This window comes from Panthera tigris, chromosome B3, assembly GCF_018350195.1.
Source record: "Panthera tigris isolate Pti1 chromosome B3, P.tigris_Pti1_mat1.1, whole genome shotgun sequence".
Taxonomy (NCBI): Eukaryota; Metazoa; Chordata; class Mammalia; order Carnivora; family Felidae; genus Panthera; species Panthera tigris.
In genome coordinates this window covers 57,657,725-57,729,813 of record NC_056665.1, presented here as the reverse complement: position 1 = coordinate 57,729,813, position 72,089 = coordinate 57,657,725, and positions in this window count along the sequence as shown.

Below are 72,089 nucleotides of genomic sequence, written 5' to 3'. Positions count from 1 at the left end.
TATTTTGTTGCCTGTGCTTTAGGTGTCATATCCAAAAAATTATTACCATATTTATTATTATCATGTCAAGAAGCTTTGTTCCTGTTTTCTTCTAGGTGTTTCATGGTTTCAGGTTTCACATTTAAGTCTTTAATCCATTTTTTAATTAATTTTTGTGAGTGGTATGAGATATGGGTCCAGTTTTATTCTTTTACAGGTGAATATTCAATGATCCTAGCACCATTTATTGAAAAGACTGTTTTTTTCTCCACTAAGTACTCTTGGTCCCTTTGTCAAATATTAGTTGACCTTATATGCTTGGCTTTATTTCTGGGCTCTTGATTCTGTTCCATTGGTCTCTATGTATGTTTTATGCCACTACCATACTATTTTGATGACTGTAGCTTTATAGTATAGCTTGAAATGAGGAAGTCTGATGTCTCATGCTTTGTACTTTGTCAGGATTACTTTGGATATTCAGGGTCTTTTGTGGTTCCATATATATTTTAGGAGTCCTTTTATATTTCTGTAAAAAATTCCATTGGAAACTTGATAGGGATTGTATTGAATCTACAGATGGCTTTTGGTAGTATTGACATTCAAACAATATTAATTCTGTCAATCCTGTGGATGCCTTTCTATTTACTTGTGTCTTCTTCTTCATCGATGTCTTATAAGTTTTCAGAGTAGAGATCTTTTACTTCCTTAGTTGAATTTATTCCTAACTATTTTATTGTTTTTGGTGCCATTGTAAATAGGATCCATTTCTTTGTTTCTTTTTCAGAAAATTCATAGTTAGTGTATGGAAGCACTACTGACTTTTGTATGTTAATTTTGTGTCCTGCAACTACTAAATTCATTGACTGACCTAACAGTTTTTTGATGGAGTCTTTAAAGTTTTTTTTATATATAAAATCATATTACCTGCAAATAGAGACAACTTTACTTCTTCCTTTCCAATTCTGATACTTTTTATTCCTTTTACTTAAAGTTAGGAGTTTTAGTATGGTGTTGACTAGGAGTGGTGAGAGTAGGCATCCTTGTCTTGTTCCTGATCTTAGAGGAAAAGCTTTCAACCTTTCACGATTGAGTATAATGTTACCTGTGGGCTTGTCATATATGGTCTTTATTATATTGAGATATGTTCCTTCTATGCCTAATTTGTTAAGAGTTTTTTTTTTTGTCATGAATGGATATTGAATTTCGTCAAATGCTGTTTCTGCATCTATTGAGAATATTACGTGATTTTTTTCTTTCATTCTATTAATGTGATGAATCACATTAATTGATTTGTATATGTTAAACCATCCTGGCATCCCAGGGATAAATCCCACTTGATCATGGTGAATAATCATTTTAATGTGCTGCTGACTTTGTTTGCTAGTATTTTATTCAGAATTTTTGCATTTATATTGGCTGGTAGCTTTCTTTTTTAGTAATGTCCTTTTCTGGTTTTAGTATCAAGATATTGCTGGCCTTGTAAAATGAGTTTGGGAGTGTTCCCTCCTCTTCAATCTTTGAAAGAGTTTGAGAAAGATTGCTGTTAATTCTTTAAATATTTGGTAAAGTTCACCAGTGAAACCATCTGTTCCTGGACTTTTCATTGGGAGATTTTTGATTACTGATTCAATCTCTTTACTTGTAATTGGTCTATTCAGATTTTCTGTTTTTTCCTGATTCAGTCCTGGTAAATTGTAAGTTTCTAAGAAATTTTCCATTTCTTCTAGATTGTCCAGTTTGTGGGCATATAGTTGCCTTTTATGATCCTTTGAATTTCTGTGGTATCCATTGTAATATATCCTTTTTAAATTTATAATTGTGTTGAGTTTGGTCCTTCTTTTTTCCTTGGTTAGTCGCACTAAGGGTTTGCTAATTTTGCTTACCTTTTTATTTGTTTTTTTAATTTTTAATTTTTAATTTTTAATGTTTATTTACCTTTGAGAGAGAGAAAGACAGCATGAGTGGGGGAGGGGCAGAGAGAAAAGGAGACACAGAATCTGAAACAAGCTCCAGGCTCTGAGCTGTCAGCAGAGAGCCCAATGTAGGTCTCGAACCCATGAACCATGAGATCATGACCTGAGCCAAAGTCAGACACTTAACCCACTCAGCTACCCAAGCACCTCTTGTTTACCTTTTTAAAGAACAAACTCTTTGTTTGGTTAATCTTTTCTACTATTTTCTGTTATTTGTTTTATTTGCTTTGGCTCTAATCTTTATTATTTCCTTTCTTCTGCTGATCTTGGACTCAGTTTGTTCTTCTTTATCTTGTTCCTTAAGGCTTGGAGTTAGGTTATTTATTTGACATCTTTTTTTTGCTTCTTAATGTAGACTTTCATTGTTATGAATTCCCTCGTAGGTCTGCTTTTGCTGCATCCCACAAGTTCTGGTATGTTGTGTTTCCATTTTCATTTATCTGAAGAAACTTACTTCTCCTTTAATTTCTTTTTTGATCCATTAGTTTTTCAGGATGGTGTTAATTTACATGTGTTCAGGAATTTTCCAATTTTCTTCTTGATACTGATTTCTAGTTTCATGCCATTGTGGTCAGAGAAGATACTCGGTATGATTTCAGTCTTCTTGAATTTGCTAAGAGCTGTTTTTGTGGCATAACATATAGTCAATCCTAGAAAATGTTCCATGTGTACTTGAGATGAATGTTGTTTTGGGTAGATTGTTCTGTATGTGCCTGTTAGGTCCATTTTGTCTATAGCATTGTTCAAATCCAAATCTACTGTTTCATTATTGATTCTGTAGATTTTAACAACACTATAGACCAAATAATAAATGGGTCAGTAGATCAAGAGACATAGCAAACGTTTATTCAAACATTGTTGAGTGGGATATTAAAGTCCCCAACTATTATTATATCACTGTTTATTTTTCCTTTTAGCTGTTAGTTTTTGCTATATATATTTGGGTGTCCTAATGTTGGGCTTATAAATATTGGTTATATCTTATTGATGTATTTATCCATTTGTTATTGTATAATGACCTTTGTCTCTTTTTACCTTTTTAGTTTAAAATCTATTTTATTTTACTTATTTAAAAAATTTTTTTAATGTTTATTTTTGAGAGAGACAGAGCATGAATGGGGGAGGGGCAGAGAGAGAGAGACACACACAGAATCTGAAGCAGGCTCCAGGCTCTGAGTTCTCAGCACAGAGCCTAACGTGGGGCTTGAACTCATGAACCACAAGATCATGACCTGAGCCAAAGTTGGACATTTAACCAACTGAGCCACCCAGGTGCTCCCCAAATCTATTTTATTGATATAAGTATAGCTACCTTTGCTTTTGGGGGTTACTATTAACTTGAAATGTCTTTTTCCATTCCTCCACTCTCAGTCTTTGTGTGTTTTTAAGGCCAAAGGGAGTCTTTTGTAAGCAGCATATTGTTGGATCTTGTTTCCAAGATCCATTCATCCATTCTATGTCTTTTAATTGGAGAATGTAATCTGTTTACATCAAAGTAACTATTGATAGGCAAGGACTTACTATTGACATTTTGTTAATTATTTGCTGATTGTTTTGTAAATTCGTTGTTTCTTGTTTCTTATTCTGATGACTTTTTTGTGTTTGATGTACTTTGGCATCAGCATGTTTTCACTTTTTATCATGTTCCTTTGGGTAATTGCTACAGGATTTTTCCTTGTGGTTACCATCAGGCTTATATAAATATCTTACCTAATAAAAATAATACCCTATTTAAAATAGATGACAACTTAATTTCAATAGAATTTGTAAACTTTACACTTTTACTCCCACTCCTACCCACCATTTAGGTTGTTGATGTTAAACTTTATGGTTTTTTTTCATTGTGTAACTAATAACAGATTGTTGTGATTATGGTTGTTTTTATAACATTTATTTTTTTAACCTTTAAACTATAATTGTAAGTGAATCATACACCATTATTACCATATTGCAGAATCTAGCTATGAGTATATGTTTACCATTTCCACTGAGATCTACACTACCTTTTCATGTTTTTATGATGTTACTGTTCTTTTACTTCTGTTTAAAAAATTCCTTTAGCATTTCTTATAAGGTAAGTCTGGTGTTAATGAAATCCCTCAGCTTTTGATTGTTTAGGAAAGTCTTTATCCCTCCTTTGTACTTAAAGGACAGCATTACTGAGTGTCTGATTCTTGGTTAATAGTTATTTACTGTCAATATTTTGAATATATCATTCCATTCTTTCTTTGTCTGAAAAGTTTATGTTGAGAAATTCACTGTTAGGCTTATGGGGGTTCCATCGTATGTAACTTTTCTCTTTTCCTTTGCTGCTCTTAAAATTCTTTCTTTGTCTTTGATTTTTGACAATTTAATTATAATGTGTCTTGTTGTAGGCTTTTACAGGTTCAGCCTCTTTGAAGGGCTTTGGGCCTCATGGATGGATCTTCATTTCTCTCCCAAGGTTTGGGAAGCTTTCAGCAAATATTGCTCTAAATATTCTTTCTGTCCCTTTCCCTATCTCTTCTCCTTCTGGAATTCCCAGAATTCTAGAATTCCAGGAATAATGCAAAGAATATTTCTTTTCATTTTGTCCCATATTTCCCATAATTGTTTACCATTTTTCATTCTTTTTCTTTTTGCTCCTCTGACTGGGTAATTTTCAATGTCCTATCCTGTAAGTTGCTGATTCTTCCTCCTGGTCAAGCCTACTTTTGAAACTCTCTATTAAAATTTTAATTTCAGTTCATTGTATTTTCAACTCTAGGATTTCTGGTGTCTTATTTTAAAGGTTGCTATTTCCTTGCCAAACTTCTTTTTTGTCTAATTTTTAAAAACATTATTCATTTTTGAGAGACATAGAGAGACACAGTGTGCATGGGGGAGGGGCAGAGAGAGAGGGAGACACAGAATCTGAAGCAGGCTCCAGACTCTGAGCTGTCAGCACAGAGCTCGACACAGGGCTTGAACTCATGAGCTGTGAGATCATGACCTGAGCCAAAGTTGGATGTTTAACCAACTGAGCCACCCAGGTGCCCCTCCTTGCCAAACTTCTCATTTTGTTCACACATTGTTTTCCTAATTTCACTTTGTTGTCTGTTTGTTTGTTGTAGTTCACAAAACTTCCATAAGAGAATTTTTCTAAATTCTTTGTCTGATAGTTCATAGGAGCGTTATTGGTTTCCTTTGGTGCTACCATATTTACCTGACTTTTTTTGTCATTCTTGATTCTTTATGTTGGTTTCTGTGCATTTGAGTAATTGGGCTCCTTCTTCTGACTTTGCAGGCTTGCTTTGGCAGGGACGTTCTTCATCAGCTGGCTCAGTTTGGGTTTCTCTGTGTGCTTGCTGGTAATGTTTTGGGCAGGTAAAACCTACTATTATGGTCTATTTTGGGGTGAGGTAACTGTTTGAGCTCTGAGGACAGGAATGGGGGGGGTGTGCCACTGGCTGAGAACAGTTGGATAGGACCACTGGCTTGGTTCCCTACCCAAGCAAGCCTGTAGGATAGGCTGGCATTTGTCTGGATCATCTCATCAGGCTTATTAAAGAGTCAGGACTATACTATATTTTGTAGTAGATGGGAATATGAATTAGCTTCCTTGCTCTGGCAGGGCAGCAGGACAGACCCAGGAAATGTATAGCTCATGGTTTGGGGATATCAATCAAGCCAGAGTGTGCACTGAATTACCTGATCAAGTGAGGCCACTGGTTTTGCTCTGCAGAGAGGGGAAGCCATGAGCTGTGCTCTCTGTTCAAATGCTACCGTATGTGCGGATGTCGAATGGGCACTTTAACAACTTCCTGCGTGCTCTGGTTAGGTTCACTGGTCAGAATGGCTAAAAGTTGTATTCAGTGATGAGTGGAGCTAGGAAGTAGGTTCCCTACCTGGGTGCAGTGGGAGAAGTCACTCTAATGCCAGTAAAACTCTTTGGTCTCTTAACCGAAGCAGACTTACACTCCAAGTTCCCTGACTGAACAGGGTTGCTGGCTTTGTTATGAAAGGTATTGGCTCTGCTTGCCCACTTGCTGGCTCAAGCACCACTGAGCCACACAGCTTCCAGGAGTTGTCACCAGCCCTTCAAGGCAGATGTGGCCAGAAGACACTCTCCACAGCAGGTGGGGCTGTGATTCAGCTCCGTGCCTACATGAGACTGGGAAGGACTGTTCTGGGCTACTCTCAGTTTCCCGAACTGAGTCCCTGACTGGGAAGGGCTGGGCGCTACCTTCAGTCTTAGCTATGAATTAATCCCCCTGCCTGTGCATAGCATGGGAATGCTCCATGCCCAGTATTGGCTTTGCTTTGGAGGCCATGATCTCTGCCTGCCCACTTTGTGGCTTAAGTACTATTGGGATGCACAGTTTCCAGGAGTTGTTGCCAGTCCTTCTGGTCGGATGGGGCCAGAAGGCTCTTGCCACAGCAGGTGGGGCTGTGATTCAGCTCCTTCCCTGGGCATGGTCAAGCCAGGCTCTAGGGCCAGCAAATCAGATCCAAATCAGACAGATCTGTACCTTACTGATTCCCTGGTTACAGTGCTCCTCTGACTTGGTTCTGCAGATGAGGAAATCTGCTGGTTGGGGCAGCTACTTGAACACCGCAGGTATAAACTTGGTCTGTCATGATCCATGGGCTGGCTGTTACAAGCCCCTCCCTCCTTCTCTATCATGTCAGACTCCCCTGCAGTCCCCACGGTGTAAGATCCGAACAGGGGCTCGCACAAAGTGATGCAAGGTCAGAAGAGGGTCTCCCACAGAGTGACTCACAATGCTGGGGCTGGGGAAGGCTTGTTGTCCTTCTGGGCTTTTTTTCCAATGGAGGAACCAGAGGATGTGGGGAGACTCTCCACAAGTTGCTGCACTGGCCTGGGGGAGGGACATGTGGTCAATATGTAAGTTGCTTCTGTCACCCTTCTAATGCAGTCCGTCTTGGCCTCTGTGGTGCAGGGGAGTGCTTTAGTCCAATATCCGTGTTTTAGAATTCTCTCAGTGGTCTCTTGTTCTCAGATAGTTGTCAGTGCTTCCTGTGAAGGGCTGGGGGTGGGGGCGAAAGGGTGGGGGCAGAGTCAGGAGCAACCTATGTCACCATCTTGGTGATGTCACTCTCAGGCCTTTAATTTCTAAGAACAGCTAGTGCTTTGACAGTGTAGTTTAAAAAAGGAATGATTATTCAAGCAGATAGCAGCAAGGTATTCCAATAGGACTTCATTTTATACGATTATAGGCTTTCCCTAAAAGAAACAGTAATCTTTGTGATGAACATGGGGAACTATTTCTTCAATACAAATCCAATTTATTTTGGCCAGCTGATTGGTGCTTGCAGCCAGATCATTGAACATGATATTAATTATTCATTAAGGTACTTGAAGGACAGAATTTGCATTCTCGTGCAATCAAAATTGATGAGGTTTTGCATTTGCACCATAGGAATATCTTCCAACTCAATGCTAAAATTCAATATAATCTTAATAAAAATTTTTGAAAGAGGCACCAGTAATTTGAACTTTCTCATATCCACAGAACATTTGTTTTATTGGACCCTTATGTCCTATTAAAAGTGTGTTGAAAATATTCTTTTTATATCTAATCATATGGATATGGCTTTAAAAAAATCTCAAGAATGGTTCAAATGAAAGGTTATAATCACCGTAATAGAGCTTAAAAATTGTGATATGAAGAACAAAATTGCAACTCATATCTTTATAAAAGACATTTCCTGTAACACATCTTCAGCACTTTGGTTCTCAGATAAGAAAATATTGAGACTGTAACCATTTTTAGTAGAGACACAAGTAGTATTCCCACAGATTAGAAACACCAAGCACAAAAGAGACTTGTTTTAAATCAGGAATATGTTTGGAGATATTACATGAAACTATGCTCTTTTTGTTGCATATAATTGACTTGGTCTGAGAGTCTGACTTGTCTGTAGCCACAGATAGATTCACAGAGGGCAGGCCACTGCCACTCCATTTATCCCACACTCTCAGGGTTGTGTGGAATGCTGTCCTGGCATCTGGCTGGAAGAAAGCATGGGCAGATGTGTTTGGCATTTATGTGCTTTCCTTGGGAGGCACAAGTGGCTATTGATACTGACTGATATTTTTCTCTCTCATGTCCTGAAATCTGTAAAGAAGTTTTGTGTGTGTGTGTGTGTTTTTTTTTTAATATTTACTTATTTTGGGCAGAGCACAAGTGGGGGAGGGGCAGAGAGAGGGGGACAGAGGATCTGAAGTAGGCTCTGCTCTGACAGGCTGACAGCAGTAAGCCTGATTGGGGTTCAGATTCACAAATTAGAGGATCATGACCTGAACTGAAGTTGGACGCTCAACGAACTGAGCCACCAAGGTGCCCCTGTAAAGAAGTTTTAGTTCCAAAGTCTGCACATGCTTTGGAAGGAAATATTTTTAGGGATAGGTGTGTGGGGGGACTGTGTGTTGGGATGTTGTATTAGGGTGTCTCTGTCTACAAGTAACAGAAAGCCTAGACTTCTTCAGACTTAAACAATAAGGAGAAATATCTCACATAACAAAATCCCAGAGGCAAAGCAGACTTCAGGCATGGTGATCAAGGACTATAGTTCCTTCCATTTCTCTGCTCTGCTACGTTCTAGGTCTGGTTCTCTTGTGGTTGCAAAATGATCACCAGTGGCAATCAGGGTACCTGCTTCCTTATTTACAACCAGCAAGAGGCTGAGGAAAGTCTTTTCCCCGAGCATGGAATGCATATTCTTCCCTTTAGTATGATTGGCCCATCATAGGCCATATGCCCCTATCAGGACCAGTAATCATTGTCAAGAAAATGCTGTGTGCAAATTGGATTACATTTATCAGGATTTCAGGAAATGGGGTGGATACATGGAAAACACTGGGGTTCTGTTAGGAAGGATTAAAAAAAAAAGAGATGGATCTGGGGCACCTGGGTGGCTCAGTCAGTTGAGCATCCAACTTCGGCTTAGGTCATGATGTTGCAGTTTGTGAGTTCGAGCCCCACATCAGGCTCACTGTCAGTGCAGAGCCCCCTCTGGATCCTCTGTCCCTCTCTCTCTGACCCTCCCCAGCTTGTACTCTCTCTCAAAAATAAGTGAAACATTAAAAAAAAAAAAGAGAGAGAGGTGGATCTGGGTACAAAACCAAAGCGTGTTGTACCAAAGAAAAAAACTATTCTTTACTTAAGGAAAGACACTATCTGGAGCACCATTCCTTCAGATTCTTACTTTAGTAGTCTGCCGTCCTGTCTCCATTCCTCATTTCCTCCTCTCAGACTTTAATAAATGCCTATGGTATTTATGACAATACACTGGCATTGCTATTATGGCTTGGTAATGATCTACTTCTGTGCGTTCTATATTTTACAACCCTCTTCAGGTGTACTCACTTCCTCTAAGTTAGAGATAATGGAGAAAAGACTTTTAATACATATTGCCCAGGATTCCTCTAAAAACGTTGTACTAATATGTGTTTGCACCGGCTCCATGTGAGTGTCCATCTTTCCATTCCTTGGGCAGCATCAAATTAGAAAATAGATTAAGAAATAATAGTATGTTGTTTTAAATTATATTTGTGAAGCTTATCAAATTAGAATTTAAAGCACTGCATTTTTACATATTCTCTTAAAAGTTACATTTCATTTATTCGAATTGAGATTTCACATTTTTTATTTGCCATTTGTATATCTCCTTTTTGTGATTACCTGAGCCTTTTCCCACTTATCAGTTGGGATGAGATTATGTTCTTGACTGATTAATGATGTTATGGGAGATTGATTGCATCAACGGTCCCAAAATTTCACCTTTTCCTATTATCCATTATGCCCTTTGTCCTGTGATTTTGAAGTTCCTCCCGTAAAATTAGAGTCTATTTCACACCCTATAGAACTTGCTTTGATCAATAAAATGAGGGAGAAATGTGCCACTTCTGAGCCTAGGCCCCAAATATCTTTGTATATTTCCACTTTTCCTCCTGTATGTCTGCCATTATCTTGGGTATATGCCAGGGTTGGCTTGCTGGAGGATGAGAGACATGTGGAAAGGAGAAGAGGCCATTGCAGATCAGCTGACAGTAGCTTATTCCTAGACATAAGCGTGAACTCAGTTAAGATGAGCAGAGCCACCTTGCTGATTCCCAGATAACCCCAGACTGTGAGTAATAAATGAATATTACTGTATTCCTCTGAGGCTTTGATTGTTAGGCAGCATTGTTACAATAATGGATAATTATCCTCTTTCACCCATTAAATTACAAATATGTCCTAGATCTTGCTTTTTAATTTTGCTTATGATGTTTTGACTTCTAGAGGTTTATTTATTTAGTTAGTTTTGTGAGAGAGAGAGAGAGAGAGAGAGCGAGAGCACTAGCATGAGTGGGGAAGGGGGAGAGGAAGATGGAGAGGGAGAATCTTAAGCAGCCTCCAGGCCCAGCGCCCAGAACCCACCAACCATGAGATCATGACCTGAGCTGAAATCAAGAGTTGGGCGCTCAACTGACTGAGACACCCAGACGCCGCCCCCCCCGCCCCCCCACCCCACCATAGCATTTTCTAAGAACCACAGTACTGGTATGTATGGTGATGTAATTCCTACTTTGCTCAGGATCATTCTGTTTTGTGCTTACTGTCCTTGTGTAACTCTTAATAGTTCCCTCTTTCACTTTTAGAAGTGATCTGGTCTGGATAGTTAATTACACAGTTCCCCTCCTCATGCGGCACCACAAAGTGGGGACCGCAGTTCCACTGACTGCTGTACCCTTCGATTGCGAACTGAGATAAGAACAGGTGCTTAATACTTAATGGAACTTTGTTGCCACAGGTGCAAGACTCAGACTGTTCATCAGGAGTGGCAAGATTACCTCTGTGAGCACAAATACCTCACTCCTGTTTACAGAGCTGAGTGTTTGGACGGGGAGAGACGTAGTAGAGGAGCACACTTTAATAAGCTTTTGGACCGATCCCTGTACCGAGTAGCAAAGCCTTCTTTGCTGGGCCATTTGCTTAATTGGAACAGAACAATGTTTGGTCCATCCAGGAGAAGCAACTCAGTGGGTCACTTCAAACCCAAGCAACAAGCAGGTTCATGCTGAACAGGCAGCGAGAAAGAGGATTTTACAGAGTGACTCTGAGGGAATATTCCACGCCCTCCCTGTGTTGCTGAAAGGGCTTGAACAGCAACATCAGATAAGGGATGTCATTGCTGTGCATGCCTTGATGACCTCATACTGTGTATGTCATCATCTTTCCCAAAGCCTTCTCCTTAGAGATCACTGGCAGAAGTAAGACTCCTGGAAATTGGCTCATGAAGGGGGCCTCGAATTAGGCTTGGCTGTCCTCCCTCTCTTAAGCTGCTGGCATTTTGTTCTTTAGGGCATGGGGACATTGAGAAAGAGCATATTAGGCTCCTGTGATTTGGTCCTATCATTTCCCCCTAACCATTTCCCAAATTGTGTTCTGCAGACTTCCAGCTCTAAGGGGTGATAAGAGCTGCACGAAGAAAAGGGGAGTAAATTTGTGAAACAGCCTCTGTGTTCTTCCATTTCAACTGGAGGTTCTTTGTGACGTTCTCACAAAGAGAATTTAGTTGTTGTTTTTGTTTGTGTTATTTCTCTTGCTGGAGAGGAGAGGGAGGCAGCCAAGACAGCAAAAGAGGGCTACTCTGGACACTTACAGTGTTAGTACAGGTAGGATATGGTAAAGGGCTGAAGCAGCAATGGGAAAGAGAAACTAGATGTAAGGAAAACATAGAATTATGCAAGACATGCCCATGGGATAATCACTGTGATGGTGGCAACAGTCAGGAGCAGCAATGTTGTCTGAATAGTAGCTAAAATCTGAGACCTCACCATGTGCCATGCACCGTGCTGAGTGAACACAATCTATGCATTATCTCATTTAATCCTCCGAAAGATACTAGGAGGTAATGTATGCATTTTACTGATTAAGACATGGAAATTTGTAGAGGTGAAGTTTAAATAAGTTAGAGTTAGTAAGTGGTTCATCTTGCTTTGAATCTCTGCAGAGCCCCAGAAATGCTATGGGATTAAGGGGTGAGACTCCAGCCCAGGCAGATTGCCCCGAGGGAGCAGGTGGCTACCTCCTTATAAATCTTATAGGCTCTGATGATGCTAATTTCACTACAGGAGAGGTGGGTTTAGTTCTCCTGCAACTTTGGGGGTACCTGGGGGATAGAACATATAAAATGGGTGGTCTGGACTTGGTTTGTAAACTACCCTTCATACATAGAAGGCAAGAGGAGACTGAAGAAAGAGGCAGACCACTCTCGATTGGTAGGTAGCAGGTTTCATAAGCAAGAGAACTTACCTCGAGTCTTGTCTTGGGTGGCTGCCAGACAAGTAGATCTCTGTACCCACCTGCCAAATATTAAAAGTTTATATAGAGGCCCTAACTGGGTTTGGTCATATACACTGTCCAGATGGTCTCAACACTACATTACTCTTTCAAGGCTAAGTACTTGAGGCAGCTTCTAGTATGGAGGAGGCAAGAGGAATGTACATTCCAAGGACAGGGAAGGACCAGCCTCCAACGGGTTGGGTCCAGCTTGCAGGTTGACCAGTGGGCATGTCCTCTCAATGACCTTCTCTGACACCACACCCCTCATGACCAGCTCTTACAATCTCAGGTCCCCTCCTCCTGTTCCGCAATGTGTCCTGAGTGGTCAGCCAGGGGTTTTGCTAGCATGGTTGAGGCTCATTTGGCAGCTCTCTGGCTGCATTGAAGGTGGATGCCACAGCAACAATACAGGAACATGCAAGAGAGAATACATTAAGACAATAATTCCCCAAATCAGTGACAACTTTTTCCACCAAGAGCCCCATGATCTGAATCACTGAGTTATTAAATCTTCCAGGCACTCAGAGCATTCACTTATGTCCTCATGTAATTTAATAAAGATGACACATAGGCAGACTCATCAGGTATGAACACAAAACATTCTGTTTGGATAATGGCAAAGTCGCCTTTTGGGGAGGCAGTAATAATGTCCAAGCCCATCCTGTTTGCTGAACAGCTTTTCTCACTAGAGACATTTCAGTGTTCAGTATGGACAGGCTATTATTTAGGACTTGCTGGGTGAATTTAGTAGAGGCTTCTTTGTGTGTTATAACATCCTACAGGCCAAAGGAGGGAATTAAGATGGTGGCCAAATGATCATACCAGTGGAAAACAAAATGTGTTCACCTGGCCTTGAGGAGAGGGAGGTTGGCAGATTTAGGGGCTTGACCTAGTTGTGTATACCATACCTGTCGGCTGGGGGAGGCAGCACTGTCAGGCATGAGAAGATGGAGTGGGGATGAGATAAGCCAGACAAGGACCCCCGCCATCTTCCCTCTTTCAATAGTGCATGTTCTGTTCCAGTTATAGTGCATTTTAACAGGTCCAGCCTATAGCAGTACAATGGAATCCCAGTGGGGATGGAGTTGCTCCTCTTACCCAGGGGTGTGGAGTAACCCACCCATTCTGGTCGGATAGCTCATTGTAAATTCCAGTGGATGACACCGTTTCCAGGTGCGATGGGGCTTGGTGTTCTCAGCAGCGTAGCACCTTGATCGATGGTGAGAGTCAGGGCAATGGCTTTTTCCCTTGACTTCCATACCTTTATGGCACTGGGTATCTCCGCAGGGGTTCTCAGTCTGGCATTTGGGGCAACAGGCCTTACCTGTTGATCATTCAAATGTATTAAAAAGCCTGGGACTCTACTTTAGTCCACCCAGCCGAGGTGTTTTTACTTATCAGTAATATGTTCTGCGGCTTTAATATCTTATTTTTTCTTTCTACCACTGTGTGCAGGCTATAGGAGAGATGGGCCTTCTGTTCAATGGCATGTTCTTTTGCCCAGTCTTGCACATCGTGACCTTTGAAATGTGACCCCCAATTACTGTCTAGTTGATAAGGATATCTATACATGGTACTCAGCTCTCTAAACCCTTCGTGGTGGCAGCCTGGTTTGTATGGTGGCAGGGAAAAGTTTAGGTGAAGCCAGAAATAGTGTTTACACAAACCAAGGCATATATAAAACCCTCAGTCAGAGGGAGGGGTATAATATAATCAATTTTCCAATCCATTACCAGTTGGGCCACTTTGTACTCAGGTGTGATGGCATATTGCCAAGGATGCTGGGTTGCTTTTGAATTACAGTGACTTGGCTAATGCAGTACCAGCATGTTCTAAGCAACCCAGGTGCAATGGTGGCCATTCTTGCTATGTACCCAGTCTGCTGTATCTACAGAAGGGTCAGTTGTTAGGGCTTATACCTGGGCTAGGGCATCAGCTTCCTGATTGCCAGGGTGTGTCAATGCATTATGAGCAAGGACACAGAAGACAATGAAGACTGTTTCAGCCTCCTGCAGGTGTACCCATAGGTCCCTCCACACATTCTGACTCCACAAGGACCCCCTCATGATTATCCACCTCTTGTATTCCTAGTAGATAAGCCATAGGGTTAATCCCCTTAGAATAGCCCAACAGTTAGTACAAAAGGTAAATGGCCTGGGGTCATGAGTGATCACCAGCCAAACTGCTCTGAGTTCAGCCTAATGGATGCTGCACTGGCTTCTGTATGACAGGATCGACCTGGAGGAGCACTGTATACGTAGCTAAGAGCTGTTGCTCTAAGGGATGTTTTGGGTTTATGCCCCCTTTTAGAGCTCAGATCTGAATCCTAGGGGTACTTTCTTCTTCTGTTGTTTATGCCACAGCACCTGACCTATATCTTCCCAAGTCACAAACATATCTAACTCAAATGATAGTCCTTCTTGGGAGATGCCAAGAACTTTAACTTGCCTCACTAGTATTTTTGTCATTCCAAAGGCAGCTTGCTGCTCTAATCCCCATTCCTACACATGCTGTCTTTACCAGGTGGTATAATGGGTGGAGGCACTTGGCTAGGTGAGTCCTCCAATCCCAAAATCCCTACAAAGGCTTGCATGTCTCTCACATTCTTAGGGGTTGGATAGGCTCGCATCTTGTCAATAACAGTTTCTGGAACAATGTATGTCTTACCCGGCCAAATGATCCCCAAAACTTTATGGGGGTGCCTTGGTCCTTTTCCTGTGTGTTTTCTGTGGGAACTTTCTGTGGGTTTACCACCCAACTTCTCCCTCACAGGTGTTTCAGCAAAGCCTGCAGACTGTTTGACAGCTGAGGCAAGTCTTCACATGTTAATGTTATATTATCAGTATAATGGCTCATTTTACTGATGTGGGGAAGAAGAACAGGGACAGGTCTCAGGCTACCATCCCATGACATGTTGTAGGGCCACTCAGGTAGCCTTGGGTAAGCATATGAAAGGTCCATTGTTGCCCCTCCCACGTGAAAGCCAATTGATCTTAGTTATCAGAAACCTGTACTTGTCAGAGTCATTTCCATGAATCTCCTTGAAGATGAAGCACTTTTGCAGGAACACTTTTGCAAATATCAGAGTAAAACAGTTACTGTCTATAAATGACAAAAGTCTTAAAAACACCCATAGTTAAAGATCTGATAAAAGTCTATTATAATGCAATTGACAAGGGAATTTGGTTATTTCAGTGACACACATTTAAAGTGATAACTGATAACATTATACCAGGACATATCAGATTTTTAGGAATTTCATGCAGATATATCCCAAAGAAAGCTTAGCATTATTTCTTATTCGACAGTGCTTCCCATGAAATTTATTATGCAAGTAAGCATAACTAGTTCGACATTTTGCTTTTTTAAGGAGAGAGAGTACATCTTTTGAGACGTTCCAGGGACACTCTGGAAAATCCCAAAGTTAGTTCAGGGTCAATAAGACTTCATTTAGGATTTGATTTAGGGAAGTTTCTTAAAAATATCAAAATGTTTAAAACATTTGATTAAATAGGATCATAGGTCAATGTGAAACAATACTTAGTCATCCATTTAATAAAAGTGACAGATTTTAAAGGCAAATACAGAAAGTTACATTGTTGTAAAAATCTTACCTCTTTGAATAGAGAAGACTTAGTTTTCTCTGGTAATCGAAGACCTGATAAGTACAACATGAAGCACAGGAAATTATTTTGATAAAATATAGAATCTTTGTTTTCTAGGCAGATTACTTAACAAGTAAAGAAAAGCCTTTTACAATCCCGTCAAGAACAGGCCAAGAGCTTTTAGTGGATGAAAGTTAAGTTTCAGTTATATATAAGTACACCTTGATCTTAAATAGAGCCTTTTTACAAATAAATGTTGTAAATAAACTCTAGAGGTAGAAAAATCACATATACATAACACACATCCATAGACATACACAAAATATAGACAGACACAAACAGAGAGCCTATTGCTTTTATTCCAAAACCTTTGCCCTTGATGGGTAATCTTATGGAGGCTGTGAACTAGATTTGGGGCAATGGAGTTTCTGTAGCAGTCCTTATTTTAAAAAGCCTCTTTCCCCCTTTTTTTTCTTTTCAGTCTTTGTGGGTAGTGTTTTAGTTATCTCCTGGGGTGTTTATATTTCAAAGACATGATACGATTTACAACTTCAAGGGACAGAGGAAGAATGCAAGTTTTCTCCTAGGAGTTTTAGGGTATATTTCTTTATTATCAGATGTCCAGGATAATTGCTGTTTAAAATTTTCCTTTGCGTTAGGGGTCAGACAGCATGGGGCACTCATGTTTCACTGTCAATCACAACATTCTTGCCTTTGCCCTCCTTACTTTTCTGGGGATTCTGCCTCTTAGCATCCTAATCAGGCTTTGTCACAAGCCCTCCTAGCTTTACAAAATGGCACACGAGGGTCTCCAAATTCCTATTCCGCTCTTCCACCTGTCTGCCAGCCCTGAAGCAAGTTAGTAAATAATTGCACATCCTTCTCTAACTTCAGCTCTTCTCCCAACTTTCTAACTCAAGCTTTAGCCTCTAGTTGGGTATCAGTGTCTAGCTCAACTGCCCACAGTAGAGGACAACCCACTGTGGCAGCCATTAATTTCACTTCTTTGCCACAGTGTCCTATGTGTAGTTTCTTTTTTTTAAATTTTTTTTTTAGCGTTTATTTATTTTTGAGACAGAGAGAGACACAGCATGAACGGGGGAGGGGCAGAGAGAGAGAGGGAGACACAGAATCGGAAGCAGGCTCCAGGCTCTGAGCCATCAGCCCAGAGCCCCACACGGGGCTCGAACTCGCGGACCGCGAGATCGTGACCTGAGCTGAAGTCGGACGCTTAACCGACTGAGCCACCCAGGCGCCCCTATGTGTAGTTTCTTAAGTGCGTTCAAGCAGCCAGTGTTTTCAGGGCATCCTTGTACTCACGTTGCAGTCCACAAGCATCTAACATATGGGCCACTCCCACCCGTGTGTAGAGGTCAAAGGCCAACTTGGGATGCCTCTTTCCCACCCCCTGTGTAGAGGTCAAAGGCCAATTTGAGGTCCCTCTTTCCCACCCATTTCTTCGGTCTCTGGGCTGGCTCACCAATTGTTGGTTAGCTAACTGGCCCCTACACACAAAGGGTAAAGAGAGACTGAAGAAAGAGGCAAACCACTCCAGATTAGAAGGTGGCAGATTTAGTAAGGAAGAATTTATTTACAAGGTTTGTCTGGGGCAGCCGCAAGATTAGCAGATCTCTGTACAAATCTCAAAAGTTCATATAGAGTTCCTAACTGGGTTTGGCCACGTATACTATCCAAACGATCTCAACACCACATAACTATCTCAAGATTCTGTCCTTCGGGGCAGCTTCTAGCACAGAGAAGGCAAGCAGAACACACATTCCAAGAACAGGGAAGGGAGTGAGGAGACTCTGAAGCTTGGGTTCGCCTCACGGGTCAACCAGTGGTCATGTCCTCTCAGTGACCTCCTCTAACACTGGCTGATCTGGAAGCAGCCTGCATGTGACAAGTCTGACAAAGGAGGGTCACCAACTGGGTGCCTTAGGGGCTTTGAATAGCCCTGGTGCCTATAATATTAATTTCCATCCAACATTGACTCAAAGAAAACAGGTGATAAAATCGCTTTCCCCTATCATTTGAAATGGACATCAAAACCCTATTAAAAATCGGAGGATGACTGAAGTCTCTGCACTCGGGAGGAAAAACAGTTTCTTGCTTTTGTAAAATGACTATCAAATATGTCAAGTATTTACTTCCCATTGCAGTTATAATGGTATTCAATATCTCCTGTGGTTGGTTTGGCGGGGGGAGGAATTGAGGCATTTGTATAATTTAAAAAAATAAATTATGATGCCAAATATCCTTCACAACAATTTTTAGTCAGTTTCTGAGCAGGTCTATAGAGGCTGTTAAAATGTGAGATTACAGCAGAAAACCAATTTCAATGTAAGCCTATGGAGATCCCATTACAATATAAAAATGAAATGTTGCCAGTGTATGTTATACACTACACCCAGAAATAGATAGAAAGCAATACAAAAACCCTCATGCCTATATAATATTTTGGTTCAGACATTCATCCATTGATTGAGCAGATTTCTCTAAAAGGAAGCTGACACAGCGTCCTTACCTCAAATTGTAGTTGTTATCATACCACAGATGATGTTTTATTTAAATGGATTATGCTTTCAGTCACCTGGGAAAATTGCAAAGAAACTGAATTCAAAGTCTTCGGCCATAACTAGGCAACTCAAGGATATTAACTGAGAAATTCAGGCGATCAGCATGTTTAGTACACTAGTGATTCTCAGCTCCGGCTGTATATGAGAATCACCTGGGAATGTTTAAAAAAAATACCTATGCCTGGGTTCTACCCCAAGAAAGTCTAATTTAATTAGTTTCCTGGTACCGTGCAGGCATCAGTATTCTAATGTGCAACACTGATTTACATAAACCCAAAAAGCTGGATTCAGCTATGTTTTACCCACCCAAAAAATTGAAGAAGGAGTCCTGCCAATCAAGAGCAAAAATTGCATGCAAATGGATACAATAGCTTATGCCAATCTCTCTCTCACCCAAGCTGCTATATCACTTTGAAAGTTTGATGGAGGAAATATTGAGGAACGGAGTGGGTTAGAAGAGGGAGGGGAGCATTTAAGGTGTACCTAGGACAGCTTGGGTTTTTGGCTACTTGCATACTGACTTGAACTACTAGTGGGGTAGACATGTGGTAGTCAAGCTAAATTCATTGCCTAACTCTAAATTTTTGGTGGATAACAGCACTCTGGATCTATTTAAATATCCATCCCATCTCCAGCTTTCAAGGAGCAGTAGTGAGCATAAGATCTAACTTTGCCAAATTGGGAGAGACTTATATTCTTTCCCTATCTCCCATAACTGATATTGACAAGCAAACACACAACCTCCAGTAGCAATGGATGCTATATTGAAACAATGAAGGGAATCAGACTTAGGAGGAAGTTATGACTGGGGGGGGGGGCAGAGTGGAACAGGTAAAAAGAACCAGGGCCTTTGATGACATCACTGAGTTGCTGTCCATGGGTACCTGGAACCTGTTTCTGGCCCTGTTAAATCCTACAATTCCTCGCTGTTTAAGCAAGTTTTGTGTAAATGATGCATAATTAGGAATGATTTCAGATGGACAGAAAGAAGAGAGTATTCTAGTCAGAACTAGAAATCTCATTCTGACGCTAACTCAAAGATCATAGACCAAAGGAAATATCTCTGAACCTCAGGTTCCCTCTTTGTTAGTGTTAGGGATGTGAACATGATCTATGGTTCTTTCATCATGGTAAGATCTGAGTGTATGCTTAAGAATTTTACCCATTAAGTTATATTTGTTCCTCAGTGCTTTCTGATGAAACAGTATTATTTTCAAAATAGTTAATATATCTCTTCTTTGTAATCTAGCACTTTCAAACTTTCATAGATAGTTAATCGCAAGTGAACTTTCAATACATCTTCATTGATATTTCAGTTTGGAATTGTTAGTTTTGGGGGATCAAGGACAATCTAGTCTTTGGTTTCTGTTCCATCTTTACATTCTGTCTGGGACTTGGTTCTTTCTCCACAGTAGCCTACTGTCTGGCTGTTGCCTCTTGAAGTGGCATTAGACGGGTAGCCATGATTGTACATGCTCACATCAGGCTCTGGGCTCAGGGTCACGAAATGGATAACATGATCAGAAAAAAAATTACCTAACAGGGAATGGTGGAGGTGAAGGAAGAATGCTTGGAGTTCTGCTCACTTTCAGCTGTAGAATCTGGAGTCTAATAAAAACGCAATGTCTATCCAGGTATGTAACAGTACGCAAGAGGTTTATTAATGTGGGTTTTATAAAGACTTTTGTCACTTTCAGCAAATCCTTGTGAACTTACGTTCTGAAATGAAAATGGTGTATAATACATACCTACTAAAAGAACAGAATTTGAAGGTGTACTGTGTGTCTTGATGTCCATCTTCAATTTTCTCTCGTAAAGATTGAAGTTCCACGGCCCATCTGCCGATGGCAAAGATGTTACAACTCATCTTGCCTATACCTTTTTCGGATATACAAAATTGCCCCCGTCTGGGAAGGGGGAAACAGACAAACAAAACAGATGACTAAAAAGACCACATAAAAGGAGGGGAAAATAACTGCCTCTTTGGTAAGATATGATCTGGCAAGAGATGACACTGTAATGACTTTTGAAAGGAGTAGTGTAGAAAAAATTTTACCATGCTTTCTTGGCACACAAAATGCATGCTCTTGTGTGTGTGCAGTAAAAACTGAAATAGTGTATTCAGTATTCTTCCTCTAGTGCCATCTCACACTTCATTCATAGCTCTGTAAAACTTGGCAGAGGGGAGTGGCTCTGTGAGGTCTGAAGGCATAACTGACACCTCTACCAAGGCAAGTGCAAAGGCGGCTTGGTTTGTGGTCACGTATCATTGTGCTATAGCCCCAATGTAGTTCTAGTTGATAAGGTCTTTAGAAACAAGACCCTTGCCAACACTTCAGTCTGCCTCTCTACAAACATCTGAGCCACTGAGAAAACAATCGATCAAAGCCTACAATCTTAAACTTCAGGTTGAAAGAAAAACAAAACTTTTTAAAGAAGATTTCTCTCCGAGCGGATTCTTCTGCAGAGGAGTTGACGGCTCTTGTATTGACAACTTTTCTTCCCCTGTAAGCATATGGTCTTTATGGTAGGGCTGCCCAGTTATTTAAAAACTGCCCAACACAGAGTCTAATCATGTAACAGATGCACAGATGGTGCTGGACTGAACACAGTGGTGGACCCTGAAGTTAACTCCTCTTGTCCTCTGCTGCATTTTAATTTGTTTTGTGACTTATTGACAATGGGTTTGATTAGAGTAGAAATCTGCTAGCCAGTTTCCAGGTGGCATGAGCTAGGTGTCTGGTAACCTCATGGGAGTGTGTGTGTGTTGTCAAGTTAGTTTTAGGCTTTAAAAATCTGGTCTTTAAGTAATACTTTAGAAAATATGACCCCCCTATGCCAGATAATTGAATAAAATAGTAGCTGATTCTGTGTCAAGAGACTTAGACAATGAGCTTAGACATAGACCTTTTTGCTATAATAGACCATTAGAAGTAGAAGTAAGTACAAGTATTATTCTCCCCAAAGAACATTGTATCTAGGATTTGAGTATTTCTTATGGGTCTGGATTTTAATAACTAGCTGTGTGGGCAAACTCAACTAATCTACCTGGCCTCACATTCTTCATCTGTGAAATAAGAGTTGCGCTAAATCAGAGTGCTTTCCTGCCAAAAAGTTTGAAAGCAGTCTTTAGCTGAAATTACCGGGGGAAATAAATTATATGAAAAATATACAACTGGAGCTGTGGTTGAAGTAGAAATGTTTAAGAATCTAGGACCCAGAAATGCAAATGAAACCTTGCTGAGAAGCACTGTAGCTGCTCCTAGTGACTGATAGGGCTAAGGACCATGGTTTCTTCCTGGTCCTGATGATACAGTCTGTAATATAAAATAATGTGATGTGTGGGTGTGCGAAGCTCCTCTTCTACAATGGCAAACCCAGGACATTTGTGAATAAGTGTGCTGCCTATGTAGCGATGGCAAAATAAACCCGGGCTTGCTCCAAACTACATTTTTAGATGGGTCATTTAGTCCTCGGCATTCTGGCACCTTCAAACTATGGAATTCTGATTCTATAGGAGGACACATGAAAAAGATAATCATCTATTCCTCAAGTGGTGACACTCCTGGGGAAAAAAAATCTCTTATGGTCAGAGGCTGGCATATAGTCGTTTTAAGCAGGGCCCTGAATGTAATCCTATTTCTGGGTGATTTCATTAACGACCTGCAGTGACTTTGTCGATCCGGAGGTGATTTTCTACCAGACTGGGAAGTACTCATCCCTTCAGCATTTATTTAATGTCTGCCATATGCCAGGCATATGCTCAGTGCAAGAGACAAAAACAAACTCTTCGTGTTCAAGGAGGTTAAGGTGTAAAGTGGGAGAGTGCCACCCAAACCAAAAATTCTGACGCAATGTGGTGAGTCCCACTGAGATCTGAATAAGGTGCTGTAGTGAGCGAGAAGTAAATCAACTAGGCCTCATGGGGGAGGCTTCCTGGAGGAGAAATGCCAGAATAAGCTGAGAAGGAAGCTAAGAGGAGGAAGAGAAGTGTTCTAGGCGGAGGAAACAGCATGTGGGCACAGAGGTAAGAGACAGTAAAAAGAGCTGAGGCTCTCCAAGTACTTTGCAGTGGCTAGAGAATCAACCTTGTGTGTGTGTGGGCTGGAAACAAAGTGAGACAGGTGGGCAGCACCTTCCTCACATGCCTCAGTCAGGGGATGAAACTTTATTCCAAAGGGTGGGGAATCTCTGATGGGGTGTAAGTAGGAAACAACAACGATGTGTGTATTAGGAGGCTGTTTCTGCCAATACTATAGAAGATCTACTGTGGTGGAATGGTGGGGAGGGAGTGAGGAGGAATGAACCCAGAGGCCAGGGGACCAGTTAGGGCACTGGCCCAGGAAAGAAGTGATCAATAGCAAACGGAAGGTTGTGACCTCTAATTATTCTTGAGCCCCCTTTTCATTACTCAGTAAACTTTATTTGTCAATGGTACATTTATTTTTTAAATGTTCTGTTGGATTCTATTTGCTAATATTATATCAGAGATTTTTTTGCATTGACATTAATTAGCAAAATTAATTGGGGAGTGGGGCAGTGGGGAAGAGTTGTTCTTTGACCCCAGAAGAGGAAGAAGTTAAACAAATCTATAGTCATGAAAGAAATTAAGAAGGCTCTCAATTTTGATACTTTGTAACTTCTTAGAAACTCTCCATTTCACCCAGGAATTCAACATTATTTTTATAGAATTTTTATAAAGTACTCATAATTCTCTTTAAAGTCTTACGCATTATGAGGTTTCTTCCCCCCCTCCCCCCATTCTCATTGTTAATTATCTGTGTTTGCACTTTCTCCTCTTCATTTCATGTTTAGACTAACTGCTGTTTTATCTCTATTTCTTTTCCACCTAAGAACCACCTTTTGGTTTTATTGTTATTGGTTTATTTAGGTTTACATTCTCTCTTTTATCTTATAGTTTATCAATTTCCTCTTTTTATCTAAAATAATTTGTTCTTACTGCTTGCCTTAGGTTTTATTCTTTATAAGTTACTGAGTTGAATTCTTATTTACGAATGTGTTTAGAACTTCATATTTTCCACAGTGCATAGCTTTAGCTATTGACATGGGGTTTATTAATGTAGTGTTTTCAATATTATTATTTGCTAGATATTCCGCAACTTTGGAGCCAATAAAGAAATCATGACCAGAATTGTGAAAGAATGAGTTATAACATTTCAGGTAGTGGGTTTTATTGGTTACTAATTTCTACTTTAGTTGCATTATAAGCTAAGAACATGGCCATTACTATTATGAGTATTTGTTTTTTAATGCTTTTTTTTGTCCCTAATATATGGTCACGTTTTGTAAATGTTTTTAGAAGTACTTGAAAACAAGTATATTCTCATTTTCAGGGTTGGAGTTATAAAAATGTTGATCTGATGGATTAGACTCCAGATTCTTTATATCATCACACATTTTGAGAATTTGACTTGTTTGTAGCTGCAAGAAATAAATTAAAATCCTTCTCCATTTGGAGCAATCTCCTTAAATTTCCCGTGTTTTACACTTTATGTGTATGTGTACACTTATGTTACAATAATTGGAATGTAAAATATAACAGTAGTTATATCTTCATTTGAGATTGAATGTTTTTGTAATGATAAACTGCTCTTTTGTTTTGTTTAATGCTTTTTGCCTTGGAAGTCTGTCTGGCAGACATGATAAATTAATGCAAAAAACAAAGAAATGCCAGAATTACTTGTAATATCAATCATTTTACTTTTAACATTCTTGAATGACTAAGATATATAGTCAGTTTTTGTTTATTAAAAATGATTTGAGAATCTTTGAGGAATTTATTATATTTCATATACATATACAACATATTTATTACATATGTAACATGTGTTTCAATTCTGTCATCTTGTATTTTCTCTTTCTAATGAGTCTGTTGCTTTTCACCTTTTGCTTTATGGTATGTCTTCTTTATTTTGGTTCTGTTGCTCTCCTACTACTGATATTTTGAGAGCTTTATAATCAGGTTTTTAGTTCGTCTCATGGCTACCTTTATGATTGTTAATATTTTTTAAAGTTAGGTCTATTGACTCTTGGCTGTGAAATATGGGGAAATCCTTACACAACCCCTACATCACTACCTTGCTTTTTAGTTCCTTTATTTTCACAATGTTAAAGTTTACAACACTTATAGTGACTGTAATAAACTTCTAATGCCTTCAGTGTTCACCACCAGTCCTTAAATACCACAGCTCTCCCATTTCTGGTTCTTTATTTCAGTTCCTCTTTTGGCTGGCTGGAGTTCATTCTCTATCAGTTTTTCCCATTAGGGCCTGTGATTGTTTTATTCTGACTCTGCATAGTTGCAAATGCATGGCTAATGACTGTATTCATGATTGATAATTGGTTGGCTTGAAATTATTGGGGGCATGCTTATTTCTCCCCTGGAAGACATATAGGTATATGTCTAATGTAGTGTTTCTATTTTCATTATTATTGTATTTACATATACATAACACACACACACACACACACACACACACACACACACACACACATATATATATATATCCTATGTTCTATTTTCCTCATTGCTCTCTTTCCCAAAGAGCCTTTGATACCACAGATACACTCTATATTTGTTTATGCTTATGGCCTCTGGAAGGCCACAAACTATTATAATATCTAATATTCTTCTCAGTCTCCCTTACCCCCAAGAACCAATTTTTTTCCCCTTGGAGGTGATGTCATCCCTGTTGAGAATACATGTGTCAACCTGATTCCCTGTATGCTCTTGTAGGTGACTTTTTCAATTGAGGAGAGTGTTTTTCTGCACATTTTCTTGGGACACAGTGTGATCTTTGCTACTGGAGATTTAGGGCTTGCTCAGTTCTCTGTCAGCTTTTAATATATCTTTGAAAAAATTTGGAGTCTGTTTGTTCCATTCCCTTATTAATAACTATCAATTATGTATGTATTAGTTATCTGCTTTCGTCTTCCACACTTCTGATCTTCTCTTTAGCCTCTTCTTTTGTCCCTTTTTCCCCATTTTATTGCCTACTTGTTTCAAAAAGTCCATGTCCTTGTATCAGATGTCTCTACTTTCTTTTTTTGCTGCTTTTAATATTTTACATTTCTGTAGTGGTTTTATGATATCCTCTTTCTGACTTTACCACTGTGCTTTTCCCCAATATGTGTGTTCTTTATTTTTCTTTTGCCTTTTTGATTTCTTTTCTCCTTTTCATATTTCATAACATCTATGCTACTGTCATCCCTCAGACTTTGCGATAATCTGCCGCTTTCCCCCCTCCCTGGGTATGCAGATCACCAGCCAGGAGATCATGTGAATTAGCAGCACAGCTCCATGGCTTATAGGTCTTTTCTGTGGTGATTTTGTATTTATTTATCTTGTTTAGTTAGGCGTAGGAAGCAGGTGCCAATCTGGCTGCTGTTTCTGACGTCTCGTCAACCTTCTCACTGCTGGCTGTTTTCAGTCCAGGAGTCATATCTGGAGAACATGAACATGGAAACAATACTTCTTGAACCCTGTTCTGTTTCCCAGTGTGTTAACAGCCTCCACGATGGTCTGTGCATGAACTAGCCATGTCCCCATACTCAACCTCCCAGGTAAAGCTTGGCCCCTTGGTCTCTCACTGGTTTTCTGAAAAATCTGTATTCTGATCAAGACCCAAAGAGGTATAAAAGTCTATATACAGCATAATCTATTTACATGAAATTTTTAGAAAAGGCAAACCTATACTGACAGAAAGCCAATCAGTGATTTCCAGAGCCAAAGAAGGGATTAACTGCAAAGAGACACAAAAGAACTTTTGGGGGATAATGGAAATATTACATATTACCATGTGGTGGTGGTTACACAATTATATACATTTGCCTACACTCACCAAATTGTATCCAGTAATTGGTGAAGTTTTTATAAAGCTGATTTTCAAAAATTGAATAAAGATAGTAACAAACGTGCAGCATTTATATATTGCTGACACAGTTCCATTTGTTTCACTATATACACTAGATTCTTGACTCTAAGAAAGTTTAACAGCATATGTGAGTATAGCGAGATGAAAAAATATAATAAGAGATGTTTTCCTTACTACCTACTGCAGTAGTTCCAAAACAGATATGTGCTAGAATTCCTTGGGGATATTGTCCGATGCAGCTCTCCAGGTCCCACCCCCAGAGGTTCTGATTTAAGGCCAGGTATGGGCATAGACATCTGTGATCTAATGGTATCTCCAGGTGATTATGATGCATGGCAGAGTTTGAAAACCATCAGCCTAGTATATAGGCTGACCTTGGAGTAAACCGAATTGATATCATGCTCTGGTCTCTTTCAGACACTTCTGAGAATAATATCAGAAACATAAAGACTTTGAAGCAATAAATTGCCAATTGCATTGGCTAAGTAGCTCTAAAAGGAGGCTCAAGGCTTGGCAAAGTTGCCTCCCAAAAGTGTGAGTCTCCTGATATGCCATTGATCCCCTTCTTGACCTTGGCCTGGCTAAAAGCATCCTGAATCTTCTCATTGGTTATTTGGTAGGATCAACAGTACCTACCTACCTCCTAGAGTTGTTTGTCATCATTGAGCAAGATAATTCATATATACTGCTTAGGACAATGCTTGGTATATAGTATGTACAATGAAACCTGAAAAATTCAGACAACTTTAACTAGTAATTGATTCCCAACTTCCACAGCAAGCTTGCCCAAGTCATTTCATTAACTTTATATGAGACCTCAGATTTCATGCTTTAAAATAATTTTTTTAAATGTTTATTTACTTTTGAGAGAGAGAGAGCATGAGCAGGGGAGGGGCAGAGAGAGAGGGAGAAACAGAATTTGAAGCGGGCTCCAGGCTATGAGATGTCAGCACAGAGCCTAACATGGGGCTTGAACTCATGAACTGTGAGATCATGACCTGAGCTGAAGTCGGACACTCAACCAACTGAGCCACCCAGATGCCCCTGATTTCACGTTTTTTTTAAAAAATATTTTGAATGTTTATTTATTTTTGAGAGAGTGAGAGAGATAGAGCATGAGCAGGGGAGAACCAGAGAGAAAAAGAGGAAGACACGGAATCTGAAGCAGGCTCCAGGCTCTGAGCTGTCAGCACAGAGCCTAACATGGGGCTCGAACTCGTGAACTGTGAGATCATGACCCAAGCCAAAGTCGAATCACCCAGGAGCCCCAGATTTCATGCTTTTTAATTGTTTGGACCATTATACCATTTACACCATTATAGCTGTTGTAACTGTTAATGTCAAGGTTGGTGTTAACATTATCATTGTATCTTACATTTATTATTGTATCTCAGTGATTTGATATCAATAAACCATCCTCTTCCTCCTGCCTGGGTTTACTCTTACCACTGACATTATTTTGTGGGATTGAAGGCATTCTTCTCTTAAGTATCCAGACAGATATTTATTTGCCTAGTAAACTGGAACCCTTTAATAGCCACTGTTCACTTAAAAATTTTTTTTAATGTTTATTTTTGAGAGAGAATGAGAGAGAGAGAGACAGAACACGAGCAGGGGAAGGGCAGATAGAGAGGGAGACACAGAATCTGAAGCAGGCTACAGGCTCTGAGCTGTCAGCACAGAGCCCTGCTCAGGGCTCAAACTCACAAGCTGCAAGATCATGACCTGAGCCGAAGTTGGACGCTTAACCGACTGAGCCACCCAGGTGCCCTGCCACTGTTTACTTTTAACAAGCCATTTGAGATAATTCTACAGATATAAGGTAAAGATAATGTTGAAACTTAGAAAAATATAACCAAGGATCAAACTGTAATAAAAAATGACATTCTATCCTCTCCAACTCTATTATTTAATGACTTAAAATCAACCCAGATGGTTACTTCCAACCACATTTTCTTACTTTTCTAACCTCTGCTTTCCAGGGGCTTGGTGGAGAAGGCTATTAGAGCTGGTGTTGTTGATATAGGTGAATGGAGGTGATTTGGGTGGGTAGTGACAGCAGGTGGTTAACGACAAGGAGTCATCAAGGTCTTCCCTCTTATTCTCCACTGCCCTCCCCTGAGCCAATCTTCCTAGGTGGTCAGTCAACACTAGCATTTTCCCAGGTACACAAATCAAGCAGAGCATTGTTACCAATCCTGAAGATTTTGTATGCTCCCTTATAGCTGAGGTTTTTACAGTGTAATAATTGATGTTTGGCAAAGTGTTCAATCGTCTATAAAATAGGAAGGTATTTTCTATGTGAGATGACTGAAGCCCATAGAGGTTGTCCTTGGCAGAGATTTTGTCCCTGGAAGTGTTGTCACTTAAACCAGATTTTATGACTCGAAATTCAATGGCTTTTTTCACTCTCCATGACACCCTTCCAATTGAGAGGGAGGCTATGTTAGCACTTCTCAATTAATAGCTTAAAGGGGAGCCAAAATCTTGACCCTCCTCAGCCCTCAAGGTGGCCTGGTAAAAACTTTGCCAAGATGGACTGGTTGGTTCATGCTCGGAGGTGGAGCCACTTCTGGTCTTTACCCCAGTGTGCTATGTGGACTATGATGTGGAAAATGTCAGGAGGCACTATATATATTGTCAGATGAGATATATTAATATTTTTATGTTTTTGCTTTATACTTCAAAAGAGTGGCATTCATACCTTGAACTATTGGGATTAGGAGAATTAAAAAAACGTCTTCCCTCTGCCCACAAGTTCTGGCGCCGATGAAACCAGATGTCTTCTGGGCAATCCCAGGGCAAAGGGGTTGGTGAGACCAGAGGGGTCACAGGAAGACAGAATTTGTGCATTTTTAATCCCCTGTGTTCTTCCCAGGTATTCCCACAGCACCCCATACTTTAGCATATCACACTAGGTATCACACTGAATCATAACGTTCTCCTTCCTTGTTGATTTGTCCTGCTAGGCTATAATCTTTTAGAGAGTGGATTATTCACTGTCGTACCCTGACCAGCACAGAGTCTAAACCACTACAGTAGCCTCTTAACCTCTCGACATCTACTCTTGCCTTCCTGTGACTCTTCTTCAAGTTTGTGTAAGATTTAAAAAATGAAAACATAAATCATATAACTGTAACCCCCTCCCCCCGCCCTGTTTAAAAGTCCTCACATGGTTGGTTCTGTATCCTTTTTTTAAGTTTATTCATTTATTTTTGGAGAGAGTGCGAGTCAGGGAGGGGCAGAGAGAAGAGAGAAAGAGAATCCCAAGCAGGCTCTGTGTGACGTGGGGCTCGATCTTAGGAATAATGAGATTATGACCTGAGCCAAAATCAAGAGTTGGACACTCAACCAACGTAGCTATCCAGGCATCCTGGAAATGTTCTGCATCTTGACTGTCAGGGCGGGGGTGGTGGTGGTGGGGGTGGGGATCATATGACCATAGACTTTTGTCGTAATTTGTAAAACTGTACACCTAAGAGGGGTGATTTTTACTCTTTATAAATCATACTTCAATAAGCCTGACTTCAAATTTAAAACATTTAAATCACCGATAACTTTTCCTTGTACTTGATACAAAAGCCATACTCTTTGCCGTGGCTGGAATGACTATATGAGTTAGGGTTCCACAGAAAACAGGTGACACATTCAAATTAGGAAAAAGTTGTAAATACTTTGTTGAACTCTCCTTAAAAGTGTGGGCAGACTATCATGCAGTGACAGGTAGTAAGAGCAGGCACAGTTAGCACCTCAGGCCTGAAAGCAAGGCCACCTGTTACCTGTTAATTACCTGAAGACAGAAAGGCTGTGTGGAGCTGAGACTGGCAGTTAAACACTCAGGCCCCTGTCTTCTCCCATCTGCTGGGACTTCTTGTTGGCTGGACACAAACAGAAGGCAGAAGGTGAGGGAAAGTCGCCTCCACGACACAAAGAGAGGACACTCTTCTTCCTCCAGCGTGAAGAGTGGACCTACAGGGGCAGATGGGAGCTATTCACTAAGTAATGGTAAATAGTCTGCCTCCTCCTTGCCTCTATAACTTCATCTCCAGCTCCCTCCAGGAAGCACCGTGATCCAGTCAGACTGGCCTTCTTTTTGTTTCCACCTTACCACCTGCAGAGTTACCCATCTCTGTCCACAGACAACTGTGCCTCAAGTTCTCTGTCCCGAGAGCTTTGCAAAGTTAGACCACCCTCCCAATCAAAAGTAAAGCCCACTTCTCCCTTCTTAGCATTTATCATCTCTGAAATCATCTTGGTTACTATTTGCTTACACATTTTTGTCTCTCTCCAATACCTAAACAGTGCCTGGCACAGAGTAAATGCTTCCGCGTTTGAAAGAAGGAAAGAACAGTGAAGGGTGGTTCCTCTACCTTATGCCCTGGTTTCCATTTGGGACTGGTTAGATGGGTACAGAGATGGGGAGTGTTGAGATCGGGGAAGGAGGACAATGTGGGCAGGGAGGTGTGAGGCCTAAGTGAGTGGAGCCCTCCAGGCATCATGAGAAAGTCAGGGCTAAAATAGATAGCCAGGATGCCCTGAGATCCATGGTGAAAATGTGCTTGTAGCTTTTTCAAAATCAGCAGAAACCACTCTGTACACATGAGAAAGCAGCAGAGCCATGGTCATAAGTAAGGTCTAACCAGTCATGGGTCAAATCACAGGCACTCAGTAAATATCTGTCCAATATTCTGATTCACTGGAGCTTGGAAAGGAAAGAGACATTCTCCCTTTCTAAGGGAAAAAATAAGAGATCATGAAAAAAATAGTCTGATTTCTTAGTGGTACATATGTGGTTAGTGAGTTGTACTTATAGCAAGTTAGAGGTCTTTTAACCAAGTTGTTTTAAATAAATATCTACACTTTCCAGAAAGCGTTGTTCTTAGATTATCATTATGCCCTATTTCTAAAAAACAATTAATTGAGGCAATGTCTTTGTAATTAAAAAAAAATGCATTTGCAAAAATAAGTCCTCCAAACCAAGGCCTGCTTATTTCTTCCTGCCTTTTAGCTATTATTTCCTTTTACTATTTTGTCAGCAAAACATACTGCAAAATTTTTTCTAGCATTTAGTCACTTTTATCCAGAGCTGCTAAATTTCATATACAATAGTTTCCCTCTTTTGCTCCCGAGAAAATCTCATGAATTGCAAAATATGTGAACATTTTACATTAGAATAAAGGTTTCCTCAAATCATTTTGTGTGTATGAACAGTCTTTCATTCTCAGCATTCCCTAGTTTTAAAAGAACTTACTATCCCAAATATTGATCGGGATTTTTCTCCACATAGTTTAGAAGACAGCAACATTGATTACACTGGGCTTTTCTTATTTTCCACTTTTTCTTTTGTGATGGGCCATCTGGGTATTCTGTGTTTAGTTATGTATGTCGAAACTCTTTGAGGAGGACAGTTTATTTGTCAGACTGCAAATATCTAGAGAGTTGATAACAATTTTCTTTCAACAAGCAATTGTCAGGCTCCTGGCTTGGAACATGCCAGCCCAAATCCTCCTGGGTGGCACATGTGGTCAGACACAAAATGACATAACAGATTCTGGGATCTGACTTGGATCTAAAATTTAGCCCCAATCACCAAAGAGTCTATAGATGAATTTGTGGGGCAGGGTGTCTGGAGCTTAGTGCACAAACTCATATTTTTTTTTTCACTAATGTATATATATGTATGAATTTATATATGAAAGTATTACTAGTTAAAGTATATATTATATATATGGTGTGTATATGTATGTGTGTGTGTGTGTGTATATATATATATATATATATATATATGGAAAGAGAGAGAGAGAGAGAGAGAGAGAGAGAGAGGGAGAGAGAGAGAGAGAGAGATTTACTCTAGGAAGAGGCTGACATGATTTTGGAGGCTAAGACATCCCATGATCTGCAGTCTGCAAGCTGGAGGACTGTGGTGAGAGGGGAAGGGGGTGAGGGTGTAAGTCTCCATCCAAGCCCCAAAGGCCAAGAACCAGAAACACTGGTGGCCAAGTGCAGGAGAAGATGATATTCCAACTCAAAGCAGACAGCAAGTTCGCCCTTCCTCCACATTTTTGTTGTATTCAGGCCCTTAACAGATTGGATGGTGCACACTGGCTTTGGTGAAGGTTATCTTCCTTACTCAGTCTGCTGATTCAAATGCTAATCTTTTCCAGAAACATCCTCACAGACACACCCAGAAATAGTTTTACCAGCTACGTGGGCACCACTTAGCCCAGTCAAGTTGACACATAAAATTAACCACACACCTCCACACCTCCACCACCACCAAGAAATTCCCATCTTATGTATTCCCTCAGGGTCCATTCATTCATTTATACCACAAGTACTGTTTTTGAACATCTACTCTGGGTCAGGTGCTACCAGTGCTGAGGATATAGCAGTGAGCAAGATGTTCCCTCCCACAAGGAGTTTGCAGGCCTGTGGGATGACAAGCTAACAGGTGTCACAGTAAGGGTAAATACATGGAGGGTCATCCTTCCCAAATGGTTGGGAGAATGGTGGGCAGAGCTGATATGGGGAGTGATATCTAAATGGATACCGGAAGAGTAAACAAAGGCTAGAGCAGCAGGGGTATGGTGTACATTGGGGGCAGTTCTAGAAAACACGAGGCAAAGGTCTGCAAGCATAGCAGAGTCCAGTGAGTTTGGCCTAGGGAGAGGTGAGAGGCAAGGTGTGGCTGGAAGGGAAAGCTGGGGCCACATTATATGGGACCTCTACAAGTCACAGAAAGGATTCGGCAGTGTAGTGTAATGGTTAGGAGGGCAGGATCTGGCATCCTGAACTTGCACCTGAACCAGGACTACAAAATGGAAACAATTTACCTGTCTCATTGGGGTGTGGTAAGGAGCTACTGAGCTACCCCACAGAGAATGTTGAATACAGTGCCTGACATATACAAAGTATTTGGTAAAGGATAGCTGTTATTATCATCGTTATTTCAGTCTGAGTGTCATGGGGGTCATGGAGACATTCCAAGAAGGCAAATAACATAATCAGTTTACATTTGAGAAAGGCTGCTCAAAGGACAGTGTGTTGAATACATTTACAAAGGACAGGCTGAAGGCAGGTAGAACTAACAAGTTGTTGGGTAGGAAACAAATCCCTTCCAAATCTTCATGGCATCTAATGGGTATGTAAGAATGTTGATTGACCATAGCTATTAAACATTTTGTGGGAGAAACACTGTAAGATACTGTCCATCGTTAATACTTATGAGTATTGTATATTAGAGATAAATTTTGATATGAGGCGAGATCAAAGCAAGAGAGCCTGGTGTGTGTAGGGAACCATAGTATGGTGGGGGCATCCAGATGAGCAAGAAGACGTTATGTGTCTGAGAACACTTGGCAGATGGGTGGGGACAGAGGCAGACAAGGTGATGAGAAGTGCTCTAAAGATAAATTCTGCCTACTTCACACTTTTGCCTAGAACCAGTCCTCCTGGGGTTACATCTTGTCAAAATGTACTCTCTTGTGCTGCACTCACAGCTTCTCACATTGATATTTAAAAACGATTTGGGGACTGCCTTAAACAACGCTTCCTTTTATAGGAAGCATTCTCTGGAAGCAGGTGTTGATGAGGAGGTTGGAATCAATACCTTGGAGAGGGAGGGCGAGGTGGCAGGATTGGGCTGCTGTCCCCGGCTGGATTATGTATATACAGGCCTAGTAGCCAGGAGGGAAAGTGGGGCCAATCCAGAGCTGGACACATGCTGCCTTTCAGAGGAGAGACCTCTGTCGTCTGTTCCAGCATGGACAGGATGGGGGAAATAGTAGTTCTTACTAGAGAATGTTCTGAGGAGTCTGGGGAGACAAAATCTTCAAAGGCATCTACACAGAAATCTCCATCTGGTGTGTTAGTCTTGTGTTTTCCTAACCTGGGCCCTGACCTCAGCATAAGATGACTGCCTTGTTGGAGTGTTTGCCTTTCTTTGAAAATGAACCACTCTGACGTCTAGATCCTCTGCCCTCCTCCTGCAGGAGATGAGAACCAAGCTATGCTTTTACTTGCCCCCAGCTATTATCTTTCTGGAGTATGGAAGGCAATAAGCCATAGCCATGCAATCCTATTGTCCCTAGAGCTACTACTCCCCTATAGATCTTGAACACCAGACACACTCGTTACTTCATCCACCACACTTTCAGCAGTACATCATCCCAACTTACCACTGACAAATGTTTGCACAGTTGAACTGCCAGCCGGTACCAGAAGCTGATTGTGCTTCACTTTCTGCCCGTGATGGGGAGCTCAGGGCCATTCAGGACCAACAAACCATCTCCAAGTCCCAATCTTACCGCCAGCTTTCTCGAAACAGGCACTAACTGTCAAAGGTGAGTTCTCCAGAAACAGGCATCTAGATGGAGTTTGGGATGCAGGAGGTTTGTTAAGAGTCAACACCTGTGAAAGGAAGGGTGTGGCAGAAGGAAGCAGTTGTACCGCAATGTAGAGCTAGCTTGTCTCTAGAAAGCTGGTGGCAAGTTCAGGAACATGTGTTGTCCACCAGAGCTATGTTGTGGACAGGCGCAGTAGGGCTTTGTCCCTCCACCTCCCTCAATAACTAAAAACGGGCTGTCCCAGGAAGGGCAGCAACCTGGCTGTGTAGCTATCTGTAGCTGAGGCAGATCCCAAAGCACCTGATGATGAGAATCCTCTGCTCTCCTCCTGCAGGAGATGAGAGCCAAGCTATGCTTTACTTCAGAATCTGTCTTGCTGACCATAGTCCCCATAGCCCAATAGCTCAGTAGATGTCCTTCTCTAAAGGATAGCATGTATCTGTGTCTACCACACTTTTCCTTCCTACCTTCTGAGGATATTTTTGAAGGTTTATTTTACTGCTTTCTGTCCTAGGTTTCTTAACTCTGGGATTTTTTCTCAAAGCATTCCCATTAGACTCAACAAATCAACACAAACATTCACATACACACACACACACTTTGTGTCCCAAAATTGCACGGTATACTGATGGAAATTGCATGTTGCAAAAAAGATTGCATGTTTTGGTCTATGGAAGCTAACTTTTGTAGACTTGCAGGGAAGGAAGGATCTAGAAGAAACATTGGTCACTCCTTTGATTATAAAGGTTGATTCAGCTTTTCTGACTGGTTCACGTGATACTGGTTCCTGCTTCATAGTTTCTCAGACCTCCCTCTTAACAGGGAAAACTTGGGCAAAAAGATGACCTTCCCCAGGGGGAAGAAACAGCCCTCAGTAAAATTTATCAGTATTAGCTAGAGCAACCCCACTAACATTCAGAACTTGGTCTTTGGCCATAACTGAGATTTAAATGACATACAAAGAGCAGGGGTGAGAATGATTAGAATATGACTCTGATCTGATGTTTCTGGGTTTTTCTCTAGCCTATGGAGCCAGTAGCAAGAGGTCTGGCTTCCAGTTCATGCCCTTAGCCAGTACACTGCAATGCAGTCTTGACTGTCTTCATTTGCTAAACTGCTACATGATTCGCCACACACAACCCTCTCCTACCATCCCTATCCTACTTTCTCTTTAAAATATTCACTAAAATTATTCATTTGGATAGAAGAGTATTTTTTTTCTGTTCTTAATTATAAGATACCCAAGTAAAAAAAAAATCTGTTCTTTTAAAAAGAAAATAAAATGAAGTCACTTTCTGTTCATATGGCTCTTGACTACCCCCCGCCAACACCCACAACTCCATTTTGTGGTAGTGCTACTTAAACAGGAAGAATGACCCATGGTGACATAAATGTCAGTATTGATGAGTTATGTTTAAACCTCTTCAACTGTTGCCTTCCACAAAGTAGTCCTATAACCTATAACCTACAGCATTCTGCCACAAAATAAGTCCAGCATGGATGACCCCTATATCTTTCGTGAGAAGAAAATCCAAAAATAAAAGGAGGGAAAAGAAACAAAGGTAATTAATTCTTTCTTTGTTTTAAGAGAACGTCTCAGGCATCAAAGTAGCTTTATAAGATTCTCAGCTCAATCAGGCTTAAAGAGAGAGGCATGGCCACTCAGCCCATGTGATGCATGGGAAGAGGTCCTGTGGTGAGTCTTCCAGGAGGTGGCTGGGGTAGAAAAATCTCCTATTTTTCTCCTATTTATATTCTTAGAGATTTGCTTATTTTATTTACATATGAGAAAAATCCAACCTTGGGGTCCAGGGGAGAGACAGAAGGAAACACATTTTGTCCTAATCCTGAGAGTCTACCACTTCCCAGAGCAACACAAAATGCAGGCAACAAGGACATGTTGTACACAGATCCAAATGAGCAAGAATCAGGAGTCAGGGCAAAGACAGGGACATTTTCTCCAGTTCCTTAATCTATTTCTGTTTTAAAATATTCAGTAGCAAGACGCACAGCAAAGTGTCCCTTGCCAGCTAAGCCACAACTCTCTATTAGACGGTCTTACAGGAATTGATTCTAATTTGCTCAGTGATGCTTAGACCCACACAAGGAAAATAAAGCTAATGTAGGCCCCGTGGAAACTTCAGGGAACAAGCGCTACACGTTTATGTACCCAAACTGCAGGTACACAGGGGCATAGCAGGAAGCTCTGAGACCCCAAGCAAGATTGCAGAAAACCTTTTTTTTTTTTTTTTTTTTTTGTAAACTATGAAAATAAATAGCCTCTAACTCCATGCACTAAAGGGGTTTGTGGAGTAGTATTTACACCTGTGGAGAGTGGAAGGCAGCAGCTGAGAGGATCAGAGCTTTTCTCTCTCAATCTAACCGGCTTTCCATTATTTTTGCAGTGACCTCATGCAGGCCAGAGACCCCAGTGTGTTTTATTCAAGCTGTATATATAACCCCAGGAAATAGGCAAATCTAATTTTAAAAAGCTAAGTTAAAATGGGTAAGTGCCAACTAGCTGCCTTGAGGCCCTCCATTTCAGAGGAGACTGTCATGGGGTGGCCTGGGGCCTACAGCTAGATGGCCTTGGAAAAATCATCTAAACCTTCGGAGCATTCTTCCCCTTCCGTGAAATGAAGGTGGCACCACTTCAGGCAGATACTGTTGTGAGGATCAAACTGGAAGGTACATACAAATATTTTAGAGTTTCAGGATTAATAATCTGGTAGAGGTTTCAGATGTTCCTTTTTTAGGTGGTACAGTGTGGGTGGGATGTGGAGGGTGGTTTTCAGATATTCCTTCAATGTCTAATCCCTAAAACTTGTATCTGGAGGATAGATATAACTACATCAATATGCTTGCGTTTCTTCTTACTTCTTTCCCACTCTTAATTGTTCCCTTCCATTCTGGAATTCCAAACCTTTTCTAATGCCCGGTGTTTCATTGCTGGTCCTATATGTTCTTATTAGTTAACGCTATGGCATTAACGCCAATTGCATGGTGTTCTGATTATGATGATGCAGTGAATCAGCCCCAGCTAACTTCAACAAGTTTTGCCTATTGGGTTCTATAGGAAGAAGACTCCTTAATGAAGATAAGTGGGCAGGAAAGTTGGTAGTGAGTGTGGAAGGAAAGGGAAGAAAGCAGATTGGTGGAGAAGTTTAGCTAAAATATAGTTTCAGTAAAGGCCTCTGCCAACCTTATAGGGATAAGCCCTATATAGGGATAAGCCCTATATAGGGATAAGCCCTGTTCTGAGCCCTGTAAGGACAAAAAGTTCTGTAAGGACAAAAAAATCCAGGAAACTTTCATATCCCTGTGAAGAGCACTCATTGAATTCAGGCGGCTTTGGGAAAGGGTCATCACCTTCAGCCAGGACAATAGGAAGCTGACAGCTGACATCTCTCCCATTAGCAGTCTTATTAGCTGGGGGAATAAATCCTTTCTTTTTTTTTTTTTTTAAGGCGGGGGGGAAGGGGCAGAAGGAGAGAGAGAATCTTAAGCAGGCTCCATGCTCAACATGGAACTCAAGATGGGTTTGACCCTGGGATCGTGACCTGAACTGAAGAATCCGACTCTCAACTGACTGAGCCAGCCAGGTACCCCTAAATCTTTTATTTCTGATAGGGGAATCTGAGTGATGCTTCCCAGTACTCTTCTTCAGAGGCCATTAAGCCACCATGATTATATCTGCCATTCACTGAGGGGGCTGACTTGACCCTTTGTGCTTCTGTGTAAGGAAACTCATTACCATATTGTGGAATCACATTCAGGCTTTTAAGCACAAAGTTCAAGCTAAGGGCCCAGAAACAATAAGGCAGATGTAAGTCTAGGAGGTTCTCATATTATCGGGAGCAAGCAGAAACTTTGGGAACCATGAGAAAAACTAAGTCAGGAGGACTAAGCAGGCCTTAGAAATCAAGATCAGCAAGAATGCAGGTCTAGATGTAAGTACAGTAGGAAGACCTAGAGCCAGCACTAGTAAGTTCATGAATAGGGCAGAGGCAATTTCTGCTCTCACTGTTGGTAATCACCTGAATGTTAGGCATCCCCAGCGTTTCTCTTCCAAAAAGGAGCATAATCTACCTTTGTATTGTTGAAAACATATAAAGGACATGTAGTAACATAATGAGCAATAAATATCTGTTGAACACAGCTTTCTTATGAATCGTTTTAGAGTAAAAAAAAATAGTTGCTCACCACTGATAATATGTTTTCCTTTATCAAGCTATTAGAACTGAATCAGCCATTGTGATTTCACTCCCCAACCTTGGTTTCCAGGAAGCTTAATTTCAGTGTTGTCACAGAAACCTGGAAGAATTTTTCTTCTCTCTTTTCTCTGTCCCTCTTACCATTATTTCTGTTTTAAACTTCTGTTGTAAACTCTATTTTTTATTTGTAGATTACCTCTTTAAATTTTAACTATCTAAAATCAATTAGTGAACAAACATGACATATTTAATTACTAGTGGCCTGTTCCCTGATCCTAGTCACAACTCTGGGCATGGAATATAAACTATACGAATTTGGGGAGGTGCATAACCATGAGCTTATTTTTTTTAAGACAAAGAGAGCAAGAGAGCATGAGTGGTGGAGGGAGAGAGAGAATTTTAAGCAGGTTCCACACCCAACATGGATCCCAACATAGGGGTCTCGATCAAAATTGAGAGTGAGATGTTTAACCGACTGAGCCATCCAGGTGCCTCTAACCATGAGCTTATAATATCCAAAGATGCAAGATAAAGGTGTATTTACTCTTCTCCCTTCCCCAAAAGCCATAGATATAAAAAATAATAAAAACTAGGAATGAAACTAGAAATGGATTACAAGAAAAAAACTGGAAAAAAACAGAAACATCTGAAGGCTAAGTAAACAACATGCTACTAAACAACCAATGAGTCAACAAAGAAATCAGACAAAGGGCTAGTATCCAAAATCTATAAATAACTCACCAAACTCTGCACCCAAAAAACAAATAATCCAGTGAAGAAATGGGCAGAAAACATGAATAGACACTTCTATAAAGAAGACATCCAGATGGCCAACAGGCACATGAAAAGATGCTCAATGTCACTCCTCATCAGGGAAATACAAATCAAAACCACACTGAGATACCACCTCATGCCAGTCAGAGTGGCTAAAATGAACAAATCAGGAGACTATAGATGCTGGTGGGTGTGTGGAGAAATGGGAACCCTCTTGCACTGCTGGTGGGAATGCAAACTGGTGCAGCCACTCTGGAAAACAGTGTGGAGGTTCCTCAAAAAATTAAAAATAGAGCTACCCTATGACCCAGAAATAGCACTGCTAGGAATTTACTCAAGAGATACAGGAGTGCTGATTCATAGGGGCACATGAACCCCAATGTTTACAGCAGCAATTTCAACAATAGCCAAATTATGGAAAGAGCCCAAGTGTCCATCAACTGACGAATGGATAAGGAAGATGTGGTTTATATATACAATGGAATACTACTTGGCAATGAGAAAGATTGAAATCTGGCCATTTGCTGCAATGTGGATGGAACTGAAGAGTGAATGCTAAGTGAAATAAGTCATACAGAGAAAGACAGATAACATATGTTTTCAGTCTTATGTGGATCCTGAGAAACTTAACAGAAGACCATGGGGGAGGGGAAGGAAAAAAAAAGAGAGGGAAAGAGCCAAACCATAAGAGACTCTTAAAAACTGAGAATAAAGTGAGGGTTGATGGGGGATGGGAATTGAGGAGGGCACCTGTTGGGATGAGCACTGGGTGTTGTATGGAAACCAACTTGACAATAAATTTCATATTAAAAAAAAGAAATCAAAGAGGAAATTAAAAAAACACATAGAAACAAATGAAAATGAAAATACAGTAGTCCAAAACATAGCAAACACAGTTCTAAGAATTTTGTAGCGACATAGGACTATGTCAAGAAATAAGAAAAATCCAAAGTAAACAATCTAATCTTAGACATCAAGGAAAGGAACCAGAAAAAGAAGAACAATCAAAGCTCAAAGTTAGTAGAAGGAAGGAAATAATAAATATCAGAGTGGAAATAAGTCAAATAAAGACTAAAATAAAATGATATAAAAGATAAATGAAACCAACAGCTGGTTCTTTGAAAAGAAAAACAAAATTGATAAACTTTTACCCATACTGATCAAGAAGAGAAAGGGTTCAAATAGATAAATTTAGAGAGAAGTGAAGTAAGAATCAACATCACAGAAATACAAAAGATTATAAGAGACTACTACAAAAAATTACATGGCAACAAACTGGACAGTGTAGAAGAAATAGATAAATTCCTAAAAATATACAGTCTTACAAAACTGAATTAGGAAGAAATAGAAAATATAAACAGACCAATTACTAGTACCAAAATTGAATCAGTAATTTAAAAACTTCCAATAAACAAAAGTCCAGGACCAGATGACTTCACAGGTGAATTATACCAAATATTTAAAGAATTAATGCATATTCTTCTTAAACTATTACAAAAAATAAAAGAGGAAAGAAAGCTTCCAGATTCCTTATATGAATCCAGCATTATCCTGATACCAAAACCAGACACTATAAAAAATTTACAAGCCAATATCCCTGATAAACATAGATGAAAAAATCCTCAGCAAATATAAGCAAATCACATTCAACAATGCATTAAAAGGGTCATCCACCACAACCAAGCAGAGAGCCATTCCAGGGACACAAGAATGGTTCAATATCTACAAATCAATAACATGATACATCACATTACCAAAATAATGGATTAAACCCATATGATTATCTCAACAGAGGCAGAAAAAGCATTTGGCAAAGTTCAACATCCTTTTATGATAAAACTCTCAACAAATTATATATAGAGGGAACATATTTCAACATAATAAGAGCATACATTAAACCCACAGCTAACATTATAGTCAAAGGTAAAAAACTAAGAGCTTTTTCTCTAAGATCAGGAAGAAGACAAGGATGTCCAACACTTTCACCATTTTTATTCAACATAATATTGGAAGTCCTAGCCACAGCAATCAGACAAGAAAAAGAAAGAAAGGCATCCAAATTGGTAAAGAAGTAAAATGTTCGCTATTTGCAGATGTCATGATACTATCTATCTATAGAAAACCCTGAGACTCCACCAAAATACTCTTAGAACTAATAAATGAAGTCATTAAAGTTGCAAAATACAATGTCAATATACAGAAATCTATTGCATTTCCATATACTAATAACAAAGTAGCACAAAGAGAAATTAAGCAAACAATCCCATTTATAATTGCACCAAAAAGAATAATCTACCTAGGAATAAACCTGACCAAAGACATGAAAGACCTGTTCTCTGAAAACTACAAGTTATTAATTAAAGAAATTGAAGATAATACAAACAAATGGAAAGAAATGCCATGCTTGTGGATTGGAAGAATTAATATTTTTTAAACTACAGATTCAATGCAAAATCTATCAAACACCAATAGCATTTTCACAGAACTAGAAAAAATAATCCTAAAATGTATATGTAACCACACACACACACACACACACACACACACACACACACACACACACACCTAAATAGCTAAAGCAATCTTGAAAAAGAAGAACAAAGGTGGAGGTATCACAATCCCAGATTTCAAGATATACTACAAAGCTATAGTAACCCAAACAATATGGTACAGGCACAGAAATAGACACATAGGTCAACTGAACAGGATAGAGAGCCCAAAACTTTACCCAAATGTATATGGCCAATTAATCTACAATAAAGGAGACAAGACTATAAAATGGGTAAGCACACTCTCTTCGATAAATGGTGTCAGGAAAACTGGACAGCTACATGAAAAAGAATGAAGCAGGACTTATTTCTTACAACATACAGAAAAATAAAGTCAAAACAGATTAAAGACCTAAATGTGAGGCTTGAAACCATAAAACTCCTAAAAGAAAACATAGGCAGTACTCTCTTGGACAAGTGTTGGCAAGAACGTGGAGAAAGGGTAGCCATTATGCACTGTTTATGGGATCGTAATTGGTGCAAGCACTTTGGAAATAAGTTTGGAGGTTGCTCAACAAATGTAAAATATATATACCATTTGCAGTAATTCCACTACTATTTACCCAAAGAAAATGATAACACTAATTTGAAAAGATACATGTACCCATTTATTGCAACATTATTTACAATAGCCAAATGTGGAAGCAGCCTAAATATTCATCTCTCTCTCTCTCTCTCTCTCTCTCTCTCTCTCTCTCTCTCTCTCTATATATATATATATATATATATGCAAACACACACATATATACATACATACACAATGGAATACTCCACCATAAAAAAGAATGAGATATTGGCATTTGCAACAACATGGATGTATCTAGGGTGTATTATGGCAAGTAACATAGGTCAGACAGAGAAAGATAAATACTGGGGTGCCTGGGTAGCTCAGTTAGTTAAGTGTCTACTCTTGATCTCAGCTCAGGTCTTGATCTCGGGGTCATGAGGTCAAGCACTGTGTTGGACTCCATGCTGGGTTTGAGGCATACTTGAAAAAAAGAAAAAGAAAAAGAAAAAAGTTAAAAAAAGAAAAATACTACATGATTTCACTTATATGTGGAATCTAAAAAAAAAATGAAAAAACAAAGAACAAGAAGAAACAGAACAGACTCATAAATGCAGAAAACACACTGGTGGTTGCCAGAGGGGAGGGAAATGGGGATATGGGCAAAATAGGTGAAGGGGAGTAAGAGGTACAAACTTCTAGTTATAAAACAGGTAAGTCACAGAGATGAAAAGTACAGCATAGGTTACATATTTAATGCAAACTTGTGCAGCCACTCTAGAAAACAGTATGGAGTTTCCTCAAAAAGTTGAAAATAAGACTACCCTATTACCCAGCAATTGTACTACTAGGTATTTATCCAAAGGATACAAAATACTTATTCAAAGGGGCACATGCACCCCAATGTCTATAGCAGCACTATCGATAATACCCAAATTATGTAAAGAGCCCAAATGTTCATCAACTGATGGATGGATAAAAAAGATGTGGTATATACATACAATGGAATATTACTCAGCGATTAAAAAGAATGAAATCTTGCCATTTGCAACAACGTGGATGGAACTAGAGTGTATTATGCTAAATGAAATAAGTCAATCAGAGAAAGACAAATATTATATGACTTCACTCCTATGTGGAATTTAAGAAACACAACAGATTAACATAAGGGGAGGGAAGGAAAAATAAGATAAAAACAGAGAGGGAGGCCAACCATAAGAGACTCTTAATACAGAGAACAAACTGAGGATTACTGGAGGGGAGTTGGGTGGGGGATGGGCTAAATGGGTGATGGCCATAAGGAGGGCACCTGTTGGGATGAGCACTGATTGTGATAAATCACTAAATTCTACTCCTGAAACCAATACTACACTGAATGTTAACTAACTTGGATTTAAATAAATAAATATATATGTATATTTAAAATATAAAATTTAATAATGCATGCTGACAGATGATAACTATACTTATCATGGTGAGTATTGTGTAATGTATAAAATTGTCCAATCACTATGTTATGCACCTGAAACTAATATAACATTGAGTGTCAACTATACTTCAATAATAAAATTTAAAACATAGAATGAAAACTGAAGAAGAAAATTCCATCTGAAGTGAAAATAGAAAGTAGCGACAACCCCTGATCATGGATAGTGAAAAATGTCAAAACACAGTAAAATTCAGAGCTAAATTATGGAAAGTGAAAGCCAATTCACAATAAACTCTGGCCTCTGTCATTTAGCATAGTGCTTTTGAGATTCATCCAGGTCGTTCTGTGTATCAGTAATTCTTCCCTTTTTATTGCTGTATTCCATTGTATAGATAATCCCGCAATTTGTTTATCTGTTCACCTGTCAATAGACATTTGAGTTGTTTCCAGTCTGGCTATTATGAACATGTTTGTGTGAACGTATTATTTATTTCTCTCATATAAATATCGAGGAGTGGGATTGTTGGGTGAAATGATGTCTTCCACTTCGTAAGAAACTGCCAAACACTTTCCCAAAGTGGCTATAATATTTCATATTCCCCTTAGCATAGAATGAAAGTTCCAGTTGAACTGTATCCTCACTGACACTTGGTTTTGTCAGTCCTCTTCATTGTAGCCATTCTGGTTGTGTGAGGGGTATTTCATTATGATTTTAATTTGCATTTTCCTAACGATTAATGAAATTTGGCATACTTTTATTTGGCATTTTTAACAGCTTTATCGTGGTATAATTGATATATGAAAAACTGCACATATTTAATGTGTATACTTTGATGAGTTTGGAAATATGCAAACACCTGTGATACCATTACCACAATGAAGGTAATAACATATCCAACATCTCCCTGAGTTTCCTTGTGTCTCTTGTTTTTGTTTTTGTTTTGTGTGGTAAGAATACTTAATATGAAATCCACCCTCTTAAACTTGGAAGTGTACAATACTGTTTTGTTAACTACAGGCACTATGTTGTCTTGCAGATCTCTGGAATTTATTCATCTAGTGTAACTGAAACTCAGTTTTCGATTCATATATATTCTTTGGTGGAGCATCTATTCAAATCCTTTGCCCACTTAAGAATTGGATTGTCGTTCCTGCGTTGGGCTCTGTGCCCAGTGAGGAGCTTGCTTGGGATTCTGTCCCCTTTTACTCTGCCTTTCCCCCACTCATACTCTCTCTCTCTCAAAAATAAATAAATAAATAAACATTAAAAAATAAAAATTGGATTATCTTCTTACTATTTTGTTCTAAGAACTCTTCAAAGAGTCTCCATCAGGTGTTGGCTGACTTTCTCTTAAAGGGCCAGCTAGCAAGTAGTTTATGATTGTGGGCTATAATGTCTGGATTCAATTACTTAATTCTGACATTTAACTTGGAAGAAGACAAAAAGGTAATAAAATGTGACTTAAAAGGACAGGTGGCTGTAATTTTCCCTCCTCTGTTCTAGATACAAGTCCTTTATTACATACATGTTTGGCAAATATTTTCTCCCATCTGTAGCCTTCCTTTTCATTTTGTTAACAGTATCTTTTGAACAATAAAAGTTTTTAACTTTTATGTAGTTAAATGTATCAATGTTTCCTTTTATACATTGTGCTTTTGTGTCTTATCTAAAAGAATCTTAGTTTTTTTCCCTATGGTTTCTTCTAGAAGTTTTATAGTTTTAGGTTTTACATTTAGATCTGATCCATTTATTCATATTAAGTTGTTGATAGTTCTGTGTATATTGTAAGATAATATTATTATAAAGTAATATTATTTTAAGACTAATAATTTTTGTGTATGTTATAAGGCAACAGTCAAGCTTCTCTTTTTTTGCATATGAATATCCAATTGTTTCAATACTATTTATTAAAAAGACTATCCTTCCCACATTGAGTTGCTTTGGCAACTTTGTAAAGAATCAAAATTGGCCAAAAATGCATGGATATATTTCTTTAAGTTTTTACTTTAAGTCTAGTTAGTTAACATACTACATTATATTAGTTTCAGGTGTACAATATAGTGATTCAACAATTCCATATAACACCCAGTGCTCATCACAAGTGTACTCCTTAATCCCCTTTACCTATTTCACCCATACCCCCAACCCTCTTCCTATAGTAACCATTAGTTTGTTCCCAATAATTAAAAGTCTGTTTCTTAGTTTGTCTTTCTCTCTCTCTCTTTTTTCCCTTTGATCCTGTTGTTTCCTAAATTTCACATATGAGTGAAAACATGTAGTATTTGTTGTCCTCTGACTGACTTATTTTGCTTAGCATTATACTCTGTAGCTCTATCCAGGTCATTGCAAATGGTAAGATTTCACTCTTTTTCATGGATAAATAATATTCCTGTGTGTGTGTGTGTGTGTGTGTGTGTGTGTGTGTGTGCATTGCATCTTTATCCATTTGTCAGTTGATGGACACTTGGGCTGCCTCTGTATCTTGGCTATTGTAAATAATGTTGCTATAAACATAGAGGTGCATGTATCCCTTTGAATTAGTGTTTTTTTTTATATTCTTTGGGTAAGTACACAGTAGTGTGATTGCTGGATTGAAGGGTAGATCTATTTTTAACTTTTTGGGGAAAGCCCATATTGTTTTCCAAGTGGCTGCACCAGTTTGCGTTCCTAACAATAGCATAGGAGTGATCCTTTTTCTCCACATTACTGTTGACATCTGTTGTTTCTGGTGTTGTTGATTTTAGCCATTCTGAAAAGTGTGAGGTGATATCTCATTGTGGTTTTGATTTGCATTACCCTGATGGTAAGTGACAATGAACATTTTTTCATGTGTCAGTTGGCCATCTGGATGTCTTCTTTGCAGAAATGTCTGTTCATGTCTTCTGCCCATTTTTAAGTTGGATTATTCATTTTTTGGATGTTGAGTTTTATCTAAAATTCAATTTCTTTAATAGATATAGGACTACTCAGGTTATTTCTTTTCTGTTGTTTGAGACTTGCTTGGTATTTTTTTACTTTTAGGTCACTAATGTCAATTTCACTTGTCAAATGTATTGGCATAAATGTTTATAATAATCCCTTATTATCTTTTAAATATCTATAGAATCTCTAGTGATGACCCCTCCATAATTGCTGATATTGGCAATTTATGTGATCTCTCCTGTTTTCTTAATTAGTATAACTAACAGTTCATCAGTTTAAAAAAAATTTAAAAATTCATTGAATATCTCCATTGTTTTTCTGTTTTCTGTTTTATTGGTTTCTGCTTTTATCCTCATTATTTACTTTCTTCTTATTATTTGGGTTAAATTTACTCTTCTTTTTCTAGTTTATTCAGGTGGAGATATATGTAACTTATTTTTAGACTTGACTTCTTTTCTAACGGACACATTTATTGCTATAAATTTTCTTCCAAGCTCCATACCACAAATTTTGAGATGTTCTGTTTCCATTTTCATTCAGTTCAAAATATTTGTAAATGTCCCTTGTGATTTCTTTTCAATTCATGCAGTTGTTAAAATGTGTCAGTGTGCACTTACAGCATGGAGCCTGCTTGGGGTTCTCTCTCCCGCTTCCTGCCGCTCCCCCTCTCAAAATAAATAAATGAGTAACCTTAAAGAAATAAAAAAGAAAAAGAAAAACAATAGCAGGAGAAGAAAGTACACATGTGGTAAAAATAGGAAGTGATATTAAATGTGTCAATTAATTTGAAAATATTAGAGATTTTTAAAGATCTCTTTCTGCTATTATTTCTAGTTTAACTCTTTTTTGGTCATAGCATATGCTTTGTATCATTTAAGTTCTCTTAAAATTGTTGAAACTAGTTTCATGGTGTCTGATATGGCCTATTTTGGTGCACATCCCATGTATTGTTGAAAAAGGTGTATATTTTGCAGTTGATGATCAGCTGTGAAATAATGTCAGTTTGGTTTAGTTGATTGATAACGATCTTTAAGCACTTTTTACTACCATTGACATTTCTCTCTGTTGTCTCTTGTTCTGTTAATTACCAAGAAAGAAATGTTGAAATATCTAGCTGTAATTGTAAATTTGTCTATTCTCCTTTCAGTTCTATAAGTTTTTGCTTCATGTATTTTGAAGCTCTGTTATCGGGTACATATACACTTAGGGTGGTTCTGTACTGCTGTGAACTGATTTGTGTCCTTCCAAAATTCAAATGTTAAAATCCTACCCTTCAGTGCCCCAGAATGTGACTATATTTTCAGAGAGGGTTTTTAAAGAGGTAACTAAATGAAAGTGAATTCATTAGGGTGAGCCCTAATCTAATATGATTGGTTTTCTTATAAGAAGAGAATATTAGGACATAGACATGCTTAGAGACAAGAGCATATGAAGACACAGGGAGGAGGCAGCCATCCACAAGCCAAGAAGAAAGGTCTCAGAAGAAATGAGCCCTGCTGGCACCCAGATCTTAGACTTCTAGCTTCCAAGATTATGAAAAAGTACATTTCTGTTGCTTAAGCCATCCAGTCTGTGGTACTTTGTTAGGGTAGCCCCAGAAAAATAATGCATTTACTTTTGATGAGTCAACCCCTTTGCCATTATAAAATGTCCCTCTTTATTTGTGGCAATATTTCTCAAACTAAAATCTACTTTGCCTTAGTATAGCTATTCCTTCTTGTTTTTGATTAGTGTTTTTATTGGACATATCTTTATATTGTTACTTTTAAACCTATTTGTGTCTTTTAAAATTATCTTTCATTTATTTCTCCATTATGCTTATATTTTTATCTATATTTTTGATCATATAGAACACATTTATTATAGCCTTTTCTATACCTTTTTAAAATGTTTTTATTTTATTTTTGAGAGAGAGAGAGAGACTGAGCGTGAGCATGGGAGGGGCAGAGAGAGAGGGAGACACAGAATCAGAAGCAGGCTCCAGGCTCCTAGATGTCAGCACAGAGCCCGATGTGGGGCTCGAACCCATGAACCACGAGATCATGACCCTAGCTGAAGTCGGATGCCTGACCAACTGAGCCACCCAGGCTCCCCAACCTTTTCTATACCTTTGTGTGCTAGCTCCATTGCCTTAGTCATTTCTTGATCTATTTATATTTATTTTACTTTTTATTTTGGCTGATAATAGGTCAAAATTTTCTGCTGCTTTGCATAATTTATAAATTTTTACTGCATGCCTGACATTGGGATTTTACGTTGTTTATATTTTGGCTAAAGGATTTTTTTTTTGTTTTTATTTAAATAGTGATGAATTTTATTATAATATGCAGTTAAATTACTTGGAATCAATTGAATTTTTGAATGTTGCTGTCAAGAATTGTTAGGGTGATCAATTGTTAGGTGATCCTTTATTCAAGAATCAATTTAACTCCACTATGGTGGTTGTATTCTCCTACATGATGCACTGGGTTATTGTGATATTTTTTTATACTCTGGTTGGTAGGAACATGAACTATTGCTATTTTGAATGGGTTTCAGGAATTGTTCTTCCTACTTTTTTCTTTTGATTATCTCCCTGTTACACCTGCACTTCTGTACTTAGCCAAAGACTCAGGAGACCTCTCTGCAGGAATCTGAAGCTCTCCTTTTTGTGTGTCCCTCCTTTTTGATTTTCTGCCCCACAAATTCTAGCTGCCGCGGCCTTCTGTACTCCAGGCTCTGTCTTCCCAATTCAAGGAGAAGCGCTGGGCTGTTTGGGTTCTCCCTCTCTACAAGAAGTCCTGAAAACTGCTTCTCAAGTAAACCAGTAAAGATGTAGAGCTCCTTTTACTTGTTTTCCTGCTCTTGGGGATTTCTCTACTGCTGTTTTGTCATTCAATATCTGAAAAACGTGGTTTCATATACTTTGCCCAGGTTTTTAGTAATTTAGGTTGGGGGATAAATCCAGTTCTTATTACTCTACTTGACAACCTTATTTGACTAAGTCTAAAAATTATCTCGTTCAAAGTCAATCCCTTGTTCTTAGAAGGCTTAGCGGTCTAACAACATTCATACAAAGTATTTTCCCCTCTAATTGTATTGTTGTTTGGCTCAATCTCAGCTCTGTAGTATCTTTCTGATGTCTGGTGCCTGGATCTCTTCTCAGCTACAATCTGGAGTATTTCCCATAGGAAATGGCACTGTTCTTTGGCACCTCCAGAAATTATTCCGGTCTCAAGTCTCCCATATTTCCAAAGTTCCAAGGAATTGTCTGGCACAGATCTACTATACTACATATTTACAATTGAAGCACAAATCACCTTACACGCATGTATTTCCCAAGCAATCCACTGTTTCCAGTACAAAACATGTAGCTTAGACTCTAACCACAATTTGTTATTATCAGCCAGAGATCACTACAGAGAGACGCAGCATATTTTGGGGATCATATAAACAGATAAAAGATTAGGGAGGGAGGGAGGGAGGGAGGGAGAGAGGGAGAGAGAGAGAGAGAGAGAGACTGACTTTTAGTTTCTCCATAGGGCAAGGCTAATTGGTACCCATTGTCTAGCCTACCTTGAGTTTGTTTCAACTTTTTATTTAAAATTCTAGTTAGTTACATATAGTGTAATATTAATTTCAGGAGTAGAATTTAGTGATTCATCACTTAAGTATAATACCCAGTGCTCATCACATTAAGTGCCCTCTTTAATACCCATCACGCATTTAGCCCCTCCCCCCACCTACCTTCCTTCTGGCAACCCTCAGTTTGTTCTTTCAATTTGTTTTATGGTTTGCCTTTCTCTATGTTCATCTGTTTTATTTCTCGAATTCCACATATCAGTGAAATCATATGGTATTTGTCTTTCTCTGGCCGACTTGTTTTGCTTAGCATAATACACTGTAGCTCCATCCACATTATTGTAAATGGCAAGACTTCATTCTTTTTGATATCTGAGTACTATTCCATTATATTCCACAACTTCTTTACCTATCTAATGTGATCGATCTAATGTGATATATATATATCACATATATATGTGATAGATCGATCTATCTAATGTGATATATATATATATATATATATATATATATATATACCACAACTTCTTTATCCATTCATCAGTCAATGGACATTTGGACTCTTTCCATAATTTGGCTATTGTTGATAATGCTACTCTAAACATTGGGGTGCATATGTCCCTTAAAATCAGTATTTTTATATCCTTTGGGTAAATACCTAGTAGTGCAATTGCTAGATCATAGGGTAGTTCTATTTTTAACTTTTTGATGAACTTCCATGGTGTTTCTAGAGTGGCTGCACCAAGTTGCATTCCTACCAACAGTGCAACAGTGTTCCCCTTTCTCTGCATCTATTGTTTCCTGTGTTGTTAATTTTAGCCATTCTGACAGGTGTGAGGTGATATCTCAATGTAGTTTTGATTTGTATTTCCCTGATGATGAGCGATGTTGAGCATCTTTTCATGTGTCTGTTGGCCATCTGGATGTCTTTGGAAAAATGTCTATTCATGTCTCCTTCCCATTTCTTAATTGGATTATTTGGTTTTGGGTATTGAATTTGATAAGTTCTTTATAAATTTCGGATACTAACCCTTTATCACATACGTCATTTGCAAATATCTTCTCCCATTTTGTAGGCTGCCTTTTAATTTCATTGATTGTTTTCTTTGCTGTGCAGAAGCTTTTTATCTTCATGAGGTCCCAATAGTTCATGTTTGTTTTTGTTTCCCTTGCCTTTGGCGATGTGTCTGGTAAGAAGTTGCTATGGCTGAAGTCAAACAGGTTGTAGCCTGTGTTCCCTTCTAGGATTTTTATATTTTCCTGTCTTCCATTTAGGTCTTCCATCCATTTTTAGTTTATTTTTGTGTATGGTGTAGGAAAGTGATCCAGTTTCATTGTTTCACATGTTGCTGTCAAGTTTTCACAACATCATTTGTTGAAGGCGCTGTCTTTTTTCCATTGGATATTCTTTCCTGCTTTGTCAAAGATTAGTTGACCATAGAGTTGTAGGTTTATTTCTGGGTTTTCAATTCTGTTCCATTGATCTGAGTGTTTTTGTGCAGGTACCATACTGTCTTGATGATTACAGCTTTGTAATATAGATTGAAGTCTGGAATTGTGATGCCTCCAGCTTTGCTTTTCTTTTTCAAAGTTACTTTGGTACTTGGGGTCTTTTGTGGTTCCATACAAATTTTAGGATTGTTTGTTCTAGCTCTGTGAAAAATACTGGTGATATTTTGCTAGGATTGCATTAAATGTATAGATTGCTGAGAGTAATATAGACATTTAAAAAATATTTGTTCTTCCAATCCATGAGCATGGAATGTTTTTCCATTTGTATGTATCATCTTCAGTTTCTTTCATCAGTGTTTTATAGTTTTCAGAGTATAAATATTTTATCTCTTTGCTAAGTTTTTTTCCTAGGTATCTTATGGTTTTTGGTGCAATTGTAAATGGGATTGATTCCTCGAATTATTTTTTCTGCTGCTTCATTTTTGGTTTATAGAAAGGCAACAGATTTCTGTACATTGACTTTGTATCCTGTGGCTTTACTGAATTTGTGTATCAGATCTAGCAATTTCTTTGGTGGAGTCTTTTGGGTTTTCTACATATCCTCTGCAAATAGTGAAAGTTTGACTTCTCCCTTGCTGATTTTAATGCCTTTTATTTCTTTTTGTTGTCTGGTTGCTGAGGTTAAGTCTTATAGTACAATGTAAATAACAATGGTGACAGTGGATATCCCTGTCTTGTTCCTGACCATAGTAGCCTACTTTGAATCTAAAACTCAAATGTAATAGTTCTTCTGACAAAGGACTCTTACACTGTAATTGTCATGTTTAGTGGGGAGAGGAGCGGGGAGAGAAAAATATGCATAACTCTGAAACATTCTTGTCCTATTTAATAAAAATCTCTAAGTTTGAGATGGTAAGATCTTTTCCTCCAGGTAATTTATAAGGCTATTTTCTTCCATGTACTGTTCAAATCATATACTTTGAGTTTCAAAAAACAAAAACAAAAACAGAAAACGGAAACCAAGAGGTCTTCTATCCTTTTGGACCCTGAAATCCTGATACTTCTTTCCAGAGCCCACAGTCAAATGAGTTCAGGATTATATGTTGTAAAAGATGGTACTGGTGCCCCAGCATCTCCCTTTGGGCCTTATGTTTGTGGCATATTCCCTGTCTTATAGGCACGTGCCAGGATATGCACCTATTTGCTGGAGCTGTTAAGGTAGCTGGAACCTACTGCTTGTACCTAAGGTAGGCTAGGAGTGCCACAGATTAATGCTCCATAATCAGCCTTTAAGCAATGACTGGAATGGGGTATCTCTGAATTGCCTGTTCTACATAAGTCCTGGAGTTTCCCAGCAGGATGAGGCTCCAGTTACCCACAGTGGTAGCTGGCATAATACCTCCCTTTCCAGTCTTACTTCTCACTTCCCTACAACTGTGTTTTGGATCACCTCCAAAATAAACAACTTGTACTCAGTTCTTTGTCTCAGACTCTTTCTGGGAGAATCCAAATTAAGATACTCCTACTTTCTGACAACCAAGTAACTCTTCACAGATAATAGGAGACTCTAGAAGTAAAATTCACAGCTTTGCATTCCCAGCAATGCTCGTCTCCAGTCCTCACGGAATATAGGAGAAAGAAGGAAAACAAAAATAGAATAACGAGTGCCCTGCCTTCCAATTTTTTTCATAGTGTCAGGCCCCAAGTGCACTTTCCTAACTGACCTGGGCCTGCCCCAGACTAGAAATGAATTCCCATCAGTATCTAAAACCAGATACTGTTGCTTCAAGTGGGGTCAGATACATAATTGGTGTTATAATTTGTGCTTTAGGAGTGAACCTGCCTTAGCCCTTAAGATGAATCCCCACTGAGATGACTTCTGGAGCCAGTGATGGAGAACATCTTTCAATACCAGAGAGGTTGTTTTTTCTCTCCTCCTGGTACTTTTCCCATGAGAAGTTAGGTGCCCTTTGCAGTTTGATGTTTCTGAGTAAGCCTGTCTCCCATATCCTGCACTGGGCTGCATATACTCACAGGTATGATTCTGGGAAATGATGTATCTAGGCTCCTGAATCCTCAGATCTTGGCTCAGCTGCTTGATATGACTGCTGCCACTCCAATTAGTCATGAGGTATACGCGCCTTGGGTTCCTTCCAAAGAAAACAACTACCTTATTAGTAGCTAGAGCTTTGGCTCACACTCTTAGGCAATATCTTGCTTTGGTGATTTTGTCATAACTAAGAGTGAACTCTGAGGGCTACTGAGGTAGAGGTTTCTGTTGCATCTCCATACCTTCTTGTCTCTGAGATCCCCACCCTAGAAGAATCCTTCCTGTCAAGTGGAAAGAGACTTTAGACCATTATTTTCAGAAACACCACATGAAGAAGTGGGTTCTAAGAGAATGAAACCATCTTTGAAAGGGAGGATAAAAGAGCTCCCTTCATGGAAAACAAGTTTATCTTGGCTCCACAGAAATCTCCACCTCCTGTATCTGATTGCTTCTCTGAGTATTGATTACACGATGTCCTTAGATGCTCCTTGAGAAGGCTGTGAGGTTAGATTGGGCTACCAGACAAGTTGAAAATCAATATTTTTTCTTGTTCCAAATACAGCATGTAAAAGTTGAACCAGTGCTTATAGTATCAAAGAAATACCTAAAAGGAAGAAAGACAAACAGAACACCTGGACTCTTGAGGGCATCTGGAATTAATACGGAATTTGTTCCTGGTCAGTGCATACAGTGTTGTTGCTGTGTTCTAGAAGGCAAGCCTGAGAGAACTGAATTTTAGGATAAATGCATGTACTGATGAATCAGAAATAAGTGAAGAACTAGAAGAGAGATGTAACAGTAAAAAGATCACTGAGAGAAAGAACAATGGGAATTTTATTGCGCAACTGTGTGAGCTACTTCAAAGGATGCTATATTTCAAAGGTCAACTAAGAGGATAAGTAGAGGAATAGAAGAGAAATGAAGGCGACTGGGAGGCATGTTGGAAGAGAGGGTGAGTAGGAAGGAGAGCAATGGGGAATTAATAGGTGCAGTTACTTGTAATTACATGTGAGGGAGATCAACGATGAGTAGTAAAGAAAATAAGTCAGGTGGGGGCACCTGGGTGGCTCAGCCGGTCCAGCCTCTGACTTCGGCTCAGATGATGATCTCTTGGTTTGTGAGTTCGAGCCCCGCGTCGGGCTCTGTGCTGACAGCTCAGAGCCTGGAGCCTGCTTGGGATTCTGTGTCTCCCTCTCTCTCTGCCCCTTCCCCACTCACACTCTCTCTCCAAAATAAAATAAAAAATTAAAAAAAGAAAGAAAAGAAGTCAGGTAGGAGAAGAGAGAGAGAGAGAGAGAGAGAGAGAGAAGGGCTAGCGCAGCAGTCAGTGGCCTGTGTGTCTTATCTGATCTGCTGCCTGTTTCTGTAAATAGTTTATAGGAGCACAAGCTCCTTCATTTACATATTGTCTACGACTGCCGTTGTGCTAAAACAGTAAAGTTCAGTAGTTGTGAGAGAGATGATATGTGGCTTGCAAAGCCTAAAATATTTCTTTTTACGTATAACATTGCTGACCTCCTGGACCGGGGGAAAGGAAGGTGAAGTAGGAAAAGTCAATTGGTCAATGAAACAGTCACAGATGACCAGTTGCCAATAAAAACGGCTTTAGTGGGTGTTGGTAGCACCCCGCCAGATCTCCCAGTTACTGTGAGGGTTGCTAACCATCACAGACGTTCCCTGCGGGAAAGTGACTTTGGCTAATGACTGCAGCAAGTGTGAACAAAGGCTGGCCCTCTTCCCTCAACGTGTGACTGACTCTGTGGTGCAGTTCAAGCCCCAAAGCTTCCCCAGGGATGAGACTGCAGCTGGTCTCCAGCTGAGACTACCTTCTTGCTTCCCTTTGTTGCCCTGCCCTATCCTGCTTCTCTCAAGCCCCTATTCCTGAGAGTACTCCTCCCATAAATCATTTGAACAAGAATCCCTCTCTCGGCCCTGCTCCTACGGAATCCGACTTGGACAGTAATATTTAATGCCAAAGTGTACACGTAGCCAAGTTTTTAATAGAAATAAATGCAAAACACAAAAAGCTGCACTGAATGTTATATTCTCTATAGAAATGTATTTGTAGAAATGGTTTTCAATTACGAAATTAAATTGCAGATTATGGTCAGAGGAGCATAGGAAAGCAGCTTACTGCATTACATTCTTGGTCACAAACATGGGATTTGCTTAAGCGTACAGTTGGTGTGCATGTAAGTTTGAGGCCTTTTGCCATCCGTAGAGAAGCTGCTCTGGGCAGGTGTCTCTGAGTAGGCGGGGAGCCTTTCTAACTAGCTGTTGAGTTCAGATCATTCAAAACTTTGTGGCATGGAACCCATGAAGCCACTTGTGTTCTGACCCAACCAAAAAAATGCCTTGGGTTCTGAAGCAGCAAAGGGGCGTCTGTTCTGGCATCAAACTATTGAATTTTTGCTATTCCTTTTCATCATCCTGAGAACATTGGGAGATACAATGTATTATACATCCTGTTCATGGCTTCTGCTTGTGGCAATCCAGACCACAGCAGTGCTTTTCCAGTCTGTGGAATTTCTTTTTATAGGTACGTCCTATGGATAACACCCACTAGTACACATAGCCAAGAGGCAGAAAAGCAGAGAGTTAATATACACCAAGATTTTAGTGGTATTTGTAAAGTAACCATGGGATCCTGGAGGAAGCAGCAGGAACTAGAGTTGAAAACATTTTCTCCAGGGCAGATCAGCCTGAAACGCTTTCTCTTTTACTTGTAACCTGCTTTCAAAATTCTATTAATCCTTCAAGGCTCAGTTCTAAAGGGGTCCTTTCTTCACATTTGCAAAGTTAGCATTACTTGCATGTACACTCATCAACTGTATCTACTTTTCCAGCTAAAATTAGCAACTTTTATCGAGGAACATGTCTAAAAGCTAACAACTAATCACATGCCCAAATCAAGTACTGAACCTCATTTACACATTTAACTACCACGCTTTTAACTAACGGTGAGTGACTCTTAAATGCCATGTAGTAATTTGGAAAATGCCGAGGCAAGAACTGAAACTGACCATGCTGTGAGGCTATTGGGGAGCAGCAGGCTCCTTAGCCAGCTGGTAAACCTCACTGCATCCCAGGGGGATTTGGCTGTCCTACCCCTTAGGTAGAAGTTCTGCTAAAGTCAAACAAACAAACACCATAGTTCTTTGTGAAAAATATCCCCAATAAAGCCAACTGCTTGTACTGGTAGAGACAAGGAGAAGTTAGGAGTAGCTCTAAAACTAGAGAGAGCTTCGGTTAGGGTCAGCAAAAATGGCATTTCTCCCACCATCCTTTGCTTTCAAGCCCTTAGCAGATGTTGCAAGTTAATCATATATTCTTTTCTGCTAAGTTTAGTCCCTGCCTCACATTTCTTTTAAGTCTAACTTGTTAGGCAGTCCCCACCAGTACAGCAGAATAGGCACTTAAAGTACTTGTATTATTTTATTTAAGTAATTAATTTATTTATTGAGAGAGAAAGAGAGTGCATGGGGGACAGGCAGAAGGAGAAGGACTGAATCTTAAGTAGGCTCCACACCCAGTGCAGGGTCCAACAGGGGGCTGGAACTCACGACCTGGGATCATGACCTGAGCCGAAATCAAGAGTCAGATGCTCAACCAACTGAGCCATCCAGGCGCCTCTGCATTTACAGTACTTGTGGTAGGAGTGCTGACAACACAGACTCCATTTTTGGCCCTCCATCTTGTTCATGTTTGTGCAATAACCTCCCTCAGGGCTCCGTGTTCCAGATTCCTGGGAGGTTAATATATACCCTGACTGGAATAAATGAAGGCTTGTTCTGATCTTCCCTCTGGTGCACAGATGGCACACTTTGGATAACTACCCTTTGACTTCACCACAATGCCCCTCATCCTATATAAACTACGGATTAAGGTCTGGAAGAGAACAGTGCTTGGATTGCTGTCTGCCCAATTCTCCTTTGTCAGTAAGTTGCCCTGAAAAGAACTGTTAATGGTGTGGAGTAGTTTGCTTTGTTTCTTGGTCTCAAAGTGCCCTCTCAGTCTGGAGGATATGTTATTGTCCCTCCTCCACCTTCTTCTTCTTCTTCTTTTAATGTTTATTTATTCTTGAGAGAGAGAGAGAGAGAGTATGAATGAGGGAGGGGCAGAGAGCAAGGGAGACACAGAATGTGAAGCAGGCTCCAGGCTCCAAGCTGTCAGCACAGAGCCCGATGCAGGGCTCGAACTCAGGAGCAGTGAGATCATGACCTGAACCGAAGTTGGACACTTAACCGACTGAGCCACCCAGGCGCTTCTGTTCCTCCTCCACCTTATAACCTTACCTTGGTTCAAAGTAATTTTCCTTAAACACCTTTTATCCTTGTTTGCATAACTCAGTTCACATTTTCTGGCCTTACCATGTTCTTTCCCTTATTGGTACTTATGTTTTGATGGTTCATACTTTGTAATTGATTTTTGTTATTTATAAAACACTACAGCTACTGCTACAGCTTACTTATTAAATTCTGATTGTGGGCACATACAGGTACCTCTGGGTATGTGACCACTTGTAATTAGGCATTACAGACTGCTTTTGGTTGAATTTTCTGTAGTCCAAGGTAGGTTTCCTTACTGAAGTGCAGCTTCAAATAATCGCTCTCACAGTAGAGTCATGTTTGAAGTGTTTGGTATTACATAAAAGTTTTTGTTGTTCTATGAATATTTGATCATCTTTAGCTTGATTTTATGAATGTAATGCCTCAAAATATGTTGCCTTAAAAAATTTCTTTTAATTTTTATTTACTTTTGAGAGAGAGAGAGAGAGAGAGAGAGTATGAGGAGGGAGGGTCAGAGAGAGAGGGAGACGCTGAATCTGAAGCAGGCTCCAGGTTCTGAGCTGTCAGTACAGAGCCTGGTGCAGGGCTTGAACCCACTAAGCCACTAACGGTGAGATCATGACCTGAGCTGAAGTTGAATATCCAACCGAGCCACCCAGGAGCCCCAATATGTTGCCTTTTAAAAGTAGTTGTAATACATGACAACTGATGTTATAAATTTGTTCAAATTAAGCTTAAATAAATGAACTGGGATCTTATTCACATATAAATCAGCATTGAAATTTATTCTGAGATTTGCAATTTATTAAGATTCTTCACCTGTGAGGCCCTGGGTGGCTACCTTTCATCTTATGGTATCTGTGATTCTAGACAAGGTCAAAGAAAGTGATGTTTCTTAGTTGAATTCAACACTCTACATTTAATTTCTCCTAATGATTTCCAGATATTATTCTGACTGACCCGAGCAAGTTTATCATATGTACTCTTTTTCCATAAAGAAAAGTGACTTATAAAATTTCAAGGAATGTTTTGGTTAGGTCTAAAATGGCTCATCAAGTAAGAGATAAAACTTTACGGAAGCTGAACCAGCCATTTTTCTCAGTGGTTGAGGTCAAGCTTAGGAAACTCATGACCGAGTCTCTTTGCAAATGCATCTTAAAAGTCGAGAGTGCACAGTCATCTTATTGAAGCATCAGGAGTTAAAGGCTTGTCTGTCATTGTTGAACCACACTTTGGTGGAGTAAATAATATGTTAGGGGGTTGTTCGTGTGTTGAGGGATTAGTCAAAGTCTTCAGGCAGATTCCTTCTGGATGGCAAAACCTATTATGTTGAGTATTGAGCACTATGCTAGTTCTTTAACATATGAAATGAAATACAAAAATCATCTCTTTCAGTATTTTGGAAAGTCACCGTGCTAGGTGCTACTGATTGGAGTGAAACAAATGTGGCATTTTTGCAGCACATATGACTACTTGGTAATATTTGAGGGCACAAACTTCATTCAAGAGAGACTGAGTCAACATGTCTCATGTAACAGGCATTGTGGTAGGTGCAAGAAAAATAGAAGTAAAAGAGACTTTGTGATTATTTGATCACAGATGCTATGAAGGAGAGGAAACAGTGCTTTAAGTGAGTAACAGCTGGATATGACATGGTTTACGTGATCAGGGAAAGCACTGAGTTGGTATCTGAAAGAAGATGAGTTCACTGGCTGAAGAGGGAGAGAATTTCAGGGGGAGTGAGCAGCAAAAGCTAAGGTCCAGTGTAAGGAATGTGACTGGAACCAAAGAAGATAGTTGAGGAAATCCAGACAGGCCATTGTCACTGAGTGCAGGGAGCAGAGGAGAGCTGTGTGTCCCAGGCCACGCAGAGCCACATCAGACATAACAAGTATTTTACTCTCCATTTTGGGAGTTGCAAGAAGCGATTAAAACCTAAGCAAACCAGGGGCGCCTGGGTGGCTGAGTCGGTTGGGCGTCCGACTTCAGCTCAGGTCATGATCTCACGGTCCGTGAGTTTGAGCCCCGCATCGGGCTCTGTGCTGACAGCTCAGAGCCTGGAGCCTGCTTTGGGCTCTGTGTCTCCTTCTCTCTCTTTCTCACTGCCTCTCATGCTCTCTCTCTGTCTCTCTCAAAAATAAATAAACATTAAAAAAATTCTTAAAAAAAAAAAAAAAAAACAAAAACCTAAGCAAACCAGGAGAATCTCATTCTGGCAGGATCACTCAGTCTTTCATATTGAAAGGAGGCGAGAAGGGGGTAGAGAGTAAATGGAAGAAGGGATGCCTGGGTGGTTCAGTTGGTTAAGCGTCCCACTCTTGATTTCAGCTCAGGTCATGATTTCAGGGTTCATAGGATCGAGTCCTGAGTCGGGCTCTGCACTGACAGTGTGGAGCGTGCTTGGGATTCTCTCTCTCTCCCTCTCTCTGTCTCCCCCCCTCCACCTTCACACCCATGCTTACTCTCTCTCTGAAAATAATAAATAAACAGAAAAAAAGTATATGGAAGAAGAGCTGCAGGGAACTGACTGTGGGAAACCAGGGAAAAGGTTGATGCTAGTTTTGACTAGGATGATTCAAAATATCTGAAATCACCAGCAATCTGTCCTGAGTTAAGAAAAAATTTAGCTCTTGTAAAAAAATGTGATCTGGAAGACAGATGGCCATTTAACTGTCACCAGTACCATACATAGAGAAGTTTGACAGACTAGCACAGAGAGAATGGGTCCTGGGTTAGCCAACAGTAGAACCCAGAATACTTATTTGGAGGTGTGGTGAGGACAGGTTGTGCAGGTGAACCTTGGCAGCTGGGAGTTATTGGAGGAGCCTCACACCTGGTAGTGCTAATTGGCTTGGAATTAGTTAATAAAAGAAAAGATACAGAGAAGCCCAGAGAGCCAGCCCTATCCCTTCCCTATGTTGCTCAGCGTATGCCTTGCCATGTGTCTTATGAATTCATGGAGCCTTTTTATAATCAGAGTATAGAGCTGGAAGGGATGTGACAGGTTCTCAAATATAATGGTTTTCAAAATAGGGTCCAGAGACTCCTGATTCTGGGAGGATGGAGAAGCACTTATCTCACTTTTCTCTATTTAAAAACAATTTTTTTTAAATGTTTATTTATTTTTGACAGAGAGAGAGAGAGAGAGAGAGAGACAGAGCATGAGCGGGAGAGGGGCAGAGAGAGAGGGAGACACAGAATCCGAAGCAGGCCCCAGGCTCTGAGCTGTCAGTACAGAGCCCGAGGCGTGGCTCCAACCCTCGGACTGTGAGATCCTGACCTGAGCTGAAGTTGGACGTCCAACCAACCGACTGAGCCACCCAGGCGCCCCCCACTTTTCTCTAGTTTTTATTTTAACTTTTCTCCATTTCTCCCAGTAAGTACAACACCCTGGACATGTCCTATAAAGCAAACTTCCTTGGGTTTTCTTTTAGTTTCACATACAGGTTTACAGCTGAAGACACTGGCAATCCAGAAACACCAACAGCCACAGACAAAAAGAAAAAACAAACACGCCCCACAAAAAGCCTACTCCTGGATCTGGAAAGGAGCAACCTAGCAAGACAGAAAGCTTGTACACGATAATCATTATACTTTGGTCAAAATGTGGCCCCTGGACCAGCAGCATCGGGGTCATCTGGGAACTTGGTAAAAATGCAAATCCCTGAGACCCATCCCAGACCTGCTGAGTCAGAAGCTTGGGGGTTGAGCTCAGCAATCATACTTTGACAAGTCCTCCAGGTGATTCTGTTGCAGCCTAAAGTTTGAGAACTGCTAACATGGCACCTGATGGTCTCTCTTCAGATGAGAAAACTCAAGGCTGAAGGTTGTTTGGTTTTCCCCAGGCAACAGCTTATGTGGAGTGTAGCTCTCATTCTAGATTTGCCCAAAGTGCCTCTTCAAGCACTAAAATGTAAGAAGAACTGAGGAAATTTTATTTTACTATTTATTTTTTTAACAGAAAAATTTAAAATATGTTTGAATTAAGTGTTAACAGGTATTAATATGTGTATTATGAAGTATCTGGCACATAGTATGTGCTAGATAAATTTATATTGAATATTGAACAAATTATTAGTTTGATTCAGCTAGTTTTAGAGAAGATGCTGAAAGAAAAGATATTTTGGAAAATCTCAAACTAGTGTGTGTAAAAACATCTGCAACATCGGTAAAATCGGTCCCAGTGAGGCTCACTGCTATAGGTTAAGGGCCTGCAGGATGTTCTTTCATATTCTGGCCCGTTTTGTCCCCAGCATACGTGAGGCTTTGTAAATACTTGACTTCATACCATGCCAGCGTTTCTCAACTCTGAATTTTGACCTTCTCCTGATGGTGGAGGGAGGAAAGACTGGATTCCTGTAGCTCAAGCACTAAGTCTGTTCTCCAGGTGAGTTAGAACCTGGGTTTTCAACAACAGAGCAGCTTGTAATCATTCCTCCATTGCTTCTTGGTCCCAGCCCCCTGAATGATTACATTTAACATCATTAAAACTTTGCTTTAATTGGACTAGAGCAAAACATAAATGTCTGCTGCTTAGAAAACAAACACTTTAGTATTTTCTTAATGTTTATTTTAACAGATACTTACAATTGCCTGGAGACTAAATAGGGTTATTATATTTATTTTAAAAGTCATTATTGCTAGGATGGGCTGATGGAGGCCAAGTTTGAATTCATAGTGTGTTTTTACAAGTAATCATTTAATAACTCTGTGCAACCCCTTATGTGTGAGGAGAACTCAAGGGTGACTGTAATTATGGTGGTGCAATTAGGCATTTTGATCTTGTAGGCACATGGGGAACCTCATGCTACCAGTCTGGCTTCTCCTCAACCTCCCATTTTATATTTTGTAAAGCTAGTTGGAAAACAGCAACAAAGCTTTGTTTTAAAGATTTTTCAAGCCACTGGTTCAACAGACGAAGAGGCACGGAAACTTGGTAAGTACCTGAAGTCTACAGAAACACCGTCTTCTGATGCTCATTGCCGAAACCAGGATATACACAATGTAGGAGGAGAAGTGGAAACAGTCCCTCAGGAGGAGCAGACTCCAGATGAGACACTCTCTGAGGGGAGCAAGCAGACACAACTCTGGCATCTATCTTATGGAGGATCTTTGATATCAATTTGCAAGCTCACTGTGCTATTCCACTCAGCTCCTAAATCCACAGGAACTGGATGTTGGTTTAGACTCCTGGTTCTCCAAATGTGGTGTCTGGACCAGCAGCCTCAGCATCCCTGGGGAATGTGTTAGAAATGCAAATTCTTGGGCTCCAGGCCCGCTTAATGAGAAACCATGGGGATGGAGCCCAGCAATCTGTGTTTTCTGAAGTCCCCAGGTGATTTTCGTGCAAGCAAGGGTTTGAGGAGTCCTGGAGAGTGACTGAAAAAAGTGCTCCCTTCAAAGGGACGTGGCATCTCACTGCTGATGTGGAAAATCAGTTCAAAAACTGGTTAGGAAACCAGAGTAAATATGTAAAAGGCAAGAAAGAAGTCTTTCAAGAACCAGAGGCAAAACCAATGACTCTCTTGCTGGATTTCAAAGGAGAAAATTCCAGGGAATCCAGGAAGCTGTGTATCTTAAAGGACCAGAAAGTAAATAGCCACTTGGCTCTCCTATAAATATGAAATTAATTCATCTAGTCATTCTTATGTATTCTCTGCCTTCCGCTTCCTCTAGATTGTTTTCAGCTGGCAAATTTTGTACATCTTGTTAGTGAGCTTGACAGCGACAGTGGTAGATGCCTCTACCTCTTTAAGCCTTTCTTTTTGTTGTGAATGGGGGATGGTAGGTACAGCTTGTGCATCAATTGTGTCTAGATATTTGAGTATAACTGGGGAATCATGCCTACCTGAATTTATTACATGAACTACAGGGAAGCCTCCTGGGAAGGGTGTTCATCTTAAAGGAAGAGAGAATGAGACAATTGACCCAGTAACCAATATTGAGTCACCACTGGCATCCTTCCCTGGAAATTACTTAGATTTGTCTTTTGACCACTAAGTTCTGTGGAAGAAAGGTGGGTTGTAAGTAAAACTACACAGTTGCTTCACATCAACAGCTCAGAGATGTTGAGGCAAAGATACCGCTTTGGTGCCAGAGAGGAAAAGTACAACTCAGTCGGGAGACAGAATCTATCCTTGTTCTTGTATAAGAAAAGTGGCTTTGGTTTTAGGGCATTCACAGCTTCAGAAAACACAAGTGTTTTCTGAGTCTCTGCAGAACTCGAGACAGCTTAGTCTCCTCGGACCCGTGATGGTGCTAATCTCTGGTACTGCCTGGATGACCTTGGCAGTTGCCCAAGAACACCAGCATCATAAAGAAGAGTACAATAGAGTGGAGAGTTTACATTTCCTTCTGCATTTCCGTGGCTGTATCATCTCCTCATTTTCATTTTTATTTACGGTTGACAGGGAGTGATTCGGTGGAGCACAGGACAAATTTGTATCTTTGTTTCCTCTCTCTCGCACTGTAACACCTAGGCCACAGCTCAATATACATAACAGGTGTTCAACTAATTATGCTGATTGAGAGACCCTGGAAAGCAAAGCTTTTAAGAATGATTTGGTGCTTAACAAAAATGGGGCATGCCTGTGAATTATAAACAAGCTGAGTCCATTTACTTAGATTTACTCAGCCGCCCAGAAATCTTGACTTCCACTCCCAGTGCTGGGAAAGCAGCAGGAAAAGAATCAGAGAATGCTAAAGTTGAGGGGAACGCTTAGGCACACGGTTGCTCTGCTGGGCACCGCCTGTTTCTCGCTTAGGATTTCTGCTTGAGAATCCTGCCAGGACTCCTGGCCACCTTGTGGTGAATGCCAGTGGGTGGCAGAGCTCCTGGACCTCACTGGCCTGCCTTCTCCCACTGCCTTTCCCACTCCCTGGCTGTTCCCCGCCCTCCAATCTCAGCCACCTCGGAGCCTCCCCTCCCTCCCGCTGGTGTGGGGATTGTGCTTGGGCAGCTTCTTCAGAAACAGCCATGGCCTTCCTGATGGCAAGCGTGGCCCAATGATGCTTGTGTTCTCTGGTGTTCCCTGTGTTGGCAAAGACCTGGAGGACCGACAGTTGCTGGGCTCCGCTGCACTTGCTCTTGCTACCTCTTGGCTGTCCTGACCCAAGTTCACTTGTATCGGATTTAGTCTCCCTGTCAGCCGCACCGTGCTCCCCGATGAGCACATTTCTGGTCCTTCCCTGTTACTCCCCTTTATGAAATGATACTTAGGTCAAAAAAAAAAAAGTGTGCACATATTGAATGCACTAAATAGGATGAAAGCATTGTGTCTCAGCCTAATCATTAGTAATGTTTTTAAGATTGTGGTCTGTACATCAGAATCGTAGGAGCAAATTAGCAAAGAGGATTTCTGAGCCCTACCTCCAGCTAGTAGTTTCCAAATTCTGTAGATCTAAAATGCAATTAAAACAGCAACAATGAAACCTCCTCTAGTTTGAGAGTTGGTGCTTTATAGCGGGTTCCTAATCTTGGCTGTAAATCCAAGGCGAGGTAGGAAGTGAGGGCAAGGGGGTGGGGCGCTTCTCTTAAAAATCAGCACATGGATCCTGGATTAAATGAGAATTTCTGAAAGTAGGGATGAGGCATAATTGTTTTTTTAAAAGCCTCCAAAGTGAATGTAGACTGTAGCCGGGTTTGAAAACCATTCCTTCAGCCTAGATGGCTCAGTATACGCAGTTTCCAAAGTCTGTGATGTGAAAACTGCTTTAGTAAAATTATTGCTCTTTAACCATGTTGCCTAAAACCTTCCTGTCTGTGGGTCATATCAATGTATTCCCTTCTGTGTTTTGCTGTGGAATCATCTTGCGTTTTTATTCTGTTCTTTGTTTTTATTGTTGGCTTTTCTTCTGATCAGTAACAAGAAAAAAGAAGACTGGCTTTGCTAGCTGATGGCCCACAGCTGACATTGGTCTGGCAGGTGTGTTTTCTTTAAAATTTTATTTAAAGTTTTTGTAAAAATTTATGTTAAAACAGTGTTCCTAAAAAGATTTAAGGCAATCGTTAAATGTTGAGATATTTTCACATAAAAGTTCAGACTTGTCACCATAAGGGAAAAACCACAAGCTTCATCAGCATCGGAGCCATCTTCCCTGGGGGTGCCCCGCAGCAGCCTCACTGAATATCCTCCCTTGCCATCAGACCCTCTCACACCCACCTCTGCCTGGCCCCTCAGGCATTTATGTTTATGACCTTTAGGAGAAATGGATAGATTTAATGTATTTTATCAACATCTGGGCACCTCCACGGTGTCAGGCACTCCATGGTAAATGTTTTTTTTTTCTCCCACGAATCTATGAAATACACATTGCCATCTTTTTAGGGAACTCGGAGACTGGGCTGGGCTGAAGGGTTCCAATTTCTAATCCAAGCCTGTATTCTGCCAAAGCTTCCTCAGATCCTCATGCTTGCAGGAACTGCAGAAACTTTGGCTTGGTTCCATGCCTCTGAGACGAGAGAGATGGGACTGTTTGGGGGCACCTGTGAAGTATTTTGCATCCCATTAAGTTTTCATCACCTGGATAAAAGGAATTTAGAAATCAGTAAATGGGGGGGGGGGTAGTCTAATTAGCTTCAAGTGTAAAAGCATAAGCTTTTTGGGCAATTTAAGATAGATTTGCAATCCCATCAAGTGGATGTAATCATGTATGTAACGTGAACATTTCAAGGAGAGTTAATAATGACTTTTCAGGCACCTCAGGGAACTGAATGGGAAGAACATTTGTTCAGTGCAGTTAGTTACCTGAGCTATTTTTTGGTAACACAAATTCTTGAGTGTCCCTCTGGTGAAGTGGGGCCTTCTGCCCACAACCCAACAGCAGTTCCTTGAGCTTGTGGTAATGTAGAGTACCACCATTTTAGTGCAGTTTTCAACTGAGGTTGTAAATATCTTGTCTGAGCTAGTTCATTCAATAGGGATTTTATGTTCTTTGGGTGATTTTCAATGACATCTTGGGGCCAGAATTATTCCTTTAGAAATGGAGCTCAAGTTAGGAGGTATTAGTGGAAAAATTATTTTCCCAGATACTTTTCAGTAACCCATCTCTTGCATAATCAAAGCTTGTAGCTGTTTTCTGCCCATAGTACTTCAGGGTCACTGAGAACGGGTTGAAAAGAAGACATGTGGTGATCCGGTCTGTGTCTAGACAACTTTCAATTTCTCCAGTAGATTGTGTGGACTGGCAACTTAGAGGAAGGTGGGAATGGCAAAAAGAAACTGAAAGACATTTAAACAAGTTAATAGTTATTAGGATTGGAAAAACACTTGTAGCTGTTTAATGAGATCAGGGTCAATGAGGTTTAGCCTTTGTATTCCTGCAGTGTCTGCTATGGGTTTGGTGGCCATACCTATTAAAATATTGTCAACCTCAGTTCTCGTTGACTCAGGATCCAACTCAGCTTAATCCTAAGGTAGTAGGTCTTCAACACCTATAGCTGATAGACCAGAATCAATCAGATAGATCCTTCCCCTAGATATTGCCAGGAGAGGTAATAGGGGACCCAAAACTGAAGGGCACCTTGTACTTTCTTAGTGACATTCTATTCTTTCACTCCCTCTCTAACCAGCACATTGCAGGAACTGCCAAAGTCAGGCCTAAGATGACGGAAGAATTGCCTATCCCAATTCCCAGTATGCTGCCAGAAACCATTGAAAGGGAGGGCAGGTAAGTGGGTTGTCAGTTTCCTTTATTCCATTGGCATGGATAGACTCTCCAATGCTGGGAATCATTTCTTTCTAGGGTGGATATAAAACCTCTAGATTCTGTCCCAGACCTTGAGAAGTTAGAGAGATTAGTGTCCTCGGGCCCTCAAATGAGGAATTTTAATTCTTGCAGTCTCTTGAAAAGAAGGACCCTGGACTGGAGACAATGCTTCCTCAAATACATCCACAGAGGTGCTCACAGATTTGCCTTTGCTTACAGGCTTACACCACAGGGAATGATAGTTTCCTTTTTTTAGAGGTTGGCCCAGTGACTGACAGCTCTCAATCAGGCAACAGTCTTGTGATCTCTCAGCTAGGAGGTGGTAAAACATAGTAATAATGAGTTCAATAATTGGCATCATTCAGACCAGTGTTCACATCCCAGCTTAGCCAGTTACTAGCTGAGTGCTCTGGAGGACAAAGCTCTGAGTCTCCATTTTCCTGTCTGTAAAATGAGACTATATCACTGAGGTGTGAGCACATTCGAAGATTAAATAAGAATGTATTTCGGGGCACCTTGGTGGCTCAGTCGAGGAAGTGTCCAACTCTTGATTTTGGCTCAGGTCATGATCTCGTGGTTCGTGGGATCAAGCCCTGTGTCGGGCTCTGTGCTGACAGCATGGAGCCTGCTTGGGATCCTCTCTCTCTGTCAAAATATATAAATAAATAAATATCTAAAAATAATGTATTTTAAGGGCTATCACAAAGCCTGGCACATGAGTGGTCAAAAAATAGACATTGTTTTTTAATGAGAAAGTTTTCCTAAAGGTAACCTCAATTTGTCATTCATCAGATGTCGAAAGGGTCCCTGAATTTTCAGAAGAACCCCTTTCACAGATCACCATCAATAAGAGTCAGGTATCATCTGCTCTGGGAGAATTCTCGTCATCCTGAAGTCCCCCACTTACCAGGGGGCATATGCCTGCCTGTGTTTCAAGTCAGAACACACACTCTCAGCAAGCTACCACCAACAGGTGTTCCTGGCAGCATTTCTAATCCCCTTTAAGAAGGGAAGGGGTAATAATTGCTTGGGTCAGTCCTTCTGAAAGTTTGCTGACCCGTGGCCTATACAACACCACATGGTGAGTTTGCCCTAAATACCAGTCACATAGAAGGTGCAAGTACAGCACACACGATTACAGAAATAGATACAGTTGGATGCAGTCACAGAAAGATTTAAAATAATACAGAATTCATCTTTGTTGAATTGAACATCATTTATATTCTAATAACACCTTTAAGAACTTTCCACATTGCTGCAGCCTATTGTACACTCTGCTAAGACCGTCCATTCTCTTTTCCACCCCTCTGGTCCTTTTGAGAAAAACTGGAGGGGAAACAGGGAGAAATGAGGCCTGAAGAGGGGAGATTAAAGGTGAAGGGGAGAGGATTGAAAGTTTTTACTTTCAAGTCTGATTTATTGATCTCTGTATCTGGCATAGATAAACTGCAGACATGAAAGAACCTACAGAACATCACACGTTTGGTCCCATAAAGATGTCATTGTGGGTTAACATTAGCAATTACATGTCATTACTGGAGCTTTATTTTGGTCACTCATCCTGTTCTTCTCATAAAGACAAGTAAGGAATGAACAGCCTGTTCCTTATATTTCTCTTTGTAAAATATCTTTGTTCTTCCATGATTGATTTATAGACCTTTTCTTTTAAGCGATGCGAAGTAGAACTAACATGAACTCTGTGTCAATACAGGCGGATTGTCTTTACCATTAACCACAACTTCAAGGAAGTTTATCCTTAAGAGGTTACTGAGCAAAGCTTTGAAAAGTTTCTCAGAATTATGTGAGGAATAGTTTTATAATACAAATGGTTTTTGTACTTGGCAAAGATATTTACCTTATTTTTAACAAAATGTTCCTGCACCTTGACAACTTACTGTCTAATCCTACACAAATATGGCATTAATGAAGACTTTGAAAAAACAAGACATCACCATCAGCTTCATTATCAAAATAATCAATACTCATTTGCAATTAATGTGATTAAATGCAATATGGTGTGTGAACACTGATTGTTTGCACGACTTGCTGGTATAAGTTTTAGCAGACAATATTGCAGAGTTGTTTATTTTGGGATTGTACTGCATTGCGATGTGTCTAACATGAGTATTTTCTAAATGGAATATTCACAGTTGGGAATTAAATTGTGATTTAGGCAAGTTACATTTTTAAGCCTATTGACTTAATATGAAGAAAATACAAACTTGTGATATTTCTTTTTTTTTAATATGAAATTTATTGTCAAATTGGTTTCCATACAACACCCAGTGCTCATCCCAAAAGGTGCCCTCCTCAATACCCATCACCCACCATCCCCTCCCTCCCACCCCCCATCAACCCTCAGTTTGTTCTCAGTTTTTAAGAGTCTCTTATGCTTTGGCTCTCTCCCACCCTAACCTCTTTTTTTTTTCTTCCGCTTCCCCATGGACTTCTGTTAAGTTTCTCAGGATCCACATAACAGCGAAAACATATAGTATCTGTCTTTCTCTGTATGACTTATTTCACTTAGCATAACACTCTCCAGTTCCGTCCACGTTGCTGCAGAAGACCATATTTCATTCTTTCTCATTGCCAAGTAGTATTCCTTTGTGTATATAAACCACAATTTCTTTATCCATTTGTCAGTTGATGGACATTTAGACTCGTTCCATAATTTGGCTATTGTTGAGAGTGCTGCTATAAACATTGGGGTACAAGTGCCCCTATGAATCAGTACTGCTGTATCCCTTGGGTAAATTCCTAGCAGTGCTATTGCTGGGTCATAGGGTAGGTCTATTTTTAATTTTTTGAGGAACCTCCACACTGTTTTCCAGAGTGGCTGTACCAGTTGCATTCCCACCAACAGTGCAAGAGGGTTCCCGTTTCACCACATCCTCTGCAGCATCTGTAGTCTCCTGATTTGTTCATTTTAGCCACTCTGACTGGCGTGAGGTGATATCTGAGTGTGGTTTTGATTTGTATTTCCCTGGTGAGGACCGACATTGAGCATATTTTCATGTGTCTGTTGGCCATGTGGATGTCTTCTTTAGAGAAGTGTCTATTCATGTTTTCTTCCCATTTCTTCACTGGATTATTTGTTTTTCGGGTGTGGAGTTTCGTGAGCTCTTTATAGATTTTGGATACTAGCCCTTTGTCCGATATGTCATTTGCAAATATTTTTTCCCATTCCATTGGTTGCCTTTTAGTTTTGTTGATTGTTTCCTTTGCTGTGCAGAAGCTTTTTATCTTCATGAAGTCCCAATAGTTCATTTTTGCTTTTAATTCCCTTGCCTTTGGGGATGTGTCAAGTAAGAAATTGCTGGGGCTGAGGTCAGAGAGGTTTTTCCCTGCTTTCTCCTCTAGGGTTTTGATGGTTTCCTGTCTCACATTCAGGTCCTTTATCCATTTTGAGTTTGTTTTTGTGAATGGTGTAAGAAAGTGGTCTAGTTTCATCCTTCTGCATGTTGCTGTCCAGTTCTCCCAGCACCATTTGTTAAAGAGACTGTCTTTTTTCCATGGGATATTCTTTCCTGCTTTGTCAAAGATTAGTTGGCCATACGTTTGTGGGTCTAGTTCTGGGGTTTCTATTCTATTCCATTGGTCTATGTGTCTGTTTTTGTGCCAGTACCACGCTGTCTTGATGATTGCAGCTTTGTAGTAGAGGCTAAAGTCTGTGATTGTGATGCCTCCTGCTTTGGTCTTCTTCTTCAAAACTACTTTGGCTATTCAGGGCCTTTTGTGGTTCCACACAAATTTTAGGATTGCTTGTTCTAGATTCAAGAAGAATGCTGGTGCAATTTTCATTAGGATTGCATTGAATGTGTAGCTAGCTTTGGGTAGTATTGACATTTCAACAATATTTATTCTTCAATCCATGAGCATGGAATATTTTTCCATTTCTTTATATCTTCTTCAATTTCCTTCATAAACTTTCTATATTTGTCAG